The sequence below is a fragment of the Arachis ipaensis genome, chromosome B8 (genome assembly GCF_059453495.1).
Source record: "Arachis ipaensis isolate K30076 ecotype BB chromosome B8, ASM5945349v1, whole genome shotgun sequence".
Lineage (NCBI taxonomy): Eukaryota > Viridiplantae > Streptophyta > Magnoliopsida > Fabales > Fabaceae > Arachis > Arachis ipaensis.
Window position 1 is genome coordinate 131,642,688 of NC_142443.1, and position 71,791 is coordinate 131,714,478.

At 39.2% G+C, this 71,791-nt stretch overlaps 4 protein-coding genes and 2 pseudogenes across 13 annotated transcripts; 5 read left to right on the forward strand and 1 right to left on the reverse strand.

Annotated features, from left to right (window-relative positions):
- Nucleotides 1-8,029: 8,029 nt before the first annotated feature.
- LOC148549875 (uncharacterized) lies at nt 8,030-8,935 on the reverse strand. The gene is made up of 2 exons (XM_088495826.1): nt 8,805-8,935; nt 8,030-8,723 (listed from the first exon to the last, which is right to left on the reverse strand). The coding sequence occupies exons 1-2, from the start codon at nt 8,933-8,935 to the stop codon at nt 8,030-8,032; spliced, it is 825 nt and encodes a 274-aa protein (XP_088351952.1).
- A 2,450-nt stretch (nt 8,936-11,385) lies between these two features.
- LOC107612481 (cellulose synthase A catalytic subunit 3 [UDP-forming]) lies at nt 11,386-20,275 on the forward strand. 7 transcript variants are annotated; one of them, XM_088497641.1, is made up of 17 exons: nt 11,386-11,737; nt 11,831-11,916; nt 12,204-12,250; nt 12,660-12,868; nt 13,076-13,271; nt 14,128-14,348; nt 14,435-14,552; nt 14,648-14,825; nt 15,005-15,271; nt 15,384-15,729; nt 15,852-15,989; nt 16,448-16,573; nt 16,668-16,880; nt 17,001-17,265; nt 17,722-17,924; nt 18,616-18,966; nt 19,468-20,275. In XM_088497641.1, exons 4-17 carry the CDS (start codon nt 12,845-12,847, stop codon nt 20,050-20,052), a joined length of 3,231 nt encoding a protein of 1,076 aa, XP_088353767.1. In that variant the 5' UTR covers nt 11,386-11,737; nt 11,831-11,916; nt 12,204-12,250; nt 12,660-12,844; the 3' UTR covers nt 20,053-20,275. The 7 variants fall into 7 exon arrangements, with proteins under 7 accessions (XP_088353767.1, XP_088353763.1, XP_088353765.1 ...); XM_088497637.1 differs by having other exon boundaries at nt 11,400-11,737; nt 11,831-11,912; XM_088497642.1 differs by having other exon boundaries at nt 11,568-11,731.
- A 9,222-nt stretch (nt 20,276-29,497) lies between these two features.
- On the forward strand, nt 29,498-32,159 carry SAG101 (senescence-associated gene 101). Of its 4 annotated transcripts, none has more exons than XM_016314174.3 (4): nt 29,498-29,745; nt 29,837-30,173; nt 30,484-31,023; nt 31,133-32,159. In XM_016314174.3, the coding sequence occupies exons 1-4, from the start codon at nt 29,729-29,731 to the stop codon at nt 32,000-32,002; spliced, it is 1,764 nt and encodes a 587-aa protein (XP_016169660.1). In that variant the 5' UTR covers nt 29,498-29,728; the 3' UTR covers nt 32,003-32,159. The 4 variants fall into 4 exon arrangements, with proteins under 4 accessions (XP_016169660.1, XP_088352649.1, XP_016169658.1 ...); XM_088496523.1 differs by having other exon boundaries at nt 29,509-29,745; nt 31,136-32,159; XM_016314172.3 differs by having other exon boundaries at nt 29,532-29,745; nt 30,478-31,023.
- Nucleotides 32,160-42,154: 9,995 nt separating this feature from the next.
- Nucleotides 42,155-46,099, forward strand: LOC107611525 (phosphoribosylamine--glycine ligase, chloroplastic-like; annotated as a pseudogene).
- Nucleotides 46,100-47,065: 966 nt separating this feature from the next.
- On the forward strand, nt 47,066-48,526 carry LOC148549876 (uncharacterized; annotated as a pseudogene).
- A 5,361-nt stretch (nt 48,527-53,887) lies between these two features.
- Nucleotides 53,888-55,141, forward strand: LOC107611524 (uncharacterized). Its single transcript, XM_016313438.1, has one exon. The coding sequence runs from the start codon at nt 53,888-53,890 to the stop codon at nt 55,139-55,141; it is 1,254 nt and encodes a 417-aa protein (XP_016168924.1).
- Nucleotides 55,142-71,791: the final 16,650 nt, after the last annotated feature.

Consider the following 71,791-nt stretch of genomic DNA (forward strand, 5'->3'; position numbering starts at 1 on the left):
GTCGCTTCGTTCTTCGCGCCGAGCATTAAATACTCATAATGGGTTGGAAAACCCCGCGCGTGAAGACCATTGTGCCCCTGGTCCTTTCGCGCTTTGTGTAGCGGTTTTTAAACAGTTTGCCTTTTCTTTCCCTTCCTATTCTTGCTCCTCCTACTTCCATTTTCTTCTCTCCCTAATATCCAAAGCACCGTTTCTGCATCTTCGCGCGTTCCTTTTCCTTTCAAGTCTTCCGCAACCAATCCGGGTAACCACTATTCTCCTCTCTTTCTGCTTCGAGGCTGTCTTGTCTTTGCTGTTGGTTTTTCTACTTGTGCTTGTTACTTGTTTTGCTGCATGTTTGATTTGCATCGATAGATAAATTTTTAGTGCCAAGTAGGTGCGTTAGGGGGGGTTACCATTCCAGGGTAGGCGTTTAGGTAGCTTGTTATGATAGATAACTTCTAGCCATGCTTGGTCTTAACTGTTGAATAGGACGAACATAGTTTCTGGGCTTTATCTGGACTCCCAACCTCATAAACTAACGGAGTGGTACCCCCACTGTAGGTATGCCTCGCATCGTTTCTCGGACTTCTCCTTCCACCGCGAATTACGACCCTTACGCCTGGGTGACTTCCGATGTGAAAGACTCGCCAAATCAAATGGACGAGGGGGAGTTGACGGCAAGGTTCTGAGAACCGGACCGGTCAATAAACCGGTAGAGGTACTGGTTCAACGGTTTAATGGTTAACCGTGGTTAAACCGTGGTTGAACCGGTTTAATTAAATATTAAAATAAATATATTAAATTTTTTAACTTAGTGATCACTATCTCATTATTCCATCTTCAAAATAAAAAATTCCTAAATAATTTTACTCAGCAACAACTCAATAACAAATAAATTAATTCAGAATCAGCACAAATACCAGAAGTCAGAACAATAGTACTCCAAAAATCAGAACAATAACACAAAAATAACTCACAACATTATATGTAATCAACAATAATAGTCCAAAAGTTAGAACAAATACCAACAATCCAGCTCTCTTCACAACAACAATGAACAAGCATATAACCCAGAAAAAAACGATTCGCGATAAACATATCCAGAAAAACAGCAATCAACTCCCAGAAATCAAACTGAAGAAGCACTGGAGGAGCTTACCGTTGACGACGTCGAAGAAGCAAGCAACGAAAAATAGAAAGGCAACGATGGACAGAGAAACCCTAATCCCAAATCAATTTGGTCACTCAACAATGATCGAGGCGATCGTTCACCGCCGTTTATTGGATTTTTTTCCGCGACTGAGCGCCATCAATTCGAACCTTTCGTCTCGCCTGTAACCTAGTTTAGTTCGATCAATACCCTTTCTTCTTCACTGTCCAGTCGCCATCTCCAGTCCGCCACACTCCCAGAAGGCCAACACCGTCCCGTTCTGCAGAAGCCACCAGCGTCCAGTTCTTCTCTAGACTCCGCCGTCCTTTCTGTTCCGTCGTGATCGTCTCCCTCATCTCCGACGGTGCATGCGCTTCCTCTCCCAGAGATTGAAGCTGCGAGTTCCTCTATCCCCCACTACGTGAGCTCTATCGTCGTCTTCTGCCTCTCGCCGCCTTCTCCTTCAGCGCGACTTTGGTGTGTGTTAGCAAGGTTTTGGCTTTAGGGTTGGATTTTGGTGAGAGAGAGAGAAGGGAAAGAGGGTGGGGGGTGTCTGTCTCTGCCCGTTTGGGCTTTCTTTTCAGTTTTCCCAATTATTATTAATCAAAACGGTGCAGTTTTGATTAGAAATAGCTAACCGGCACTCCAAAAAACCGGACTGGTTCACCCGGTTCACCGGTTAACCACTGGTTTGACCGGTTTTTTGACCGGTTTTTTGCAGATCGGTTTTTGGCATCAACCGGACCGGTAAGAGGGCCGGTTTCCGGTTAACCCGGTCGAACCGGCCGGTCCGGTCCGGTTCTCAGAACACTGGTTGATGGAGTTCTGACAAGCCGAGTATCTGTGTGGAGGGACAGATGAGGAGGCCAATTATGACGTCTTCGTTCCTGCCCCCAACGAACGGCTGTATGAAATTAATTTTCATTCCCCCCGGGTTGCCGACTGGATTTGGTTTTACAAGGCCATGTTCACCCAGGTGGGCGTTCGCATCCCATTTTCTGACTTTCAGATGGCGCTTCTCAGCCGGATATCCGTGTCGCCGTTGCAGCTGCATCCGAACAGTTGGACTTCTATCCGCTGTTTCAAGATGGTGTGCGAATATCTCGAGCTGCCGGTGTCCGTGGACGTCTTTCTCTTTTTCTTCAACCTTACTAACCCTTCCAAGGAGGGGAAAGCGAGGAAAGGATTCTTGTCTTTCCGATCCGCCCAGGGTTGAAGGATATTTGGGTTGTTCGAGAACTCTTACCATGGGTTCAAGGATAAATATTTCAAGGTCCGTCCCGCCAAAGGTCGCCATCCATTCTGGTTGTTGTTGGAGGGGGAGCGCCTCATCCTGATGTATTGGAGTTTTGGGGCGGGGTCTAATACCTTCATAAAGGTGACTTATAAAGGAATGTCTGCTGTAAATAAGAGAATTGCCGACGTGTTGTGGGCAGTTTTTGGAAAGAACCATGTGAACCCCCACCTCCTCATGGGCGAACGGGAGGTCGCCAGGAGTTATATTTGTGAGCTGCTTTGTCTTGTGTTTTTTGCATTGTTATTCGTTTTATTTGGTTTTATCGGCTTCACGACTAACACGTTTGTTTTTCCGTTGCAGTGGAGATGTCGGCTTCTGTGACAGGGCTCGAGGGTCTGTATAAGACCTTCTTGGAGGATAGCGATGAGGAGAAGGCCGACGAGAAGGTTGTCGGGAAGCCGGAGGACCTTTCTTCGGAGAAGAAAGATCAGTCGGTGCCTTCACCTCGTGACGCCAAAATGTCTGACAAGAATCCTATCGACGCGCATACTTCCCCTATTCCTGAGGAGACGGCCGGCATTGGACATTCCTCCTCCCGACAAGAGAGTCCCGACTTAAAGCTCGTCCTACTCCCAAAAGGCAGAGGGCATCCTCTAGCCCTGAGGGGACTCTTACTGTGATGGAGAGGAACTTCGATGCTGGGGCTTTCATCGACTCCCAACTGATCCCCGGCACGGAGGATCACTTCCTTGGTACCGAGCTGACGAGCCAGGCGAGGTGGATGTATTGCACGCTGCTTCGTGGGGCTGTAATAGCTCGGAAGGCCGAGTTCGAGTTGTCGGGGATGCAGTCACTACGAAGAAAACTTGAGTCTGCTGCCACGGCCAACAACGAATTCAAAGTTCAAGTTGAATTGCTTCAAGGGCAGCTGTCCGAAGCGGGGGAGAAACTCAAGATTGCCGAGGAGAAGGCCATGTCTGTCGAGGAAAAAATGAGAGCCTTCGATGAGACTGTGTCCCGTTTAGCCGAGCAGGAGATGACTCTGGAGAGCCAGCTGAACGCCGCGCAAGGTCGGGTGGTGGCCTTGGAGAAAGAGCGTGATGAGGCCGTCTCGCTGGCTAAAGCTGCTCAGGCCGAGGTTGAAGAGCTCAAGAAGAAACACAAGGCAACTAAAGAGCAGGGGAAGAACGCGATCTTCATGACTGAGGAGGCCCTTAAGGCTCAGGTGAAGATCGTGGCTCCCGATTTCGACACATCAGCCATTGGAGTATTCAAGACGATCAAGGATGGCAAGATCGTTGAGATGTCGAGGAAATGAGCTCTTGTGCCTTTATGTTTTTATATGGATTTGCGGTTATATTGTTATACCTTTAAAATACGTTTGATCAGCTTATCGTTGCCGTCGTCTTTGCCCGTGGTGGTATTTTTACTTCGTCGCGTTACTGTTTTGTTGGTGTGAGCTTAGTGCTCGTTCATTTACCGTTGTGTTGGTAGCGGGGCCAGGTCGTGGCCTTTTGTTATCGTTGTAGCCGTTCGTAGTGGCTGTGGTTTAGGTGGCCCCCAAGGTGATCAGTCCCGGGGTGCCGTATTGTGGTTCTGTTTAATGCGTTGAGGAACTCGTCGTCGTGCGATGTGTAAGTAGGAAAAAGGATAAATAGAAATAAAATTAGAAGAAATGGTAAGTAAATATTAATCGGCAATTAAGCAAGTCTGTTACCATTGACAGATACAAAGGGAAATGATTAAGCTCGCTAGATCGACTGGTCGGCATACTTGATATAAGAGTAGAACCTTCTCAGGTTGCCGCATTCCAAGTTCTTGTGACCTCCCTTCCATCGAGCTTCTCCAATTTGTAGGCGCCGTTGCCAATCACTTCTTTGATCCTGTACATGCCTTCCCAGTTTGCCGCCAGTTTACCTTCTCCCTGGGTCGGTGGGCTGATGTCATTGTGTCGCAAGACGAGGTCGTTCTACCCAAATTCCCTTTAGAGCACCTTGGTGTTGTAGCGCAGGGCTATTCTTTGCTTTAGTGCTACCTCTGACAGGTGGGCCTTCTCCATGGTCTCATCCACTAGGTCCTTCTCTACTGCTTCCTCAACCCCCTTGAGAAGTACCTGTGGGCTCGGTTTGCCGATCTCAATGGGCATCATGGCGTCTACCCCATATGTCAGGCGAAAAAGGGTTTCTCCCGTTGCTGACTGCTCGGTTGTTCGGTAGGACCAGAGGACCGAGGCGAGCTCGTCAGCCCATGCTCCTTTCTTGCTGTCTAGTCGCTTCTTGAGGCCAAGTAAGATGACCTTGTTTGCGGACTCGACTTGTCCGTTTTTCTGGGGGTGTTCTACCGAGGAGAATCTCTGTTTGATGCCCAAGCCTGCGAGGAACTCTACAAACTTCTTGTCGGTGAATTGCGTTCCGTTGTCTGAGATGACGAACTCCGGGATGCCGAAACGAGTTATCACCTGCCTCCACATGAACTTTTTGCAATTGGACGAGGAGATGGTGGCCAGCGGCTCGGCCTCTATCCATTTGGTGTAATAGTCAACGGCGACTACGAGGTATTTGACTTGCCCTGGGCCGACTGGGAAGGGTCCCAGGAGGTCGACTCTCTACTGTACGAAAGGTTGGGAGGACGTCATCAGGCTCAGTTCGTTGGCCGGTGCTCTGTGGAAGTTGGCGTTCTCTTGGCACTTGACGCATTTTTTTACGAACGCCTTGGAGTCTTCCATCATTGACGGCCAGTAATATCCGGCTCGGATGAGCTTCCTTGCTAGGGCTTTGCCCCCGATGTGGTGACCGCAGCACCCTTCGTGGACTTCTCGGAGCACGTAGTCCGTCTGATCGGGATGTAGGTATTTCAGCAGAGGTTGGCTAAGTCCCTTTTTGAGTAGTTGGCCCTGTATGACTGTGTATTTGGCAGCCTCCCTTCTTAACGTTTTAGCTTCCTTCTCGTCTCCGGGGAGGTCGCCGTTTTCCAAGAAATTGGTGATGGGGTCCATCCAGGAGGGGCTTATCTTAGTCAGGTGGAGGGCAACCACTGGTTCTCTCGTGATGCCTTGAATGAGGGAGCGGTTGCCGGTTCCCGGTTTCGTGCTCGCTAGCTTGGATAGGAGGTCTGCCCGTGTGTTCCTTTCTCTTGGGACGTGTTGGACCGTGACCTCCTCAAACTGTTTGTTCAGTTCTTTAACCCTCTCTAAGTACTTCTGTAGTAACGAGTCTCTAGCTTGGTAGCTTCCATTCACTTGCGACGTGACGATCTGTGAGTCACTGCATACCTCTAGCCTCGTAGCCCCGACTTCTCGGGCTAATATCAGGCCGCCTAGGAGGGCTTCATATTCCGCTTGGTTGTTCGACACTGGAAATTCAAACTTGACCGACTGTTCGTAAATGACCCCAGTTGGGCTTTCCAAGATGACCCCGGCGCCCCGGACGTCTGGTTGGAGGCTCCGTCTACATGGAGCTTCCATCGTGTGCCCGTGTCCTCGGTCGGATCTCCCGTTACTTCCACCAGGAAGTCTGCCATTGCTTGTGCCTTGATTGCATGTCGAGGCTCGTACCTTAGGTCATACTGGGATAGCTCGATGGCCCAAGTCATCATTCTTCCCGCTAGATCGGGTTTTTGGAGCACTTGACGAATTTCCTGGTCTGTTCTTACGACCACCTGGTGACCTTGAAAGTACTGCCGTAGCCTGCGGGAAGAGGTTAGGAGTGCTAGTGCTAGTTTCTCCAACTTGTTGTACCTAAGTTCTGCTCCTTGTAGCGCCTTGCTCACAAAGTAAATTGGTTGTTGGGCTTTCGCTTCTTCCCGCACCAGCACCGTTGCAAGTGCTCCTTCTATTATGGCCAGATACAGGTAGAGTGGTTCTCCGGCTCTGGGCTTGCCGAGGATTGGGGGTGCTGCTAAGATTTCTTTGAAGTGGTTGAACGCTTCCTCGCACGCAGGGGTCCATTCAAACGCTATTCCCTTCTTCATCAGGTTGAAAAAGGGCAGGGCTTTTGCTGCCGATGCACCGAGGAACCGGGACAACGCAGTGAGCCTTCCCGCCAGTCACTGAACATCTTTGATGCAGCCCGGGCTCTTCATCTGGAATATCGCTTGGCATTTTTCCGGGTTGGCCTCCACCCCCTTTGGGTTATCATGAATCCCAGGAACTTTCCGGCCTCCATGGCAAAGGCGCACTTAAGCGGGTTGAGCCTCATGCCGTGTTGTCGGAGGGACGCGAACACATTCTCCAGGTCACTTATGAGATCACTAGGTTGGGTGGTCTTTGCAAGGATATCGTCCACATAGACTTCTACCGTCTTGCCAATGAGATCGCTGAATATTTTGTTCATCAGCCTCTGGTACGTGGCCCCCACATTTTTCAGGCCAAAGGGCATAACCTTGTAGCAATAGGTTCCTCCTAGCGTTATGAACGCCGTCTTTTCCTCGTCTGGCCGGTGCATTGGTATCTGGTTGTAGCCAGAGTAAGCATCCATGAAGCTCAGATACTGGTATCCCGCGGCCGCATCGACGAGTGCATCAATGTTGGGGAGGGGGTAGCAGTCCTTGGGGCATGCTTTGTTGAGATCGGAGTAGTCCACGCACATCCTCCATCTCCCATTGTGCTTTTTTACCAGGACCACATTTGAGAGCCAGGTCGAATAGTCCAGTTTCCAGATAAACCCTGCTTCGAGGAGGCTGGCCGTTTGTCTGGCCACCTCCTCTGCCCTTTTCTGAGACATCTTTCTTCTCTTCTGAGCCACTGGTTTGGCTTCCGGCTTGATGGCTAGGTGGTGTGACATGAGTCGGGGGTCTATCTCCGGCATGTCGGCTGGCGTCCAGGCAAACAAATCGCCATTGGCTCTGATCATTTTCATCAAAGGCTCTTTTAACTCATGGGGGAGGTTTCTGTTCACGAATGTGAACTTTTCCTCCGTATTCCCGACCCTGAACTTTTCCAGGTCCCCTTCTGGTTCGGATCTGGGCTTGTCGTCAACTCTGGCATCCAGGTCGGCGAGAAATACCCCCGAGGCCTCTTTAGATTTTTTCCTTAAAGAAAGGCTGGCAGTGTCGCAAGCGACTGCCGTTTCCAGATCTCCTTTTACGGACCCTACCGACCCATTCTCAGCTATGAACTTCATTACCAGCATCCTAGTGCTGATGACTGCCCCTAGGTCGTTGAGGATCTTCCTCCCCAGGATGATGTTGTAGGCGGTGGAGTCTCGTAGGATCACGAACTCGGCCATCACTGTTCTTCTCTTTTGACCTTGTCCCACGGAGGTCGGCAAGGAGATTATCCCGTCTGGCTTGATGAAGTGGTCACCGAGCCCTACGACGCCGTGCTGGTGAGTCTGTAGGTCGGCGTCTCTTAGACCTAAAGCGTCGAACACATTGCGGAACATGAAGTTCGAGTCTGCCTCCGTGTCTACAAGGATCCGGTTGACGATAACGGTTCCTACTATGGCCGTTATGACCATGGGAGGACTTTCCCCGACCTCGTCAAACCATTTGTCCTCCGGGCCGAATGAGATGGATGGGAGTTTCTTGGTGCTTCGCGCAGGGGATGAGGAAACCGTGAGGACCTTGGCGTCCTTCTTATGTGCCGATTTCGACCTGGGCGCCGCGTTTCTTGCGGTTACCACGTTTACTATGGTGAGGCCGTGGTCGTTCTCTTCCGGCTCCTAACGTCGCTTTTTTGCCCGTGTTCCATCCTCGCTCTCGTGATCGCGGTTCCGCCTCCTCGGCTCCCTAATGAGGTGGGAGAACTCGGCTAGCTTTCCATCTCTAATTGCCTGCTCCAGCGCGTCCTTCAAGTCAAAACAGTCCTGAGTCTTGTGCCCATAGCCCTTGTGGTAGTCACAGTAGAGGCTCCGGTTCCCCCCTGTTCGCTCCTTCAGTGGTCGGGGTTTCGACAAGATCCCCTTCTCGGCTATCTGTTGATAAACTTCCATGATTGGTGCGGTGAGGGGAGTGTAATTAGTGAACTTCCCGACCCGAGGGAAAGGCCTGGGATTCTTACTCGGGCCGTCGTCTCTAGCGTGTTCATTCTGCCTTTCTCCGCTTCCGTGGTGCCGGTTTTGACTGTAGGAGGGTTGCCGTTTATTGGCAGCCACGACCTGGCTGACTTCTTCGTCATTGATGTATTCTCTGGCTACGCATTGGATCTCATGCATTGTCCATACCGGCTTCGTCGTGAGGTGCTTTCTGAAGTCCTCGTTTAGGAGACCGTTCGTCAGGCATAGGCTGGCAACTGAATCAGTCAGTCCATCGATCTCCAGGCATTCGTCGTTGAAATGATCTAGATATTTTCTTGTCGGTTCTCCGGACCTCTGCGTTACTCCAAGCAGGTTGATTGGGTGCTTTGCCTTGGCTATCCTGGTCGTGAATTGGGCTAAGAAGGCGTGGCTTATATCCAAGAACTTGGCCACCTAGCCCTGCGGGAGGCTATTAAACCACCGTATCGCAGGTCCCGCGAGGGTGACCGGGAAAGCGCGGCACCTTACCTCGTCCCCTACTCCCTCCAGGTTCATCCTGGCCTCGAAGGCCGTGAAGTGCTCCTGTGGGTCTTGGGTTCCGTCGTACCTCATGTCCGTTGGCTTGTCAAAGTGCTTTGGCAGCCGGACTTCGAGGATGGAACGATGAAATGGGATCGCACCTACTATGACTGGTCCGCATGTTCGCCGCGTTCTCCCTTCGCCATCTTCCCGTCGACCATCTTCCTGGTCGCGATCTGCGGCGGCGTGATCTGTGGTGCGCCGCCTCCTGTGCCTGACATATATGAGTGGGTCGTAGTGCCTCCTTGTGCGTCCTTCCTCCCTAGGGCTCTCAGATTCGGACCTTGGGCTACCCGTGCATCGGGAGCGGCTTCTTGGGGAGAACGGGAGTCGCCTGATTCAGGCATTCGCTGGCGATGTTCCCGATCTGCCAATCGACGCTCTAGGTCCTGCATTCTGTGACGCAGTTCCTGCATTATCCTGGCGCTGTTGTCGCCGGTTCCCCCGAAGGGGCGTCTTTCTAGGGATCGTGTGGTTCGTCATGGGGGGGGGGATCTTGTGCGCTCCTCCGAGGATGCCACGATGGGTTCCGCTCTTTGCCCGGCTTCTCGCCCTGCTCCTCTAGGGCCTTGTACTACTTCCATTCAGGCGGTCCCCACAGACGGCGCCAATGTTCGGTAGGTCGGGTACCGGACGGTTCGGGTTGGTATCCTGATTGATGGAGGGGATCTCTCCTGATCCTGAGTTGCCGGGTTGGGGTAGACTACGTCCCGAGCACTTCGTGTGAGAAAGGGGGGTGTCACCTGCAAAGACACTCCGACGCTCAAGTCAGTCAAGTGTGCAGGCGAATAAGGGTTGATTGGTATGTGACGTACCTTGGGGGAAGGGCAGGTTCTTCCCCATATATACCGTGTCAGAGGTGGGCCCTGCAGGGACAGGCCCACCTTCTTCGAGGCTTCCCTTGCACAGCTGTAGCGAAGCTGTCAGAGACACGTGTCAGGGACGCGTGTCCGGGTCGGCATCTGAGCGTCTCACATCCGACCGTTCGGGTCGGGTGGTGCCCGGGTCGAGCCGGCCCTGAAATGGTTTAGGTCAGGCCGTAACACCTCTAATGTTGTATTTTTTTCTTCTTCTTGTTTTTCTTACTTCTTTCTTTCTTTTAGTTAAATGAATGTACGTTCATCCTCTTCCAAGTAATTTTATAGCATTATGTGTTTCTTCTTCTTCTTTGTTTGATTTTTTTGTTTTTATTCTTGTTAAGAGAGTAAAATAAGAAGAAACATGAGAAGGTAAAAGAAAAAGAAAAAGATGAATAAGAAAAAGAAGAAGAAGAAGATGGTGATGATGATGAAAAAAAAAGAAGAAGCAGCAGAATATGAGGAGAAGGAAGATGAATAGTTTTGAATTATACATAACTTATCAAAATAAAAATACACCAAAATATCTTCGTTTTACACCCAAATATTTTCGTTTTATACCCAAATTTGCTGCAAATACAAAAATGAGTTATGCTACGTGTACCCTAAAATCAGCCACCAAAGTCAGCTATCAGTATAAAATACATACTGGAATACAAATATACATTGAAAATAAATTAAAGGACATATGTATTTATACACAAATACATTGGTGGCTGATTTTAGTGTACAAATAGCATTTTTGTACAGAAAAAAGTTTCCTCTAATGCTGCATTTTTTTTGTTCTTCTTCTTTTCCTTATTTCTTTCTTTCTTTTAGTTAAATGAATGTAAGTTCATGATATTTCAAGTAAATTTGTAGCATTATGTGTTTCTTCTTCTTTGTTTGTTTTTTTTTATTTTTGTTAAGAGAGTAAAACAAGAAGAAACTTGAGAAGGTAAAACAAAAAGGAAAAGATGAATACGAAAAAAAGAAGAAAAAGATGGTGACGATGATGGAAAAAAAAGCAGCAGCAGAAGATGAGGAGGAGAAAGAGGAAGAGTCTTGAATTATACAGAACTTATCAGAATAAAAATACACCCAAATATCTTCGTTTTACACCCAAATATCTTCGTGTTATACCCAAATTTGCTGCAAATACAGTAAAATGTTTCCTCTAATGCTGCATTTTTGTCTTCTGAATTGAACCACATCTCAGCCACTTGATTGAATTATTAATTATATTCAACAATGAGATAACTGATGATAGAGGAGAAAGAGAAAAAGAAAGGAAGAAAAGAAAATCCAATGAAAAAAGAAGGAGGAAGAGGAGAAGGAGAAAGAGGTGATGTTGATGACGACGATAACGAAAAAAAAATAATGAAGAATTAAACATTAAAAATAATTTTAAAAAAATTTTAAAAACATTTGAGATAAAAAATACTTTATTGAATATATAAAGAGGACATTGGTGTATTTAATTTTTCTTTAAGCTTTAGGGAAAACAAATAAATTTTGTGTTATTTATTTATTTATTTATGTAAAAACTAAAAAGTCCAAAATAAATGTAATTTTTGGTTTTATTAAATTGTACTCTGTATCACGTCACATTGGATACAGTCAGGTAACGTTAACATTGTCCCAAGCATCGTCACTCACTTGGTCAATCCACACTTCCAAAAATTCCCAACAACGAGACAACCCCTTTAATACAAAATAAAAAAAATTGTTCCTTTTGTCATAAACTCAGATAAATAATTATTTATAAATTATTAAATTCCATAAAATCTCACTGGTACTAGTAGCAATAATTTATTCCACTCGGTTTTAAGGATAACATTTTGTTTAATGCTTAGATCTTTTGTTCTTACGGAATCATTGTTGGAGGATAAATGTTTGAGTATTTGATACACAAAGCTAAGAACCCTTGTGAATTGTGATTATCTTTTCTTCAGCCATAACAAGTGTGTCTCTTTCTATGGCGCGTGAAAAGGTGTCGGTAGGTTTTGTACTAATTGCATTGTCGCTTTCGTTTGCTTTAAGTCTTAAGCGTTTTTAATTCATTATTATCATTATTGTTATTCATTCACAGCTATAACACAATTTGGCACACTGAAAAGCGTTGCTTCAAGCTTTTGTGGCTATGAAGAGAGATAAATAGATAGAGATACACTGTGAGTAAGGGAGTTCTTCATTGCTTCTCTCTCTTCTTCTTTTTTTTTTCTTTGAAAAGTGTTTTTGTTCCTCATTTGTTTGTGTGTTTCTGTTCAGTTCTGATTCTGACATTTGTGTTTTTCATTTTTCTCGCTGTTGATGGTTCCTGATTTTGTGCCGTTCTCTTTCTCTTTCCTCCTTTGTGAACTGTTGAGTGGGGTTTTTGTTGTTTTGGGGTTTATTTGGGTTAATTGTACAAGAAATTCGTCTAGGTTTTGTTCAAATTCTGAGTGATCTACCCCTGTTTTCAGTGGAAACTCGTGGAAGAAGAAGAGGTGCTTTTATTTGATTTTTTATGGTAAGTTTTCTCATAACGGATTTTGCAATTTCAGTGTGAGAAAGGTGAGAAATGTGTAATTGTTTTCTGTTCCTAAATCCTAAGTTTCTAACAAAAACCAAGGTTGAGATTTCTGTTAACTGTTGATCATTTGATCATTCTTGTTTATCAAGGGAAAAAGAAAAACCATTATTTATTTATTAATTTTTTGTTTGTGCGGAAAGTTCTTTGATATCTCATTCATACACAGGGAAGATTCCACTTTTTAAAGAGAGGGGAAAAAACGTAGAAAGAAGAAGAAAAAACGAAACACAGAATTTAAGAGCCAAAAGTTTCTTTTTCTCACTTTATAAACTGTTGAAAGTATTTTATATGAATACTTTTTTGGAGCTAGCTTTTTTCTATTCTAATAGCTTAAATGTTTCTACAGAAAAAAAAGGAGCATATTCTGCTGTAGGAGTGGATCAAAAGAGAGGAATATTTACAATTGATCTTCTAAGCTATCAGTAGAAAGTTCAGAAAATCTATTAAGTAATGTGTGTGTACCTTAAGCTTGAACAAAGCATTTGATCCCTTATTGACATCATCTTGGAAGAGCTTTCGTGAAGAGTTCCTATGGAGTCAGAAGGAGAAGCAGGGGTGGGTAATTGTTACCTCAGACATCTTATATTTTTTCCCACTTATTTTGGTGCAACTATTAGTTATTGAATGATATTTTATTACATGTTATTATGAGTCCAACTATTTTAACACTTTAAGTTGTTTTCTTGCAGTGCAATTATTGGTGATCGAATGATATTTGATTAAATAACATTTTAATTATGTCTGGTTTTTGGTATTACTCAGGCAAAGCCAATTACAGCTTTGGGTGCGCAAGTGTGCCAAATTTGTGGTGATAATGTTGGGAAGACTGTGGATGGCGAATCATTTGTCGCATGCGGTGTTTGTGCGTTCCCTGTGTGCAGGCCTTGTTACGAGTATGAAAGGAAGGATGGGAACCAGTGCTGCCCCCAGTGCAAAACTCGCTACAAGAGGCACAAAGGTGAAAAATGAAATCTCCATTGTGCTACCTATTGTATGTGTTAATTCTCACCATTCTTCATTCATATGTCGCAACTGTGCAAAAGATTTTTAGCATAGCAAGCTGCTTAAATCTTCAACAAATTAAACAAATGGGTGGCATTGCACTCATGTTAAAGTCAGGTCTAGCCTTACATTCAGTGTACAGCACATTATCTTTTATTATTTTATTTATAAAAATGTCTTCCCCAAATACTGATGGCTTGCGTAGCCATGCTATGCTCCCTTCGATGTCAACGTTCCTAACAAATTTCTTTCTTTATTATGATAATAATGTCCTACCTTGTAGCAAAAGAAACTTTTATACTTAAAAAGATATGCAGTATGCTTGGAAGCAATTTGAATAGTAGACCACTTTCAAGTGAACCAGATGCAATAATATATCTTTTCTGCTATTGGATAGGGTTTATCCATGTCCTGCATAGACTAGCTCTAGACTAAACAAAATCTGCTAACTGGATGGAAGTTTCTAGAATATTTCATTTATACCATGAAGGTTTGAACTATAATGGGGATTTCCTTGGCCCTTGAGTAATAGTGGCTGTTTTTCCCTTACCTATTTGACATGCATCTGTGTTTTGTTTTATGTGAAAGGGTTCAGCAGGGTTTTGAATTAACTGGATTTGTAGTGATTAACTTATTCTGCTTGTTGCTTCCGTGTAGTGCAACTGTAATCTGCATTAAAGTATCACAAAACAGCTGCATTGAATTTTGTTTCTTGCTCCAGTGCCTCCAAAGTGCAAAATCCTTTCATTTTCATTAGTACCTCTACTTTTGACTCTAATTGGTAATCTTACCTCTTATTTAATTGATTACAGGAAGCCCTGCCATTCTTGGAGACAGGGAAGAGGATGTTGGTGCTGATGATGTTTCTAGTGACTTCAATTATGATTCAGAAAATCAAAACCAAAAGACAAAGATTTCAGAGCGCATGTTGAGCTGGCACATGACATATGGCCGGGGAGCAGAGGCTGGTGCTCCAAATTATGATAAGGAAGTTTCTCACAACCACATTCCCTTGCTGACCAGCGGACAAGAGGTGTTTATCTTGCTACATTTCTTTTGTTTCCATCTCTACCCATTCCACACTGAAAACAAATTATCCACTTACTCGTTCAATTTCAGGTCTCTGGTGAGTTATCCGCAGCTTCACCTGAGAGGCTCTCGATGGCATCTCCTGGAGTTGGTGGTGGGAAGCGTACTATCCATCATACTCCATATTCATCAGATGTTAATCAATCTCGTATATCTCTTTCCCTTTCTGATAAACTGTAATTGTTATTGTTCATTATCTTGCTGTCTTATAGTGATTTGTGGTGCATGGATATTATTTTGCAGCAAATATTAGGGGTGGGGATCCAGGGTTGGGCAATGTAGCTTGGAAAGAAAGAGTTGATGGCTGGAAGATGAAGCAAGAAAAGAATGTTGTTCCAATGAGCACAGGCCAAGCTGCTTCTGAAAGAGGAGCCGGAGATATTGATGCTAGTACTGATGTGCTTGTTGATGATTCCTTGTTGTAAGTGTTTCATTTATAATTTTTTGAGGGCCAAATGGTAGTTCACTCTAAGAATTTCATATTTTAATATGCAGTATGACAATTAACATAAGGATGGTTTGGTAATCAACTGATATGTAATTATCTGTGCCATTCAATCTTGTCTATTGTATGTGAGATAAATTTTCTTTGTTATGAAGGAATGATGAAGCTCGGCAACCACTTTCAAGGAAGGTTTCGATTCCGTCGTCTAGGATTAATCCATATCGTATGGTCATCATTCTTCGGTTGGTCATCCTCTGCATGTTCTTGCACTACCGTATAACAAACCCAGTGCCCAATGCATTTGCATTGTGGTTAATATCAGTTATATGTGAGATTTGGTTTGCTATATCATGGATATTGGATCAATTCCCTAAGTGGCTTCCTGTAAACCGTGAAACATATCTTGATAGGCTTGCGCTAAGGTAGGTCCTTCCTAGACTTAAGCGTAATGTATTTATCGTACAAATACATTGCGTTTAGTGTTTATTTTTTCAATTTGAGATTCTTCTAACCAAGAATCCATGTGAGTTGCAGATATGACAGAGAAGGAGAACCGTCTCAGCTAGCAGCTGTTGACATTTTTGTCAGTACTGTCGACCCCTTAAAGGAGCCTCCACTGGTTACTGCCAATACTATATTGTCAATTCTTGCAGTTGACTACCCAGTGGATAAGGTCTCATGCTATCTGTCTGATGATGGTGCTGCTATGTTGACATTTGAAGCACTTGCCGAGACATCAGAATTTGCAAGGAAATGGGTTCCTTTCTGCAAGAAGTATAACATTGAACCCCGTGCACCTGAGTGGTACTTTGCACAGAAGATTGACTACTTGAAAGATAAGGTTCAGCCATCATTTGTCAAGGATCGCAGAGCAATGAAGGTTAGTGTGTGCCTCGTATAATTGACTTATTCGCTGTCTTGGTTTGTATGTGATCTACTTGCATGAGAGTTGCGTTGTGGAAGAGCATCTTTTAATTTTACTTTCCTGTTCTGTTTCCACAGAGAGAATACGAAGAATTTAAAGTTCGCATCAATGGACTTGTTTCAAAGGCACAGAAAGTTCCCGAAGAAGGATGGGTGATGCAAGATGGCACGCCATGGCCTGGAAATAACACAAGAGACCATCCTGGAATGATCCAGGTAGTTTTCATATTTATTTATTGGCCAGTTGAGTTTTTGTTATGAAGATGACTTTCTTCAAAACTAATGCTTTTTTTTTTATTAGTTTTGGAGTTATTTTGGGGTTATTGTCTATGCCAATGGAATAGATGATGAAGTTATGAGCATGCAATTGTTCTAAATATTGTACATGTGACTTGTATATGACTATCTGTATTTCTAACTTACTATAGTGTATTACTTGTGAGTAGAGATGGATTCAAGTGCAAGGTATTGAGGGCATGTGCCCAACTACGATTTGGGGATTTATTTAGTAGTACATGAATTCATGCATATTTTGCCCCATTATCTTGTTATGTTTTCCTGCACTAAAATGGAAATCATGTAATATGTATATGTATTATATTTGCCCGTATTACCAAAACCTTTTGGGTCCATGTGAGCAAGATGTTCACCAAAATTGAATTCTGTATCTGCAGGTTTTCTTGGGTCAAAGCGGAGGACTCGACTCTGAAGGTAATGAACTTCCAAGATTAGTCTATGTTTCTCGTGAAAAGCGTCCAGGGTTTCAACATCACAAAAAGGCCGGTGCAATGAATGCCTTGGTGAGTGGTTTACAACAGAAAATTGGGAAGTTACATTATCTACTCCCATGTTCTTTTCTAATCTCACTGGTAGTAATTATTATTGCCTGTGCAGGTTCGGGTTTCTGCTGTCCTAACTAATGGACCTTTCTTAATGAATCTCGATTGTGATCACTACATAAACAACAGCAAGGCCTTGAGGGAAGCTATGTGCTTTATGATGGATCCCAATCTGGGGAAATATGTTTGCTATGTACAGTTTCCACAGAGGTTTGATGGTATTGATAGGAATGATCGATATGCCAATCGTAACACTGTTTTCTTCGATGTAGGTGTCTTCTTCATACTGTTTGATTTTCTAATAATGCTATTACTTCTTGTCTTGTGTCATCCTTGTGCTTTACATATATATGAGTATATGATTGACTAACTTAAAAGTTCTAAATAGATAAACTTGAGAGGTTTGGATGGAATCCAAGGTCCTGTATATGTGGGTACGGGATGTGTCTTTAACCGGACAGCTTTATATGGTTATGAACCGCCTCTTAAACCGAAGCATAAAAAGCCTGGGTTGCTATCTTCTCTCTGTGGTGGAAGGCGAAAGAAGAGTTCTAAATCTAGTAAGAATGGATCAGACAAGAAAAAATCTAGCAAGCATGCTGATCCAACTGTGCCCATCTTCAGTCTAGAGGATATTGAAGAAGGAGTAGAAGGTAGGCCTGTTGTGCTTTTGTTCTGCCTACATTAACATTGATGGGTATACCACATAGCTGTACGGAGATTGTAATGTCCAGAGGTTCTATTGGTTTCTGATATCTTTTTTAGTGTTTTCTGTTTTCAGAATCTTACAAAGAAAAAAGTGAAAATAGAATTTTAGAATTTATTATTTTCGTTGTTTACACTTTTTCTTCATAAAATCATGAAACTGAAAAACTCTAAACTTGAAAGCAGGAACCAAATAGGTCCTTCGTTTTCATTACATCGTTATCAGTGTTAGAGATCTGCTACCTATGATATCTTAAATTGATTAGCCCATCTGGAAACTGTGCTACACTCCACATAATCTAAAGAGATGTTGTAGGGCATGATTTCACCCAGCTTTCAACTAATTAGACCTATTGTTTGTCCTATCATTTGTTATTTATTTCTTTATTTCTTTTCTATTTCAGGAACTGGATTTGATGATGAGAAAACTCTACTTATGTCACAAGTGAGCCTTGAGAAAAGGTTTGGTCAATCTGCTGTTTTTGTTGCCTCCACTCTTATGGAGAATGGTGGCGTGCCTCAGTCAGCTACTCCAGAAACTCTTCTTAAGGAGGCAATTCATGTTATCAGCTGCGGTTATGAGGACAAAACTGAATGGGGAGCTGAGGTATGATGTTATCATATGTTCTAATGCTATTTGATGTACATTCGGGGACTACATTTAACTTTAAAGTAGGTTAAGAGTTTACAAAAAGACTTCCAAATGGATCAATTTCTGTTTGAGCCGGTTGTTGAATGAGTTGGTCTTTGTTGAATTGAACTATGGAGTGGGGTGTCTGTTCCTTAATTTCTCCTTGTCATTCTTTGGAGTTTTAGGGTGGAGCTTTAGAACCTTTGCTCTTATTAATTTATCCAATGAAAGATATGAAGTATTTTTAGCATATCTAAGTGGTTACATTAGGTACCTACTAGACCACTCATTGGGCAAGACCCTCCATTGGGAAGCCCTTTCCCAAAAATCCCCTAGGCTGAGTCACTCTTCACTATTGTAAGAGTGGCGTTTCATAAGAAATTGAAGAATGAATTACAGTGTAAGAGACATTTCATGTTATCTTTTGAGCTTGGAATCTCGTGTGAATATTGGATCCATTGCCAAAAGCTGACTTATTAACTGGATAGCTGATTTAAGAAGCATATGACAGGCTTAATATATGTCTCAACCTTTTTTAATTTATAGGCATTTTCTTTGTTGAATATGTACACACCGAAAAGAAAAAGAAGAGAAAAAGAGGGGGGGGGGGGGGTTGAGGCACAGAGAGAGCATCAATTATACTCACTATCTTCTTTCTGTTCCACAGATAGGATGGATATATGGTTCTGTCACAGAAGATATTCTTACTGGATTTAAGATGCATGCTCGTGGTTGGCGGTCTGTGTACTGCATGCCTAAGCGCCCGGCATTTAAAGGTTCTGCTCCAATCAATCTTTCGGATCGTCTGAACCAAGTGCTTCGATGGGCTTTAGGTTCTGTGGAAATTCTTCTAAGTCGGCACTGCCCCATCTGGTATGGTTATGGTGGAAGGCTCAAGTGGCTCGAGAGGTTTGCGTATGTGAACACAACAATCTATCCAATCACAGCCATTCCCCTTCTCATGTATTGTACCTTACCTGCCGTCTGTTTGTTGACCAACAAGTTCATTATTCCCCAGGTGTGTTATTTCTTCTTAAACATAATATTGTTATAGTAGGGTGAACACCAATTTGACCTCCCAAAAGATCAAAATGTTGATAAATAAGTCCTTAAAAGATGTTTTATTAGTCAATGCTACCCCAATGATGAATTCTGTTGTTTTTTTAAGTTATATCTAAAGAATGCATTTTTGAGCATTGTCAATCAGATATGTCAGAGACTGATTTGTTAGCACCTTTTTCTTTTGAAAAGAACAAACGCCATTAAAGATTTTATCAGTACTGATAAGTTTTTAGAAACAGTACTTATTTCTGTTACAGTACTAACCAAACAATCACTTGACTTGTTTCTCCTAGAAATCACATTGTTTGGTTTGTAACTGGTGTCTAAAGCCTTTCTGAATTGACCTTCCTATGCAAAACACTACTATATTCTGAATGCTGTTTTATTATTGTATCACAGAGTATCATGTGGTCTTGTGCAACATAATGGTCTAATTTATTCTATCTTGTTTTTGCAGATCAGTAACATTGCAAGTTTATGGTTTATTTCTCTCTTCCTTTCCATCTTTGCAACCGGAATTCTCGAGATGAGGTGGAGTGGAGTAGGAATCGACGAGTGGTGGAGGAACGAACAATTTTGGGTCATCGGTGGTGTTTCATCTCATCTTTTTGCTGTGCTCCAAGGCTTACTCAAAGTGCTGGCTGGTATTGACCCCAACTTCACCGTTACCTCCAAGGCATCAGACGACGACGGGGACTTCGCTGAACTCTACATGTTCAAATGGACAACACTTCTCATTCCGCCGACAACGCTTCTCATAGTGAACTTGGTTGGCGTCGTAGCTGGCATCTCCTACGCCATCAACAGTGGTTACCAATCATGGGGTCCCCTCTTTGGTAAACTCTTCTTTGCATTCTGGGTGATCATCCATTTGTACCCTTTCCTCAAAGGTCTCATGGGTCGCCAGAATCGAACGCCGACCATTGTGGTGGTTTGGTCCATTCTTCTTGCATCCATTTTTTCTCTTTTATGGGTGAGAGTTGATCCATTCACCACAAGAGTCACTGGTCCTGATGCTGAGATATGTGGCATAAACTGCTAGACCAAAAAACATAGCCTGCTTGATGGGAATGTGTAGGAATGTAATTATTACTCTGTAGATTTTATATGTTTATGTATGTTTGTGCAGTTTATATCTATATGTAAGAAATCCGAGTTAGTACTAAGCTGGGGAAGGTTGTTATTTTGCTTGTAATAGTAACCTACTCACCTCTTTTCTGGAGAAGCATATATATAAAGGTATTCAGATATGATGGTTTTTAAAATTTTTTCCGCTCAATCTCATATACAGTGAATTCAAGAGGGAGCGGGGTTTGTTTTAAGGGTAAGAATGGGTGCACGCAGTTCAAAAATGGCCAATGAGTTGAGAGAACTAGAGATAAAATTACTTATCGTATTGTTTCATTCAAAGATTTTCCAAAATGCACATCAGAAATTAGCCATTTATTAGTTATTTGTATAGATACACAGAAGGATATCCTATTCATATTTAAGTTTAATATAACCATTCAATAATAAATGGATTATAATTTATTAGTGGCTGACAAAATGAGTCAAGTCTGTTGGATTGGTTCATTTATATGTTTACTGGTTTCAATCTTGTGGATTAAACAGGCTGATCTACTATACAGACAGATTAGCCGTTTAACTCTCTTAAATTTTTTCTCATTTTATTTTCATTTGTGGATTAAATAGGCACTCTAACAGGAAAGTTCATGGAGGTGGTGGATACCATGACAAGGAGGAAGATTAACATTATGTGCTTACAAGAAACGAAATGGGTTGGTGCAAAGGCTAGGGAGTTGGATACTTCTGGTTTCAAACTTTGGTATACATGAAAGGTGAAGAATAGGAATGGGGTTGGAATAATTGTGGATAAGCAGTGGAAGAAGGACGTAGTGGATGTCAAGAGGGTGGGAGATCGGATCATCTCTATCAAACTTGTGATAGAGGGAGGTGCTTTCCATGTGATTAGCGCCTATGCACCGCAAGTGGGTTCGGACGAACAACACAAGATAAGGTTTTGGGAGGATATAGAGAGTTTGGTTCAAGACATACCTTTGGGAGATAAGATTTTCTTAGGAGGAGATTTAAATGACCATGTTGGGAGAGAAGTGACTGGATATGGGAGTATTCACGGAGGCCATGGTTTCGGGGTGATCAATGCCGATGGTAAAACTATTTTGGACTTTTCCTCAACTTTTGATCTTCTCATCGCAAATACATGTTTTAAAAAGAGAGACGAACATCTTATAACCTATAAGAGTGGCATGACAAGCTCTCAAATCGACTTCTTCTTGTTGAGGAGAGTCGACCGAAAATTTTGCATTAACTGTAAAATTATCCCGAGAGAGAGTTTGACAACACAACATAGGGTGCTCGTCATGGATTTTCGCGTTGAGAAAAAGTTGAGGAAAAGACATCATACGAAGAACCCAAGGACGAGGTGGTGGCGGATGAAAGGTGAGGAACAAAGAAGCTTCCTAAGACGGGTAGGAGAAGAGGCAAAGTGGGATGGGAATGGAAGCGCGGAAGAGATGTGGAGGGAGATGGCAGAAGTTATTAGAAGAACAGCAAAAGAAAGTTTTGGTGAATCTAAAGGAATAGGGCCAAGAGACAAGGAGTCCTGGTGGTGGAATGCGAGTATACAAGAAAAGATAAAGATAAAAAGGGAATGCTTTAAAGAGTGGTCTTTATGCCACAATATAGATAACTGGGAAAAGTATAAGGCGGCTAAGAAATAAACAAAAGTGGCTGTAAGTGAAGCAAGAACAAGAGCATATGAGGGTCTCTACCAGTCTTTGGGCACGAAAGAAGGAGAAAAAGGTATATATAGATGTTAGGATTTGGTTGAATTAGTCCCACATTGCTTAGGATAGCAAATGGAGTGGGTGGCCTAGGCTATAAATATGAGGCTAAGTTCTCCATTTGTTTTTGCACCAGTCAGAAACACTTTAAGCTTATATCTGATTTTTCTTTTCCTCTGTACTCTTTGATTAGAGAGTGTTGTGAAGTGTAGTTAGATATTTGCTTTGAGAGAGTGTGGGTGTACTGGGGTGCCGGTGTTAGAGAGAAAGAAGTCTATGTGTTGTAACAATTTTCACATAGTGATATTCTCTGGTTGTCATTTGACAACGGCCGTGGTTTTTTCTCCGGTAATTGGAGTTTCCACGTTAAATTCTTGTGTTGTGATTGTATCTATTTTATTTCTCTGTCAAAGGTGTTTTCTCAAGGGGAATGGTGTCTTATTCCCAACAAGTGGTATCAGAGCTTCGGTTTGGTGGGATTTATTCTTAGTATGCTCTGTGGCTGCAGCTTAGTCTGACCTTCCACATCAGAAAAGAATTTTGTCCTGTGGCTTGAGGTTGATCTTTGGTTGCTGTTGTTGTTGCTGGAAGGCAGTGTGACACTGTGAGAGTGCAGTTTGGAAAGGTTCTGGCTAAGGAAAGACTTGGTATTTAAGTGTGTCCATTGTGACCCACATCTCTTTCCTGGGAACTCTTCCTAGTACACGGTCTACAGTTGAGTTATACTATTCCAGTATACGGTTGCAACAATGTCAGGATATTCAAGTGCTGTGAAGTTTGAAATAGAGAAATTTGATGGAAGAATCAATTTTGGCTTGTGGCAAATACAAGTCAAGGATGTGTTGATACAATCAGGTTTGCACAAGCCGTTGAAGGAGAAGATCTCTGGTTGCTCTCTCTATGAGAGAAGATGATGTTCTCTAGAAGACAAGAAGTATCCTCATGGTATTACCGCACTGCCATGGATAAGGATGAGTTGTGGCAATCGGGTCCACAATTGCACACGGGCATTGGTTGGCGTTGAGATGCAAGGTGTGTGGCGGAGTTAGGTCGATGGCTGAAGAACTTCCAGGAAAAGCCAATTTGGAAGTTGCACCATGAATTTTCAGCAAGGTTTCGATCTGTACCAAGGCGAAATGCTTGGAGTGGTCTAATTCCAAGTGAGTATACTTTCATGGTGGAGTATGATAGTTCTCTGAACTATGATTGTCGGTATAGACAATGGCAGCAAAGAATTGTCGGTGTTGATAATGGAAGCTGAAGATGTGTGACTATTTCAATCAAGGTGGAGATTGTTAGGATTTGGTTGAATTAGTCTCACATTGCTTAGGATAGCAAATGGAGTGGGTGGCCTAGGCTATAAATATGAGGCTAAGTTCTCCATTTGTTTTTGCACCAGTCAGAAACACTTTAAGCTTATATCTGATTTTTCTTTTCCTCTATACTCTTTGATTAGAGAGTGTTGTGAAGTGTAGTTAGATATTTGCTTTGAGAGAGTGTGGGTGTACTGGGGTGCCGGTGTTAGAGAGAAAGAAGTCTATGTGTTATAACAATTTTCACATAGTGATATTCTCTGGTTGTCATTTGATAACGGCCGTGATTTTTTCTCCGGTAATTGGAGTTTTCACGTTAAATTCTTGTGTTGTGATTGTATCTATTTTATTTCTCTGTCAAAGGTGTTTTCTCAAGGGGGAATGGTGTCTTATTCCCAACAATAGAATCGCAAAGAGCCGAGAAAGAGAACGAGAGATTTGGATCAGGTTAAGTGCATAAAGGATAAGGATGGAGAGATGTTGGTTCAAGAGGAGAAGATTAATGAAAGGTGGAAGAACTACTTCTACGAGTTATTTAATGAGGGACAGAAGACTCTTCCGAGTCTTGGTCGATTATGCAAAAGGGAAGAAGACCAAAACTTTGACTACTATCGAAGGATTCGAGACTTCGAGGTAAAAGAGGCTCTAAAGCAGATGAAAAATGGTAGGGCAGTAGGACCTAATAATATCCCGATTGAGGTTTGGAAAGGTCTTGGAGAAAAAGGCATCAACTGGTTAACCAAGCTTTTTAATCAGATTTTAAGGTCAAAGAAGATGCATGATGAGTGGAGAAAGAGCACATTGGTATCTATCTACAAGAATAAGAGGGATATACAAAGTTGCGAAAACTATAAAAGGATTAAGCTTATAAGTCATACTATGAAGTTATGGGAAAGGGTGATAGAACGGAGGTTGAGAAAAGAGACACAAGTAACAGAGAACCAATTTGGATTTATGCCAGGCAGATCTACCACTGAAGCGATATACCTATTAAGAAGGATGATGGAGAGGTATCGTAGTAATAAAAGGGATCTACATATGGTGTTTATTGATTTGGAAAAAGCGTATGATAGGGTACCAAGGGAGGTCTTAGGGAAGGTTTTAGAAGAGAGGAGAGTAAGGATCGCATATATTCGGGCAATTAAAGACATTTATGATGGGGCCACAACTAGTGTGAAGACTCAAGGTGGTGTGACAGAGGAATTTCCTATTGGTATAGGATTACACCAGGGATCATCCTTAAGTCCATACCTTTTCACATTAGTCTTGGAAGTACTCACAGAACACATTCAAGAGCCTGTGCCATGGTGCATGCTTTTTGCCGATGATATCGTCCTTATGGGAGAGTCAAGGGAAGACCTAAATAAGAAGTTGGAGTTATGGAGAGAAGCTCTAGAAGTGTATGATCTGCGCATAAGCCGTAGCAAGACGGAATATATGGAATGTAAATTCAGTCTGAGAAGGGAAAACCCCAATATAGAGGTGAAGATTGGAAAAAACATCCTACGAAAAGTTAAAAGTTTTAAGTATCTTGGGTGCATCATACAGGATAATGGAGAGATTGAACATGATGTAAATCATAGGATCCAAGCAGGTTGGTCAAAATGGCGGAGTGCATCTGGTTTTATATGCGACAAAAAAGTGCCTTTAAAACTTAAAGGTAAATTCTATCGCACCGCTATAAGACCGGCTATGCTGTATGGTACAGAGTGTTGGGCGGCTAAAGGGGACCACGAACATAAGCTGAGTGTGGCAGAGATGAAGATGTTGAGATGGATGAGTGGTCATACGCGATTGGATAAAATAAGGAATGAAGATATAAGGGAGAGAGTTGGAGTAGCACCCATTGTGGAAAAGATGGTTGAATCGCGTCTCAGGTGGTTTGGACATGTGAGAAGAAGACCGATAAAACATCCAGTCAGGAGGGTGGATGAGATGGAAGATGGACAAATGGCGAAAGGCAGAGGAAGACCTAAGAAGACCATTCATGAGGTGGTCAAACGAGATCTACATGTAAACGGTCTCTCTGTAGACATGATACATGACAGAGCACAATGACGTTGTTTGATTCATGTAGCCGACCCCACTTAGTGGGACAAAGCTTTGTTGTTGTTGTTGTTGAAAGTTTTTTACAATCTAATCCAAAGCTAATATTTTAATTCAAAAATTGATTAATTTTAATTAAAATTGTTTATTTAGATTGAAAAATAAAAACAAATAGACTAGTCCGTTTAGTCTGTCCGACATATCTTAAATGTGTTCAATTTCATTTTAAAGGTCCATATATATTTTGATATAAAGACCTAAATGGACGAGTCTAAATCAACATAATCAATCCGTTTAATTGTCATTTTAGGCAATTATTTTATATTTTTTAAAGTTCATTTGTTTTAAGCATTTTTATTTATATATATTTTTAATATATAGTTTTTATTAAAAGAAATGTTAACAATTAACACTTTTTATTGATATTAACTAATATTTTTAATCAATATCTTATATTTACTGTTAAAAATTAGAATTTAATATTTAAACTTTAGAATTTAAAATTTAATATTTAAAATATAAAAAAATATAGAATATAAATTAATTATTAATTAAAATAATAAATTTTATTGGTGAAATACTATTGTTGTTTCGTTAATAACGATGAATACGTATGGTCAAGTCAAGTTGTCGTTTTGAGACGTACACCGTGTGGGGTATGTACTGTGTAGGAAAGTAAGAAATAAACAATGCATTCTTCCCTCGAAGAAACCAAGCAATTAACACTTTTACACTCTTTTCGGTCTTCCCGTTCCCTTGGTGTACCTTTGGCACATTTGTGTATAAAAAAGAGTAATTTTGCTAATTTTCGTTCTGTTATTTATCAATTGGAATTGTGATTCTTAATAATTAATTTTGTCAGTTATTTTTGTTAATATTTTTGTTTAGAGTTAACGTATTTTATTTATGTATCATATTAGTTGATGATATATCAAAAAAGTATTTCAAAAGATAAAACGTTTTTGTCATGTTAATAATATGCTGCAGTAAAATAAAATAATTAAATCTTTAAAAATTTTTTAAGAGACATTTAAACTTCAAACTAATTTAAATATAAACCTATAATAAACCATAAAATAGAATCAGTATCCTTAAATTTTAATAAGTTATTGTACTTGTTATTGCACTAATTATTGGTTTTAGTTGATAGAAGCCTTAGTTTCTTACTTTTTTATGTTGCAGAAATTTTATTTGATGACATGTGTAAGAAATAGTTGGTCTCGAATAATGTTACTTTCACTACTTTAATTGATAGACCATATAAATATGAAGAAGAATTAATGATCAATTAAGACATTAAGCCGAATTTGATCACATACAATGCGCTAATCAATGACATTTGCAAGATCTACGATTTAAAAGAAGCTAAAAAATTTGTGAATGAGATGAATGAAAAATGTTTAAAATCTAATAAGATCACGTTTACAACGCTAATAGATAAATATTGTAAAGATAGAGATATAAAATTTGTATTGGAAATAAAAAAGAAAATAATTGAAAGAGATAAACTTGATGAGAGACTTTTACTGTACTCATAGGAAAAAGAAAGAGAAAAAGGAGCAAGGAATTGAGATTACCGCCAACCAAAACCAGCAACCAGTATAGCAAATACAATGAGTTGTTAAAATTTAGGAATATTTATCCTATTTCATAGTTCATTATGAATTTATGTGTCTACGTTTAAATTGGTTAGGAGTTTAAGTGACTCTTAAATTTTTTTTAATTATCCTATTTTACTGCAGTATTTTGCTGATACGACAAGAGTCGTTTTGTCATTTGAAATGGTTTCTTGACACATTATCAGTTAACGTGACACGTAGATAAAATTCGTTAGTTCTAGACGGAGACATTATCAGAGAATGTCTAGCAAAATTAATCATTAGGGTAGCGTTTGTTTTCGGGGCAGGACACGGAGACATGGACAACACTTGTTTAAAAAATGTTTGGAAGCAGAGACATGGACAGTGGACATATTGTCTCCGAGACAGTTTTTTATACTTTTGTGTCCACTCTTTCACGAAGGACAGTGATGGACACGGGATTTAGAAGAGTGGACACGGACAATTTTATAAATTTTGTTTTCCTTTTTTTCCACTATTACCCCCTTCTTATTTTTCCCATTGCGTTGTTCAGAGATACTTTTTTCTTCCTGTTCTTCCTCTATCTCTTTTTTTCCAAGTACTATCTCCTTTCTGTAGAATTTTTTATTGGGAGTAGTAATTCTTTTCTTTTTATCGTTTTACTTCAATACCATTTTAACCTTATATTATGTTATTTGATTTGTAATAAAAATAATAACAAAAATAATTAATTTTAAAACTTTTGAAAGATAAATATTAGCAAAAGTAAAATTGATCTTTTAAAATGCTAAAAAATAATTTATAAAAATTGCAATTGATTTTATATAATTTAAATAAAAATCAGTTTTTGATAAAGAAAAATCAGTTTTTAAATTAAAAAAAAAGTTTTTTTAAATAGAAATAGATTTTTATATGTAAAAACTAATTGTTTTTTCATGTAAAAATGAATTTTTTTTTTAAAATTAATTTTTTATTTAAAATTAATTTGACTTATTAACTTAAACAAAATTTTTTATTAACCATACTCAAATTTATTTTTTTTTGTTAATCTTAACCATATGTATTCCTACATATTAATAATAAATTTTAAAATAAAATAATTATATTTATAAATTTTATTTTAATATAAATACTAATATATTTTTTTATTAAAATTTTTTGCCTCTTCAAATATTTTTTTCAAGTTTCGTCTGTACTCCTACGTACTCTCATTTTTTATTAAATTAATTTGTATTGATGTAAAAAATTTGGAATTACAGGGCTATTTTAGTCATTTCATATAATATTTTAGTCTTGTCCATGTGTATCCAAACATAATACTAGACATTACATTAGTGTCTTGTCCATCGTATCCAAACACAATACACAAAAGATAATTTTTAGTGTCTCCGTCTTATTGTCTCCGTTTCAGTGTCATGTTCTATCCTGTCTCTAAAAACAAACACAGCCTAGGAGTCGCAATATCATTTTTCAATCGATAAGAAGTGGAAAGAGAGTTAACGAAATAATTAAGGGGTGGGATGGGATTTTAATGTTATTATTTTAAAAAGTAAATATTTAATTTGTTTAACAATAATATACTTAATTAATTTTGTCTGATATTATTTTTAGGGAAGATTAAACAAAAGTATTATTATTCTTAAGTAAAGTTATATGATTAAAATCATAATTTAAGCCTAAAAAAAATAAAATTGTAACATAGTTATGGTCTTTATTTATACAAAATAAAAAATATTTAATTCCATAAAATGAAATACACATGAGTGAAAAATTTGCAGAAAAATAAAAAATATCACTACTATTAAGTATATATGAATAAACTTATAAACATGACAAGGAAAAAGAATAAACTTTTAATGGATTGTTACACAATTCAGGAATCTTATGAATACTACTTAAAGTCGTAAACAGTAAACTCTGTATTATTAAACTATTTGTACATTATTATAAAAAGAAGAAACTAATGTCTTTTCAAACATAATTAGATATATTCTCTCGAATAATATACTCTTTATGTTCTTAATCCAAAACTAAACTCTAATGAATTTCTAATTTTTCTATTAACTGTTATGGGGGAGGATGTGGGGCAAGCATTCTTATTACAATTTTAAAATTTTTTGAGTAATATATGATAATAATATGTATTTATTTTTATTAAATTATTAAATTTGATTCTGTACTAATTTTTATTCAATTTTTAGTATTTAATAGTCAATTTACAAATTTTATATTAGATGTCTATTAGAATGATTATTTTTCAATTTAAATAAAATTTATATATTTTTTTTAAAATTAACTGAAAAAAATATTATTTATCTTTTTTGATATTAGCATCAAATTTTTTCATAGCAACTATATTATTTGAAAGAATTTTTTTAACTATAAATATCAATAAAAATTGACTTCTAATTTTATGAGAAGTAAATTTTTAAATAATTATTTACTAATATATATAAAGAGATATATTTCGATTTTTATTTATTATTAAAAAATTACTCAATTTTTTTAAAATATAAAATATAAATAATAAAATTTTAAATTATATGTTATTATTTAAATTACTATTTTAATATTTTAATTTGTAAATTCGATATTTTAATTTAAAAACTAATCATATTTTATAATAATAAAATATAATTATAACAATAATTATATTATATATAAAATATATATTAAAATATAAAATAAATATTAAAATATATTTATTCATAAACATATAATAATTAATAAATAATGTTATTATATTATATATATTTAACAACTGATCTTTGTCTCAGGCCTCTCTCTCTCTCTCTCTCTCTCTGTTGACTTAAAAATTCCTTTCTTAACATTAACAATAATGGCATCATCTACCATGTCTTCTTCCTCTTTCCTTCTAAGAAATTCCCATGGCAGAAACCCTTTGCCCTATATAATTATAATCTACCACCAACACCAACCTCATACCACGTTTTCATTACATAATCTTCATCATGACCCAATTCAATGAGTACTCCTCTTCCCCTTTTTTAATTTATTTTTTTTTTAAAAAATATTTTTGGTTCTCAATAACAATTAACATGATCACTTTGTTATTACAGATTCAGCAGTGGAATTGAGCTTGCATCTTATGTCACAAGCTCTGGTCTTCTCTGCAGATCATGGAACACCATATCATCTTCAAGCATAGCTTCAAACGAGGGACAGAGGCTTTCTTGGAAAGTTCACAAAGAAGAAGATGCTGATTTGAAAATCATAGTGTTTGAGACAACATCACAAGTTAAACTTGATTTGGTTTCGTCTTTAAAGCTCAAGAACCAAAATTTCCTTCATTTTGAATTTCTATGTACCAGAAAGAATCCAGAGTTCCAGCTTAACAAGGATGCATACCACCTGTTCTACGAAAATCTTCAGAGTCTTGATGAGTTGAAATCTCATGTAAGCCTTTTTCCTTTCACTGTTTCTGTTTTTGAAAGAAGGAGCTCAACACCAAAAAGTGGAACTTATTACAAATTAGGAAAAGAAACAAACCAACAAACTAAAGTTTCCTGAAGTTTGATGTGTGGACAAGTCAAGGTTGTTAATTAGTGTAAATTTGAAGTTAGTATATTTTTAGGAGTATGATGTTCTTCATTTTGTTTTTCAATTACTCTTACAGCAATTAGTGAGATGAATTCTGTGTCAAAGATAATACATTGTCTTGTATGTTGTTTTTCCTATGTAAACATTTGTAGCAATTTAGTTGCAGATTACAAGCTCCACTCGATTGATTGTTACTGGACAAGGTCTTGGTGGATCAGTTGCCATTCTCTTTACCCTGTCACTGTTAGACATATTTACTACAGGAAAGAACCGCCCGCTATGCATCACTTTCGGTTCGCCTCTTATTGGCGACATGAACTTGCAAAAGGCCATGTCGCGTAGCACTACCTGGAATTCTTGTTTTCTACAAGTTGTGTCTCACAAAGACCCTCTTCTGAGGATGTTTGTCGGTCCTCATGCTACTCAATACATGCCTTTCGGAACATTTCTCTTTTGTTCGGATGAAAGTTCTACTTGTTTTGAAAACCCTGAGTCCATTTCGGTAGTTCTCAAGGCAATGGCCTCAATTCAGGGTGAAAATCAAGGATTTCAGTCTTCTGATTATGGAAATATAGTGGAGAAGCTATATCAAAAATCAATTTACAAGGACCTATTGGCACGTGGTGTAGACATGACCGGTTGTAGTACGCTACAAGCGAGTATCATTTTGCAGTTATCTGCACTAGGACTCACTCCACAGATGCAGGTAGAATTTGTTATGAGAGTTCCAAGTTAACCTTACTAGATTTTTTTATGTGTAATTAGACTTGTATTTTTTTGAAACTTAGTTTGAACTGATATATTTAATTTGGCAGCAGCAGAAACAATATAACATTGATATCAATAACTTGGTGAGAACTATAGAGATATTGGAAAAGAAATACAATCATCAGAAGAGGACAATATTTGACCCTACCAAGAAATTGAATGTAATGAAGGTAGACATGGTCCAACTTGAATGGTACAAGAAGGATTCTAGAAACCAAAACATAGGGTACTACGACCGCTACAAGAACATGCTCTCAACGAATAAGTTCTCAACAAGTGACCAAGATGTGGTTAATTTCCACAAAAACCTCACAAATTACTGGGAAAAGATGGTTGAAACTGCAGAGCTGAAGCCCCAGAAAGAAGGTGCAGCATTTCGCACGCGTTGGCTCTTCGCCGGGACTAATTATAGGAGAATGGTCGAGCCCCTTGAGATTGCCAACTACTATTATTCAAATGAGGGCTACAAAAAATCTCGGAAAAGCTATTTTGAAACTAGGTCTAAACATTATAAGCAGCTAGAAGAGTGGCTAAAAGAAGGAACAGCAGCAGCAAGCAATTCCAACAGCACAGGAACAAGGAATGTGGAATCCATTTTAACCTTTGATTCTTGCTTTTGGGCCCATGTGGAAGAGGCATTCATTTCATGCAAGGTGGTCAAAGATGTAAAAGTTGATGTCCAACTGAAGGAAAAGGCAAAGAAGAAGTTGCTTGAGTTTGAGGACTATGTTTATGGTTTGCTCAAGAATTATGAAGTGTCATCAGATATTTTCTTGAGGGACAGTAGTTACATGACTTGGTGGAATGAGTATGAGAAAATTGATGGAGCAGTTTCTTATTCAAAACTAGGAAGATTCATGAGCAATGCTAATAATTATAATGTGAAGTATGTCAAGGGAACTTATAATTTCAACTGAAGTACGCCTCTCTAATTAATGCTTTTGGTTAATTAGTCATTAGTGTGATTGAAAGAAAGTGAGAATTGGGTGTTCCAATAAATGTATTGTAAAAAACTCAAAATGTTTAGTTTATTATTGCAAAATTTCTATTTGAGAACCTTAGCCATGTTAGTTCTAGTTCTTGTTTTTATAATTACTTCAGAAACTATTTTTAACAATGAATAGCAGATCTTGACATTTATGATTATTACATAATAAAAATATGAGTTAGAATATACTCGAATCCATATCAATAAGATGATGTCTTTACTTTTATTCTTTCTTGGGTTGTCTTTTGATGTTTCTTGGTTAACTTTTTACCAATTTCGCTATGTTTACATCGTTTATATTAAATATCGTTGTGACATCGGTATTTTCTTAACAACTAAATATATATTTTTTTATGTTGTTAATTAAAAAATAATTTAAGTACATAATTAATTAGTAACAATCATTTTTTTATACAACTGTCAAGAATACTTGGCATGTAAATAGCATTTTTTTTTCTTTTTTTATCTCCTCATAAGTTTCTGTTTTTAGGTGATTTTCTCCTCTTTTTCGTTTCAGTAATAAGTAATAACACAGAAAAATTATTTTGTTGAGCAGAAGTCTTTCGTTTTATTACATTATAGAGCAAACATATCGATACTATTTAATAAGTTAGGTGTTAATGTAGGATAAAATATTCATTTTAATTTTTAATAAAAATTTTGAGTATTTACTTACAACATCATAATTGAAAAAATTTAAAATATTTTTACAATTGTAAGGACTATTGTGATAAGAATGAGAAATGAGTTGGATGCCCATTAATTCTTAGGCGGCTCAGTTTCTCAACGAAAGAATCTTTGATTTTCAATTAATGGAGTGTGGAAAATCAATATTTTGTATGTGTATAAATAGAGGTTTAAGCCTCGGATGATAATACATCAATAACAATAATCTCCTCTCTTTCTATATTGTCTTCTTCTCTTTTCATACGTTGCTAATATATAATAATAGTGAATATATAAATTACTTCTATTATTATAGTGAGATAATTATATTAGTGAATATCAAAACTAGAGTCTTCTATTTACATTTTATTTTATATTATATCTTCTTTATTTATTTATTCTACAACACGTTATCAGCACGAGACTCTGATCAAATTTTAGGAAGACTCCAGGTAACAAATTTTCATTATGTCGAAACTCTCTCATCTTGAATTCAATGCGATTGATATATTTGGAAACAATTGTTTATCATTGATACTAGATGCTAAAATCCATCTTGATTCAATGGATCTTGGAGATACCATTAAGGCTGAAAATAATACATCCTAGAAGGATAAAGCCAAAGCCATGATTTTTCTTCGTCGTCATCTTGACGTATGATTGAAAAATGAATATCTCACATTAAAAGATCCTACAGATCTGTGGAAAGACCTTGAAGAAAGGTACAATCATGTGATACTTCCTCAAGCCTGATATGTTAGAGAAAACTTTTTTAACCTTCCATACCTCAAATGTGCTCCTGCAGTAGCAATATCGAGAAAAATGGTTTAAAAAATATTCTGAGTTAATTTCTTGCTTTCTTGTTGCTAAATGCAACAATGAATTACTTTAAGGAATCATGAAGTGCGCCCAACTGGCGCCGCCCCATTTCTTGAAGTAAATGCGGCAAATTATTACCCCATAAGAGATAAATGGCAAGATTTTGGTAACAAGAAAAATGGAAGGAAGAAGAATTATATTCACAAGAAAGTATCTCACCAGAAGTGGGATAAAAAAAGAAACAATGGGCAAAGTAAATCAATTGAGGATAAATGCTTCCGTTGTGGTGGAAAGGGCCATTGGTCACGTACATGTCGTACCCCGAGGCACCTAGTTGATTTTTATCAAGCATCCTTGAAAAAAGGATGACAAAGAAAAGGAAACAATTTTTGTTTCAAAATATGAAAATTTCACCACTCATTATGATGTATCTAATTTCTTTGAGGATCTTGAAGGAAATATTGGCTATTTGATCAATGATGTGATAGTTTAATATGTGTGTTTGTTAAGTATTCATATGAATAATTTTACTGTGCATGTATTTTTACTCATTTTATTATTATTATTATTATTATTATTATTATTATTATTATTATTTGTCTTCGAATAAAATGGCAAGAAAATTTAATGAAGATATTTGCCTTGCGGATAATGCGAATTCGCACACCATCCTCAAAAGTAATATATATTTTACCCATCTTGTGCCAAAAGAAGAATATGTTAATACTATTATTGGCTCAAGCAATGTGATTGAAGGCTCCGGAAGAGCTATAATTTTGTTTCCTGGAGGAACAAAATTGATAATAAATAATACACTATTATCTACCAAGTCTTTGAGGAACTTGTTGAGTTTCAAAGATATTCGCCGAAATGGATATCATATTGAAACAATGAATGAGGAAATCATGAGTATTTATGTATCACAACTCATGATTTAAATAAAAAAGGTTATATTAGAAAAGTTACCCTCACTTTCATCTGGGTTATATTATATCAAGATTAGTGCAATTGAATCACATGCCATTGTAAACTAGAAGTTTACTAGCCCAAATGAATTCATAACTTGGCACGACCGATTGGGTCATCTGGGAACAACCATGATGTGGAGAATTATTGAAAACTTCCATGGACATTCACTAAAGAACAAGAAGATTCTTAAATCTAGTGAATTTTGTTATGCTGCATGTTCTCAAGGAAAGTTAATTTTAACATCATCACCAGTAAAGATTGGATTTGAATCCCCAGAATTCCTAGAGAGGATTCAATATGATATATGTGAACCTATTCATCCACCATGTGGATCTTTTAGATATTTTATGGTCCTAATAGACGCATCTTCGAGATGGTCTCATGTGTGCTTATTGTCTTCTCGCAACCTGGCATTTGCGAGATTACTGGCTCAAATTATTCGATTAAAAGCACAATTTCCAGAAAATCCAATCAAAGCAATTCGTCTTGATAATGCTGGTGAATTTACTTCTCAAGCTTTTGATGCTTATTGTATGGCTAATGGAATAAGTGTTGAACATCCAGTAGCTTATGTTCACACACAAAATGGGTTAGCAGAATCACTTATTAAGCGCCTCCAATAATTGCTAAACCCTTACTTATGAGAACAAATCTCCCAACCTCAGTTTGGAGGCATGCTATTTTACATGCCGCGGCACTTATTCGTTTGAGGCAAACAAGTTACCATTAGTTCTCTCCTATGCAATTAGCTTTTGGCCAGCAGCCAAATGTTTCCCATTTAAGAATATTTGGGTGTGCGATATATGTTTTCATTGTACCACCTTCTCGCATCAAAATGGGACCCCAAAGAAAATTGGGGATATATGTTGGATATGATTCTCCCTCTATAGTGAGATATCTTGAGATACAAACTGAAGAGGTATTTAAAGCTCGGTTTGCGGATTATCATTTTGATGAATCAAAATTTCCAATATTAGGGGGAGAGAATAAGCTTCCTGAAAAGGAACTTAATTGAAAAGCATCATCTTTGATGCATTTAGATCCTCGATTAAGGCAATGTGAACTAGAAGTTCAAAATGATTATACATTTGCAAAGAATAGCAAATGAATTGCCTGATGCATTTTCCGATACAAAGAGGATAACCAAATCTTATATACCAGCGGAAAATGCCCCAATTCGAATTGATGTCCCAGTAGGACAAGTAGCCACTGAAGAAAATTCACGCCAGAAGCGTGGCAGGCCTGTCGGTTCCAAAGACAAAAATCCTCGAAAGAGAAAAGAGGTAAATACTATTCCTGTTGAAAAAGACATAGTAAAGACACTTGCAGTTGTCCAAAATTCTGATATAGTTTTAACGCCAGAAGACGTTCAGGTACCTGAAAATTGTGAAAATGACGAAATCTTGATAAATTATGTCTTTACAGGAGAGAAATGGGACCGAAATAAGACAATTGTCAATGAAATATTTGCATATAGTGTGGCATTAAATATCATACATGAAAATAAGGATCTTGAACTAAGATCAATTGAAGAATGTCGATAAAGAAATGATTGGGCAAAATAGAAAGAAGCCATGAAGGCTGAGTTAGACTCACTTGCAAAACGTGAAGTCTTCGGACCTGTAGTCCGTACATCAGAAGATGTAAAACCTGTTGAATGCCGATGGGTATTTGTGAGAAAATGAAATGAGAAAAATGAAGTTGTACGCTACAAAGCTCGACTTGTAGCACAAGGTTTCTCACAGAGACCCGGTATAGATTATGAAGAAACGTATTCTCCTGTAGTGGATGCGATAACATTGCGTTATTTGGTCAGTTTATCTGCTATCATAAACTGCATATGCATTTAATGGATGTGGTAACAGCCTATTTATACGGCTCATTAGATCGGGATATCTATATGAAAGTCCTTGAAGGACTAAAGATATCTAAACCATCCAATGAATATTTGCAAGAGTTATACTCAGTCAAATTGTAAAGATCTTTATATGGTTTGAAGCAATCTGGACGAATGTGGTATAATCGTCTTACTGAGTATCTGACCAAAAATGGATTTAAGAATGATGATATATGTCCATGTGTTTTCATAAAGAAATCTGCATCTGGATTCATTATAATTGCTGTGTACGTTGATGATTTAAATATCATTGGGACTCCTGAAGAGATTCCAACAATTATAAAAACTCTAAAAGAAGAGTTTGAGATGAAAGATATTGGAAGGACTAAATTTTGTCTCGGCCTGTAGATCGAGTATATAAAAAATAGATCTTTATTCATCAAACAACATATACAGAGAAGATCTTGAAAAGATTTTATATGGATAAGTCACATCCCTTGAGTACCCCAATGATCATAAGATCTTTGGATGTTGAAAAGGATCAATTCCGTCCTAAAGAAGAAAATGAAGATATCATTGGTCCTGAAGTACCATATCTTAGTGCCATTGGAGTGTGCTAATGTATCTTGCTAATAATAGACAACCCGATATATCATTCGCTGTAAATTTATTAGCAAGGTATAGTTCCTCTCCAACCAGAAGACATTGGAGTGGAATCAAACAAATCTTTCGATATCTTCATGGAACGGTTGATATGGGATTGTTTTATCCCTATGGATCAAAGTCACAACTAGTTGGCTATGCAGATGTAGGGTACTTGTCTGATCCACATAAAGGGAGATCTCAAACAGGATATCTGTTCACATATGTTAGTACAGCTATATCATGGAAGTCCACGAAGCTGACGATAGCAGCAACCTCATCTAATCATGCTGAAATACTAGCAATACATGAAGCAAGTCGCGAGTATTTTTGGCTCAGGAGTTTGATCCAATATATCCTGTCATCATGTGGACTGATTGATCATAAGATAGCTCCAACTGTCCTGTTTGAAGATAATACAGCATGCATTGCTCAACTTAAAGGCGGATACATCAAAGGTGATAGAACAAAGCATATTTCTCCCAAATTCTTCTCCACTCATGATCTTCAAAATCAAGGGACAATTGATGTCCAACAGATCCGCTCATGTGACAATCTGACAGATTTATTTACAAAGTCACTCCCAAAATCCTCCTTTGAAAGATTGGTACATGAAATTGGGATGCGCCGATTTCAAGACATTAAATGATGTCGACAAGAGGAGGAGACTGTACTCTTTTTTTCTTGGTCAATTTTTTTCCCAATGGATTTTTCTTGACAAGGTTTTTAACAAGGCAGTCCCATCACAAAGGATTTTGTACTCTTTTTCCTTCATTAAAATTTTTTCCATTGTGTTTTTCTTTAAGGTTTTAACGAGGCATAATCCTAAATGGTCATCCAAGGGGAGTATTGTGATAAGAATGAGAAATGAGTTGGATGCCCATTAATTCTTTGGCGGCTCAATTTCTCAATGAAATAATTTTTAATTTTCAATTAATAGAGTGTGAAAAATCAAGGTTTTGTATGTGTATAAATAGAGGCTTAAGCTTCGGATGATAACACATCAATAACAACAATCTCCTCTCTTTCTATATTGTCTTCTTCTCTTTTTTCATACGTTGCTAATATATAATAGTAGTGAATATATAAATTACTTCTATTATTATAGTGAGATAATTATATTAGTAAACATCAAAATTAGAGTCTTCTATTTACATTTTATTTTATATTATATCTTCCTTATTTATTTATTCTACAACAAGGACATTATATAATATATATTTTTTGGTAAGACAATATATAATGCATAATTAAGCATTAAATGCAAATCAAAGTTTAAGATTGTTTTAGAAAAAAATTCTTTTAAATTTAAAGATATTTAATTGTATTAGAAATTAAATTTTAATTTAATTTTACAAAGACTAAAATATATATAAAAAATTATTTTAAGAGACCAAAATATTCTTTTAGAACTAATTTAAAAAAAAGTGATACCCTTATCAAATTAATTAAAATCATTTAGTTTAATCAGTCATGCTATATGACCAATAAATATTATCATCTTTTGCTTCTTCTCCTCATCTTCTACTTTTTCTTTTCATCATCACCATTTTCTGCTTCTTTCTTCTTTTATTCATCTTTTTTTTTGTTTTACCTTCTCAAATTTTTTTTACTCTCTTAACAAGAATAAAAATAAAAAAATCAAACAAAGAAGAAGAAGAAGACATAATGCTGTAAAATTACTTGAAAGAGAATGAACTTACATTCATTTAACTAAAAAAAAAGAAAGAAATAAGAAAAAAAGAAGAAGAAATTAGAGAAAACATTTTTCTGTATTTGCAGCAAATTTAGGTGTAACACGAAGATATTTGAGTATATTTTTAAGAATTTTGGGTGTATTTTTATTCTGATAATTTTTGCATAATTCAAAACTCTTCATCTTCTTCCTCCTCATCTTCTACTGCTTCTTCTTTCTCATCTTCTTTTTGTTTTTTTTTTATAATTCTTCTTGGGAGAAAAAATCAAACAAAAAAGAAAAACAAATACATAATGTTGTAAAATTAATAGAAAGAAGAGGAGGAAAAAAAATACAGCAAAAAAATGACGATAAAGATGAAACACGTGAAGTAAAAGAAGGAGAAACACAAAGAAGAAGGAGAAGAAGAAGGAAGAAGAGGAATGCGAAGCGCGCTATGAAAACGGTTGAGTAACGCGTGTTAACACGCTTTTATAGGTGGGCGTGTTTTTTGTTGGATTTTTCCCAACTTGTATCACTTGTATGTTTAGCATAATTGTTTATTAATAGACCAAAATATCATTTTAGTATTAATTGTTTAAAAGACAAAAATATCATGACTAGTCGTTTTTTAAACCAGGGCCAGAACTACGTCGTTTTAAAAGACCAATAATCTCCCACAGCCACCGTCCTCCTCTTCTCTCGGCCAGCCACCGTTCTCACTTCTCCCCCTCCGCCACTCTTTTCTTCCTCTCCCAGAAGCCACGAGTTCCCTTCTCCCTCTCCCAGAATCCGCGAAGTTCTCCCGCCGCCGTCGCCTTCCCATCGTCGTCTTCCTCCGTCTCGTCGCCGTCGGTGCCTCAGTTCCGGTACGCATAATTCTCTAGTCCTCTTTGATCCTTGCTGCTGTTGGGTTTATTCTTCTTGCTGTTTGATGTGTTGTTCACAGTTCACTACTTCACTTTTTGCTGTTGTTAATTTGATAAATTGCTATATGAGTTAATTGTTTTTTGTTTGGTTTGTTAAATTTTTTTGCTATGTAGTAGTTTATTGAATTTCTTGCCACTAAGTTAATTTTTTTTCTGGATTTTGTTTAAATAAATATTTTAAATATTTTATTTACTAAAATATAGAGGTAATTTATAATTTTAGGTAACATTATTTATTTAATGTAAATGAATTAATAATACATGTATCTCGTAGTAAGACAAGACACATTTTTTAAACAAATAAAACGGGTGTACATGCGACGAAGGATCCCAATGTAACTGTAAACGAGATACATGTCTTATTAATTTATTTATACTATAAATGAGATACGGACATAATAATTTCGTTTACATTGTAAATGAGAGATATAGTACGGCAAATTTCGCTCAATTATAAAATGATTTGTAAGTATTCGCCTTGAGCATAAATATATCACTTCTTACCCATTGTTCTTCTTTGTTCTTTCAATAGGTTTAATAAAAATGTCTAGTGGTGAATACTTTTTTGTGAGTGTATATCTGAATGGTCACATAAGAAACAGTGACGATGAGGTTGTTTTTGAATGTGATAATCCTATTCTATTACGCGCTCGGCGATTAAGTTCTTTGTCTGAGTTGAAAAGCCTAATATTGACGAGTTTGGGTGCTAATAAGACAAAGGAGGTTGGAAGAGTTGGGTATAGATGGTTAGCACCGACGGGAAATAGAGTATTTCGGTTTCGTCTGTTTTGGTTAGATGACGATGAGCATGTGCGCTGGATGTTTGATGTCCACCAAATCATGACCGAACAAGTGATGGAGCTTTTTGCGGAGTTTCGTGACGTAAGTGGTGAATTTTTTTTGTGAGTGTATATCCTAATTGTCAAATGAGAAACAGTGATGATGGAGTTATTTTTGAGTGTGATAGTCCTATCCTATTGCGCACTCGTCGATTAGGTTCGTTGTCTGAGTTGAAGAACCTAATATTGGCGAGTTTGAGTGCTAATGAGACAAAAGAGGTTGGAAGAGTTGGGTATAGATTGTTAGCACCAATGGAAAATAAAGTATGTCGATTTCATCTTTTTCGGTTACATGGCGATCAGCAGATGCGCCTGATGTTTGATATCCACCGAAAAATCATAACCCAACAAGTGATGGAGCTTTCTGCGGAAGTTAGTGATGTAAGATGGTGATCCTGGGCACTCAAATTTTGTCCAAGATGACCCACCTTTTGCACCACCACCTTTGCAGCGTGTTAGTCCAGTGGAACACATGGAAGTGGATAGCGAGGAGTTGGATGAAGAATACATCGCCGACAGCAACGAAAGTAGTTCTTCTGGGGATGAGGAAGAGTTTGTACCAGAGAACCCGGTAGGTGGAACAGTTCAGTATCTTTTGCCTGCCCCAAAACCAGTTTCGAAGTTGTCAGCTGTAGCTAGTCACTATCACACACTGAATCTTGACGCAATGCATGAGGATACTCCGGTTTTCAATACGAGGGGGGGGGGGATTACAACACAAACAGTAGTGTGGAGTTTCACATTGGACATAGATTCAAGAGTAGGGAGGCTGTCATGCTAGGTGTGAAGAATTATAGCATTCGGAGGAGTGCTGAGTACAGGATTGTCGAGTCTGATCGAATGAAGTACAATGTGTGTATTGTACTCCGATAAAATCTTGGATATTGGTAAGCCACTTTATGATGTCTAAAGTAAGCATATTTTTGTTTATCATATTTATTTTGGGACCAACATAATGACATATAATAATTCCATTTTAATTTAATTGAACAGGGAGGTACGTAAATTTGGAGGACCGTATATCTGTCTAGCTCCCACCATGTCTCAGGACCATCGACAGTTAGACAGCAACCTCATTTGTAATGTCATCATGCCCCTCATACAATCCAACCCAGCCGTATCTATCCCTGTCCTACAAAATGCAGTCAGACAGAGTTATTACTATAAACCCTCATATAGGAAGGTTTGGATGGCAAAGCAAAAAACAATAGCCCAGATCTATAGTGATTGGGAAGAGTCGTACAACAAAATTTCGATATTGTTGTAAACATTGCAGAGTTGTTGTCCCGGCACAATAAGTGATTTCAGTGCGGTACCATACTATGATAACCACTTGTTGGACCGCAATTACAGCCAATTTGATGAGGTATTTTGGGTTTTTCCTCCTTGTATTGAGGCTTTCAAGCCTTGCAAGCCCTTTGTTTCTGTGGATAGCACACATTTGTATGGCAAGTATGGCTGTGTGTTATTAATTGCCGTGACACAAGATGGTAACAATAATATTCTCCCTATTACTTTTGCTATCGTAGAGTCTGAGACGACTAAGTCACGGTCGTTTTTCCTAAACAATCTAAGGATGCATGTGACACCACAAGAAGGGCTGTTGCTTATATCTGATAGATCCCAAGCAATCGAAACCACATTGAGAGCCAATGATAGTGGTTAAAGACCTCCTAATGCTTTTCATGCGTACTGTGTCAAACACATGGCAGCAAACTTCATGACCCATTTCAAATCATCAGAGGGTAAGCGATACTTGATGAATGCTGCATATAGTCCAAGCAGGGCTGGATACGAGTGGTATATGAATGCATTGAGAGGGTTATCCCGTAAGATGTCAGATTGGACCAACAAATTCAACAAGGAGATATGGTTACAACATTGTGATAGTGGTCGTAGGTTTGGGAACATGACTACAAATCTCACAGAGTGCATAAATGCAGTGTTAATGGGTGCGCAGTATTTACCGGTAGAAGCTATTGTTAGATGCACTTACGAGCGATTGCAACAATTGTTCGTCATAAAGGGCAGGGAGGCACAGTCACAACTGGCGGCTGGACAAGAGTTTTCACAGTGGCTGTACGTGCTATTGAGAAGAATAGGGAAGGATTGTCGAAGATGCGCGTAACACATTGTGATAGGAGGACCTTAGTGTTTGTGGTAGAGGAGTTAGAGCCTCTTGAGAGTTGGAGTCTAGGCTCATTTCGTGTCTGGTTGAGTGCGCGCACATGTGACTGTGGTATTTTTAGTCTCTTCATTTTCCGTGTTGTCATGCACTTGCAGCTTGTGCCGCTGCAAGTATTGATGGGGGAGATATGTTCATCCGGTTTACAGGCAAAAAAACGTCTTCAAGGTGTATGGGGTAGAGTTTCCACCAATACCAGATAAAAAGCTATGGCCGGAGTGGTATGGGACACGTCTGCATCCTAATCCCGCCATACGACAGAAAGCAACAAAAAGATCAGTTTTTATGAAATTCCAGAATGAGATGGACGAGGTTGTGCGTGCAGAGAAAAGATGTGGGTTATGCAGGCAACTAGGCCACACTCGGAGAGGGTGCCCGAACCAGCCAGTAGAGGATGACTAGTTGTGTGTCATTTTGTATTTATTTCGTAGTTGTGTTTTGAAATCTTTTAATTGTCGTGTTAGCTATCAATCGTATGTTGTGTTTATTTATTTTGCTATTTTTTTTGTGTTTTATAATTTAATGTACTTCATGGGTCTCAAAAAATATGCACAAATACCATATAAAGCAATATTATACAAACCACTAAAAAATGTTTATCATACAAGAAAATTAACAATAAATTACATTTTACAAGGAATTCAAAGTAATCAAAATGATACAGTACAAAATAAGTAACTAAAATAAATCGGCAATGCTGGTCAGGTGGGTAGTGAAGGCAATCCCCCGTGCCACACAATGGGGGCTGTGTCTTACGTGACGATCTCGTCGGCCGGGCGGTGGAGGAGGTGGGAAATGCGTAGGATGACGATACTGTGGCCACGGATATAGCTCTGTCTGATAGTGAGGAGCGTTAAGAGGATACTATGGTGGAGGAGGCAGAGGTTGTGATGCAGTCATCAACTGCCCATAGTCGACTGATGTTGGTGTGGCATATTGAGCATTAGGGTTTACTAAATAACCGATTCAAATGTCATAAATCTATGGTCTTGCATTTATTTTCTAAATCTATGGTATATTATTATATTTTTTTTGTAATGTCAAGTGTGCAACTTTTTCACCTGTTTGGTAGTGCACAACCTGTTTGATGAAATGCCTGAACGAATTTTGTGCCCAACATTATAATACTAATTTGAGTAATTTCTAAGCTCCATTTCTCGTTGATGATGCTAATTTCGTTCAAACCATAACAGGTTCTTGAATTTTTGTTTGCAGGGGATCAGTGAGTTATAACAATGTCATGTGTCATCTTCAACGTTGGAGCTTCTTTCAACCTTCATGGATGCTCTCATGTTGGAGATTCTAACCCATTTCACCTTAGAGTCCAACACTCTGTGTTGCAGAAGTCGTCTTCTACTTCTCTTTTCCTTTAGAACTTGAATTTTAGGAGCTCCAATGTTAGTCTTAGCGCCTCAAGCCCAAGCCATAGTGTTTTCAAATGCCCTGCTCAAAACTCAGTTATCAGGTTCTGTTGGGTTTGAGACAAACAATAGTTCTCGTAAGCACTGTACTTACTCTTTATCTTTTTATTTATAAATTCCCCTGTTTTTGTATTATGTAGAATCAGTTTTCTACATAATTTAATATATGTAGTTTTTTGGTAAAATAAAGTAAGACAAATACACTAATAATTTCATCTATAAGACCAAATATTTTTATGCCCTTTTCTTTTTTTGGAGAATCCATATTCTAAAACCAACACAATTGCATTGCATGGAGATGGAGTAAAATCTTAGCTAGAATGTCCTCAAAATCTTTTCTCTTTATTCAAATGAACTTTTGCAGATATGTACATGAATAGAAATGAGAGCTTTCAAGTAATTGATTGGCTACTGATAAATATAGGAGCCTTTGTTTCTGCTAAATGGATTGATGAGTTCAAACTTTTCAATTCTGTGACATTGTCTTTATTTTCACATGTTTGCTCACTAACTCACTTTCATTTCTGTGCAAAAGAAGAAAAGGTGATTGTTCTTGTTATTGGTGGTGAAGGACGTGAACATGCACTTTGCTATGCTTTGCAACGATCACCATCCTGTGATGCTGTATTTTGTGCCCCCGGCAATGCAGGAATTTCCAGCTCTGGAAACACCACTTGTATTACAGACCTCAATGTCCATGATGCAGCAGCAGTAATCTCATTTTGTCGTAAAACACGGGGTGGGACTAGTTGTTGTGGGACCTGAGGCTCCACTTGTTGCAGGTCTTGTAAATGAATTAGTTAAGGCAGGAATCCCAACTTTTGGCCCGTCTGCGGAGGCTGCAGCTTTGGAAGGTTCTAAGAATTTCATGAAGCATTTGTATGACAAGTATGATATTCCAACTGCTAAGGTCTGTTTCTCATTGATCAAATTAGTAATTTATCCTTATTTTATTGGACCTGCTTCTTTGTGCATTATTCTTTCATGCATTGTTTCTAATTTGTCTCGTTGAATCTCGTATCATTCTTATTTTAAGAGGATTAGTTAAACCTGTATTCTGTTGGGTTTTGGATGTGTAATGTCTTATTAATCCTGGATTAATTAATGCATTACAAAATATTTACAGACCCATCTGTTGCAAAACAATATATTCAAGAACAGCGAGCTCCGATTGTTGTCAAAGTAGATGGACTGGCTGCTGGAAAAGGAGTTACCCTTGCCAGGACACTGGAAGAAGCATATGAAGCTGTAGATTCAATGCTGGTAAAGGGTGATTTTGGTTCTGCAGGTTGTAGGGTAATTGTTGAGGAATATATAGAGGGAGAAGAAGTATCATTTTTTGCATTGGTTGATGGAGAAAGTACAATTCCACTTGAATCTGCTCAGGACCAAAACGAATTGGTGATGGCGATACAGGGCCAAATACTGGCGGCATGGGCGCATACTCTCTAGCTCCTGTATTAACCAAGGAGCTTCAGTCAATAGTAATGGATCATATTATCACCCCAACAGTGAAAGGAATGTCAGCAGAAGGTTGCAAGTTTGTTGGCCTTTTGTATGCTGGTCTTATGATTGAGAAGAAATCTGGCATGCCGAAGTTAATCGAGTATAATGTGAGATTCGGTGATCCAGAGTGCCAGGTCAGTTAAAGTCCTGAGATGGTTGCTTGCATCAAAACAATTATCGGTTTATATACAAAATTCTGTGTTTATGTTACTAATGTTGAGGCTACGTTGTTAACCGATGTATTTCATTTTCCCTTTGGGAATTTTAAACAGGTTCTCATGGTTCGGTTGGAGTCTGATTTGGCACAAGTCCTGCTTGCGGCTTGCAGAGGAGAGCTGAGCGGGGAATCTCTGAACTGGTTGCCCGGGTCGGCCATGGTAGTGGTAATGGCGAGTAAGGGATATCCTGGAAAACATGAGAAGGTAACATTGATTAAAAACCTTGAAGGAGCTGAGCATGCTGCCCCCTGGTAGGTTTCTATCGCCAGGATATTGGTTGGACAGCCCTTTCTCAAAAACAATATGCGACTAGAGGATAAACTATTAGAAGAGTGATATTTACTTATTTAGGCACTGATCAATAACTGTCAATCCTCATTTGATGAATCTTGTAATTTGTTTTTGTGTAACAAGATTAGGTAATGTGGTTACAACATAAACCATTTGGAGGAGAATGTGGAACCTCATAAGAAATTATTGGAAGAGTCACATTTAGGCACTGATCAATAACTAACTGTGGTTACAAGCATGAGAATGGCGAGTTTTTGTATAAAACACGTATAGTATAATTGATCTAGTACTAAGTTCGGGTCTTTCTAATTAATTCTTTTCGGTTTCTCTTTTTGTAAAATTGGTTAAAGTAAACTATGATGCTAGTCAGAGTTCTCTTAATTGGTTAGCAGGTTTTGATCGTCTCATTCGTAGTTTTGATGGGTGTCAGAGAAAATATTTGTCGGAGAAGTTAGAAAATGCTAGTGCTCTCTAGGCTAAGCTCTATACTATTTGGAGGGATTTAATTTTTGCTTGTGAATATGATTTTTGGGATCATTTTTGTGAGACAGATTATTTGGATGTTTTTTTTGTGGTTGTTACGGATTCGGTCCACGGATTCTACACCCGGGATAGTCCTCGAACCCGGCTACCCGAGTCTGACCCACCAAGACCTTCTAGAAAGTCCGAACCGGCCCACTAGAGCTCCTAACCAACTTTCGAATTCAAACGTCTCCCTTATCTTAGCCAAACAAGATAAGATAAGACAGCTACCATCACCTATAAATAGAGGACCCAGGTCCCTCCAGGTATTCATTCATCCCTCATACCTTACACCTCTCAGATCCATTCTGACTTGAGCATCGGAGTGTCTTTGCAGGTACCTCCCCCCATTACTCCAGTCAAGTGATCAGGCATCTGCCTCAACCCGCAAGTTCTCGATCCATCTCTCAACCCGTACCAGAGACATCTTGTACATTGGCGCCATCTGTGGGACTGGCACCGGTTGAGTCGGAATGGCGGACGAACTTGAAGAGCATTCCATTAGCCACCAAGATGACTCCAGAACAAGAAACCCTACTCCAGAACACCAAGAAGCCGTACTCCACGAAAGGATAGCAAGCACCATCCATAACAAAGAGAATGGCCCCGTCATCACAAAAACACGACATCCTAAAAATTCGGAAGATAAGTCAGCCCAGATAATCCAAGAACTCTGCCACCGAGTACAGGAACTCGAAGGTCGGGTTGCCACTAAGGAAAAAGGAAGTCACGCGACCTCCAGATCAAGATCTCGCCGCGGTAGATCGCCAGAACGGCGACACGCCAAGAGACACGATAGAAGCACCTCGTGCGACCTAAGACACGACAGATCACCAGAACGGCGACACAGCAAAAGGTATGACCGCAGCGCCTCCCACGATCCTGTTCACACGGACGACGACCAACGATACCGAGAGACCAAACGCATGAGAAACGACCACGTGATAATGGGAGCCACCCCCTTCACGGAGAGAATTTTGAAAGCGAAACACCCCAAAGGCTTTGATAAACCCACGGACATGAAATACGACGGAACCAAAGACCCCCACGAGCACTTAACGGCCTTCGAGGCTAGAATGAACCTAGAAGGCGCCACCGACGCTGTTCGATGCAGAGCCTTCCTAGTAACCCTAGCCGGGCCAGTAATCAAATGGTTCAATGCCCTCCCCAACGGGTCCATAGCCGGTTTTTGTGACATATCACGGAGGTTCATGGCCCAATTCACCACCAGAATCACCAAGGCCAAACACCCCATCAGCCTATTGAGAGTCACACAGAAACATGACGAGTCCACAAGAAAATACCTCGACCGATTCAACGACGAGTGCATAACAGTCGACGGGCTCACAGACTCGGTCGCAAGCCTCTGCCTTACAAATAGACTCATGAACAAAAACTTCCGAAAATACCTCACTACCAAACCAGTATGGACGATGCACGAAATACAAGGCGTCGCAAAGGAGTACATAAATGACGAAGAAGTAAGCCAGGTCGTAGCCGCCAACAAACGGCAACACGGCAGCACACAACACGGCTTGCCGGCAAACCGACATAACCCGACCCCCAAAGAGAATCAGAGAGAACACCACAAGCCGATAAACGCAAATCGACCCCCCAGAGTCGGAAAATTCTCCAATTACACACCACTAACTGCGCTGATCACTGAAATATACCACCAAATAGCAGATCGAGGCATCCTCCCGAAGGCCCGACAGCTAAAGGAAAGAACAGGCGGCAACAAAACCCTATATTGAGATTATCACCGAGGATACGAACATAGGATGCAAGACTGCTTTGACTTTAAGGATGCCCTCGAGCAAGCTATACGAGACGGCAAACTCCTCGAGTTCGCCAGATTCATCAGGAAACCAAGACGCGTGGAAAAGGAAAGATCACTCGAAAGAGAAGGACGTAACCCGAGAACACAAAAATAGGGCCCCAGAGAAAGCCCGGAAGCCGACCCAACCATTATCGTAAACATCATCACAGGTAAAGACGTCCCGGGAAAATCGAAGTCGGCACTAAAAAAGGACCTCAAAATACTGGCAGTTAGACAACAAGACTCAAACGCTACCAATAGAGCAATAACATTCTCCCCCGAAGACTGCCAGCACGGCACCTCGGCGGATGATGCCCCCTTCGTTATCTCGACAAAAATCGAAACCGGGCTGGTAAGAAGAATACTAGTCGACACAGGAGCAGACTCCAACATCCTTTTCAGAGGGGCTTTCGACAAACTCGGACTCCATGATAAGAACCTCCAAACACATCGCAACAGAGTAACCTTGCTAGGGGACAACTTCCTCAAATCAGATGGCTCCATTATCCTCCCCTTTACCATAGAAAAAAGAGACCAGAAAAAGACAATACTATCCGAATTTGTAATCCTTAAAGACTCTACCGCCTATAACGTCATCCTCGGAAGAAAAACTATAAACGACCTCTCAGCAGTCATCTTCACCAAATACCTCCTGATGAAGTTCACAGCGGAAGATGGCTCGATCGGGACTATCCACGGAGACCGGAAAATCGCGGCAGAATGCGACAACACCAGTCTAGCCCTACGGAAGAGATCCCGAGACGCGGCCGGCATATTCTTAGCAGACCTAGACGCCCGACAAGATGGGCAACCTAGACCAGAACCTGAGGGAGACATGGAGAAGCTACAAATAGACAAAACCAGAGAAGAACACCCCTTCATCAACTGGAACCTTCCCTACGACCTCAAAGAGGACCTCTCCCGCCTCTTGAAACAAAACAGAGACCTGTTCGCATTCATACCCGCGGATATGCCAGGCATAGATCCCGACTTAATGTCCCACCGACTGGCCGTTGACCCTATGGCCAAAGCCGTCGCACAAAGGAGACGGAAAATGTCCCCCGACCGAGCCGCCGAAGTTAAAAAACAAGTCAAAGCCCTCCTCGAAGCAGGCTTTATTCAGGAGTTACCCTACGCGACCTGGCTGGCTAACATCGTACTAGTCAAAAAAGCAAACGGTAAATGGCGAATGTGCGTCGACTACACGGACTTAAACAAAGCCTGTCCGAAAGACGCTTTCCCCCTACCAAACATAGACGGATTAGTAGACGCCGCGTCCGGCCACCAATACCTTAGCTTCATGGACGCATATTTAGGGTATAACCAGATACTTATGCACCGACCCAACAACAACAACAAAGCCTTGTCCCACTAAGTGGGGTCGGCTACATGAATCAAACGACGTCATTGTGCTCTGTCATGTATCATGTCTACAGAGAGACCATTTACATGTAGATCTCGTTTGACCACCTCATGGATGGTCTTCTTAGGTCTTCCTCTATCTTTCGCCCTTTGTCCATCTTCCATCTCATCCACCCTCCTGACTGGATGTTCTATCGGTCTTCTTCTCACATGTCCAAACCACCTGAGATGCGATTCAACCATCTTTTTCACAATGGGTGCTACTCCAACTCTCTCCCTTATATCTTCATTCCTTATTTTATCCAATCGCGTATGACCACTCATCCATCTCAACATCTTCATCTCTGCCACACTCAGCTTATGTTCGTGCTCCCCTTTAGCCGCCCAACACTCCGTACCATACAGCATAGCCGGTCTTATAGCGGTGCGATAGAATTTACCTTTAAGTTTTAAAGGCACTTTTTTGTCGCATATAAAACCAGATGCACTCTGCCATTTTGACCAACCTGCTTGGATCCTATGATTTACATCCTGTTTAATCTCTCCATTATTCTGTATGATGCACCCAAGATACTTAAAACTTTTAACTTTTCGTAAGATGTTTTCTCCAATCTTCACCTCTATATTGGGGTTTTCCCTTCTCAGACTGAACTTACATTCCATATATTCCGTCTTGCTACGGCTTATGCGCAGACCATACACTTTTAGAGCTTCTCTCCATAACTCCAACTTCTTATTTAGGTCTTCCCTTGACTCTCCCATAAGGACGATATCATCGGCAAAAAGCATGCACCATGGCACAGGCTCTTGGATGTGCTCTGTGAGTACTTCCAAGACTAATGTGAAAAGGTATGGACTTAAGGATGATCTCTGGTATAATCCTATACCAATAGGGAATTCCTCTATCACACCACCTTGAGTCTTCACACTAGTTGTGGCCCCATCATACATGTCTTTAATTGCCCGAATATATGTGATCCTTACTCTCCTCTTTTCTAAAACCTTCCATAAGACCTCCCTTGGTACCCTATCATACGCTTTTTCCAGATCAATAAACACCATATGTAGATCCCTTTTATTACTACGATACATCTCCATCATCATTCTTAATAGGTATATCGCTTCAGTGGTAGATCTGCCTGGCATAAATCCAAATTGGTTCTCTGTTACTTGTGTCTCTTTTCTCAACCTCCGTTCTATCACCCTTTCCCATAACTTCATAGTATGACTCATAAGCTTAATCCCTCTATAGTTTCCGTAACTTTGTATATCCCCCTTATTCTTGTAGATAGGTACCAAGGTGCTCTTTCTCCACTCATCAGGCATCTTCTTTGACCTTAAAATCTCATTAAAAAGCATAGTTAACCAATTGATGCCTTTTTCTCCAAGACCCTTTCAAACCTCAATCGGGATATTATCAGGTCCTACTGCCCTGCCATTTTTCATCTGCTTTAGAGCCTCTTTTACCTCGAAGTCTCGAATCCTTCGATAGTAGTCAAAGTTTTGATCTTCTTCCCTTGTGCATAATTGACCAAGGCTCGGAAGAGTCTTCTGTCCCTCATTAAATAACTCGTAGAAGTAGCTCTTCCACCTTTCATTAATCTTCTCCTCTTGAACCAATACCTCTCCATCCTTATCCTTTATGCACTTAACCTGATCCAAATCTCTCGTTCTTCTTTTTCGGCTCTTTGCGATTCTATATATAGCTTTTTCTCCTTCTTTCGTGCCCAAAGATTGGTAGAGACCCTCATATGCTCTTGTTCTTGCTTCACTTACAGCCACTTTTATTTCTTTCTTAGCCGCCTTATATTTTTCCCAATTATCTGCATTGCGGCATAAAGACCACTCTTTAAAGCATTCCTTTTTTATCTTTATCTTTTCTTGTATACTCGCATTCCACCACCAGGACTCCTTGTCTCTTGGTCCTATTCCTTTAGATTCACCAAAACTTTCTTTTGCTGTTCTTCTAATAACTTCTGCCATCTCCCTCCATATCTCTTCCGCGCTTCCATTCCCATCCCACTTTGCCTCTTCTCCTACCCGTCTTAGGAAGCTTCTTTGTTCCTCACCTTTCATCCGCCACCACCTCGTCCTTGGGTTCTTCGTATGATGTCTTTTCCTCAACTTTTGCTCAATGCGAAAATCCATGACGAGCACCCTATGTTGTGTTGTCAAACTCTCTCCCGGGATAATTTTACAGTTAATGCAAAATTTTCGGTCGACTCTCCTCAACAAGAAGAAGTCGATTTGAGAGCTTGTCATGCCACTCTTATAGGTTATAAGATGTTCATCTCTCTCTTTAAACCATGTATTTGCGATGAGAAGATCAAAGGTTGAGGAAAAGTCCAAAATAGTTTTACCCTCGACATTGATCACCCCGAAACCATGGCCTCCGTGAATACTCCCATATCCAGTCACTTCTTTCCCAACATGGCCATTTAAATCTCCTCCTAAGAAAATCTTATCTCCCAAAGGTATGCCTTGAACCAAACTCTCTAGATCCTCCCAAAACCTTATCTTGTGTTGTTCGTCCGAACCCACTTGCGGTGCATAGGCGCTAATCACATGGAAAGCACCTCCCTCCACCACAAGTTTGATAGAGATGATCCGATCTCCCACCCTCTTGACATCCACTACGTCCTTCTTCCACTGCTTATCCACAATTATTCCAACCCCATTCCTATTCTTCACCTTTCCTGTATACCAAAGTTTGAAACCAGAAGTATCCAACTCCCTAGCCTTTGCACCAACCCATTTCGTTTCTTGTAGGCACATAATGTTAATCTTCCTCCTTGTCATGGTGTCCACCACCTCCATGGACTTTCCTGTTAGAGTGCCTATGTTCCATGTCCCAAATCTCAACCTTCTGTCGCTTCGACCTTTACCTTTTACTTTGTGAACTAGCTTGTTTACCCTCGTCCGTTCACAAAAATGCGAGAACCCTTGCTCATTTAACACTACATCCGGGCACCGATGCAGCGGCTCTTGCTTTGACACCGTACTCGAGCCATACGGTGCGTTGCTTCCGAGCAACGACCTAGCTTTAGCGCAATAATGTCTTTGATTCATGTCATGGGGGTTCGGCTATATTTTTATGTTGGTTGCCGAAGACCTAACACAACCCTCCTCCTTTATCCGGGCTTGGGACCGGCTATGTACCGTAAGTGTAACATAGGCGGAGTTACCTATGCACCGACCCGACGAGGAAATAACGGCCTTCATCACTCCCGACGGCACTTACTGTTACAAGGTCATGCCCTTCGGCCTGAAAAATGCCGGAGCCACCTACCAAAGACTCGTTAACAAAATATTCCAAGACCTGTCCCGGACCAAGCTAGAAGTCTATATAGACGACATGCTCGCAAAAACTGAATCTAGCGAACAGCTCATCACTGACCTTGAGCTCATAATAAACACCTTAAGGAAACATCGAATGCGCCTCAACCCAACCAAATGCGCATTCGGAATGGAAGCAGGAAAGTTCCTCGGCTTCATGATCACACAACGCGGGGTAGAGGCAAACCCCAAAAAATGCAGAGCCGTCCTCGAAATGGCAAGCCCTAAAAACCTCAAAGACATCCAAAAACTCACCGGCCGGTTAACCGCATTATCCCGCTTTCTCGGGGCATCAACTCAAAAAGCGCTCCGTTTTTTCAAGCTCATGAAAAAAGGAATCCCCTTCAAATGGGAAGCGGAATGCGAAAAGGCATTCCAACACTTTAAGAAAGTCCTAGCGGAACCCCCGGTCCTCGCTAAACCTCAAACAGGAGAGATCCTTTACCTATACCTATCTATAACTGAAGAAGCCCTCGCTGCAGCACTTGTCCAAGAAGACGAAAATAAAGCCCAACGACCCATCTACTTCATAAGCAAAGTCCTACAAGACACGGAATCACGCTACTCACGCCTCGAGAAACTGGCCTTCGCACTCCTCATGGCATCCCACCGCCTTCGACAATATTTCCAAGCCCACCCTATTACGGTCCGAACTGACCAAGCAGTCCGACAGGTCCTACAAAAACCCGACCTAGCGGGGAGAATGCTGGCATGGTCTGTCGAACTGTCCTAATTCCAAATAAAGTTTGAACCCCGAAACGCAATCAAAGCGCAAGCCATGGTCGACTTCATCGCCGAAATGACGCCAGGAAACCCCACCCCCGAAACTTGGAAACTACACGTAGACGGTTCATCCAACACCACCTCCAGCGGAGCCGGAGTCATACTCGAAAGCCAAAACGGGATCATAATCGAACAATCCGTTCGATATGAGTTCCCAGTTTCCAACAACCAAGCAGAATACGAGACTCTTTTGGCCGGTTTAATTCTAGCAAAAGAAGTCGGGGCAAAAATTTTAGAGGTATGCAGCGACTCACAGGTAGTCAGTTCCCAAGTCAACGGGGACTACCAAACACGAGACCCCTTACTCCAACAATACCTCACCAAGGTAAACAAACTGAAGGAAGATTTTGATCAGGTAACCATTCAACATGTCTCCCGAGAACGAAATGCAAGGACATACCTGCTCTCAAAATTGGCTAGCACCAAACCAGGACACGGTAACCGATTGTTAATTCAAGAGATCGTCAGAACACCATCTCTATCAAACACCACCGACAACAGCCTACCGATCTCCGACCGAGAGTCATGGACCACTCCCATCCTACAATACCTCCTCAACGGAGTACTACCCAAAGACCCTAAAGAGGCAAACCGGGTAAAAAGGGAAGTCGTCAACTACACCATCATAACAGGACAACTATACAAACGGGGATTCTCGCAGCCCCTACTCAAATGCATCGAAACCGGAGACACGGAATACATACTTCACGAAATCCATGAGGGTTGCTGCAGCCATCACATCGGAGGCAGAACTTTGGCCCAGAAGATCATCCGAGCCGGTTACTTCTGGCCCTCAATCATCAGGGACTCCATACAAACAGTCAGGAACTGTGACAAATGCCAAAAGCACTCCAACTATCATAAAGCCACCCCACACCAGCTCAACATAATCACAGCAGATCGGCCGTTCGGAACTTGGGCCATTGATCTTGTCGGCCCCTTCCCGACAGCCCCCGGGCAGCTCCGATACATCATTGTTGCAATTAATTACTACACCAAGTGGATCGAAGTCGAACCCCTGGCCTCCATCACGGCTATCCAGTGCCGTAAATTCCTCTGGAAACACATCATCACCCGATTCGGCATCCCGGAAGTAGTAATCTCGGACAACGGAACACAATTCACCGACAAGAAGTTCAGGAAATTCTTGGAAGGACTACACATATCCCAACGCTTCAGCTCGGTAGAACACCCCCCAGACGAACGGGCAAGTCGAATCGGCAAACAAAACAATAGTCAAAGGACTTAAAAAAATGGCTCGACAAAGCCAAGGGACGTTGGGCAGACAAACTCGGATCGATCCTCTGGTCATATCGGACCACCCCCCAAAGTTCCACCAGGGAGACCCCCTTCCGCATGACATACGGAATAGAAGCCATTATCCCAGTCGAAATTGGGGACCCCAGCCCGAGAAGAACCATCGGGGTAACGAAGAAAATGCCGAACGAGACCTCAATGACAAGGTCACGTCGGTAGCCCACATGAGAGAGTTAGCCCTAAAACAAAAAATAAAAATAAGGTACAATCACGGGGTAATACGGAGAGACTTTTACCCGATGACCTGGTCCTACGACGAAACAATATCGGAACTCCAACGCCAGGGGAAGGAAAACTCACCCCCAACTGAAAAGGACCATACCGAGTCAAAGGAATAGTCGGGAAAGGAGCCTACAAACTCGAAAAGCTCGACGGAACCGAGCTCCCGAGAACCTGGAACGCCGCTGATGAACAGATTTTTGACGGTTTAGAATTTCACAAATAAAATCTCGTTGAAGTATAGTCTCTAAACCAACAATAATCCTTTCATGCAAAAATTTGTTTGTCACAAGTACAAACCCCTAAAATCTATAAACCGAAGTATTTAAACCTCGGGTCATCTCTCAAAGGACTTGCAGGGTAGTGTTCTTGTTATTGGTTATGGACTTGTTTATTTTGGGGTTTTGGATGAGGAATGTGAATAGTAAATGGTAGGAAAACTTTATTCACAAAATGGTCTTGGCAAGGTTTGGTTGTCAAGGGTCTTCATCATTATCACTAGCCACAAGTATGGTAGTTGCAAGGATTAATCCCACTTAGTCATCCTTAAATCGATTAACAAAGGAAAGTCAAGTGAGTTATATCAATCCTAGTCCATAAGTCCTAGCTTTCCACTAATTGGATTAATGAAGGCTAGAGTTAATGGCTATCAACTATCAATCAATTGGACACTAGTGACTCAAGAAATCCTAAGTTACCTTCTCAAGCCAAGAACATAAAATTCTAGTCTAACATTCTTCCAAGCATTTAATCAAACACTTGGAAGGCACAAAAGAAAAGTATAGTCAATCACAACAAGAATGAATTCTAACTACAATTGAATGTAAAGAATTAACAACAACAATCAAGGAAATCACAATTATCATGAATGACCTCAAATTGCATTATTGAAAGAAAATAAAGAGAACAAGAGTATCTCAATTACAAAACCTAGAAACAAAATAAGAGAAATTACAACAAGAGAATAGGGATAGAGAGAAGAACCAAAGTGTAGCAATCATCAATTGAAGGTAGAAGTGGAAGGAGACTTGAATTAAACCTAGAACTATGAGATCCTAATCTAACCCTAATTCCTAATCCTAATTCTAGAGAGAAGAGAGAGCTTCTCTCTCTAACTCTAACTATTTCTAAAACTAAACTATGACTCATGATTAAAGTATATCCATTCCTCTTCAATCCTTGGCTTAAATAGCATCATAAATGAGTTGGATTGGGCCCACAAGGCTTCTCAAATCGCTGGCCACGTGTTGCATTAAGTGAATCATGTGCCACCAACGGCGCGCCCGCGTACCGTGCGCGTGCGCGCCCCTATGCACGATGCAACTATGGCAAATCTTATATCGTTTCGAAGCCGCGGATGTTAGCTTTCCAACCCAACTGGAACCGCATCATTTGGACCTCTGTAGCTCAAGTTATGGTCAATTAAGTGCGAAGAGGTCAGGCTTGACAGCTTTTTGGTTCCATCATTTCTTCATGAGTTCTCAAACTTTACATGCTTTTTCTTCATTCCCTTAATCCAATCTTTGCCTCCTAAATCTGAAATCACTTAACAAACATATCAAGGCATCTAATAGAATCAAGGTGAATTAAATTTAGCTATTTTAAGTCCTAAAAAGCATGTTTTCACTCTTAAGCACAATTAAGGGAGAAGTTATAAAACCATGCTATTTCATTGAATAAATGTGGGTAAAAGTTGATAAAATCCCCAAAAATCAATACAAGATAAACCCTACAAATGGGGTTTGTCAACCTCCCCACACTTAATCCAAGCATGTCCTCATGCTTAAGCCAAGAGAGAAACAAAGGGTATCAACATTTATTCAATGTAAATAAACTATATGCAACCTAAACTATATGCAATTATCTAAATGGATGCAACTAAATGCAAAATGGTTTTACCTACTTGGTTAAAAATAAATCAATCCTCCAAGTCATACGTGCACAAGTAGGGCCAAGATCATATAACGATTCATGAATCCTACCAATTCGAATATCAAAATGAAGTTCAAGTAGACTTGCGAGAAGAACGCTCATGAAAGCCGGGAATCAAGGAATTGAGCATCGAACCCTCACCGGAAGTGTTTGCACTCTAGTCGCTCGGTGTTTGGGGTTGATTCTCTCAATTCTCCCCTAATCATGCTTTCCAAGATTTGTTTTTCTTCTAACAATCAACAATTATTCAATGCATGCATACATGTATCATGAGGTCTTTTCTTTAGGTTGTAATGGGGCTAGGGTCAAGGTAGGATCATATATGGCTAGTGGACTTAAGGATTTGAATCTTTGATTAACTTAAACTTTCCCACCTAACCTATATAATGACCTATACAATTAAGTACTAATCTAACTACCCATTCCTCACTTTTTCACATACTCATGCATTTTCTTTTCATTTCACAACACTTATGCATTGATTCTTATTGAGCTTCATTTTGGGGCATTTTGTCCCCTTTATTGCTCTTCTTTTTTTTTTTCTTTCTTTTTCTATATACATTTTTTTCTTTTCTTTTCTTTTTTTCTTTTTCACTTTTATTTCTTTTTCTTTTCATTTTTTCTTTTTTCTTTCAAACTATACACAAGAACATCAATGCATAAGGTCTATACATTTAATCAATACATGAGTATGTACCAATTCCTCAATATAAAAATACAAAACACAAACATCCTTTTATCCCAACCAATGTCCCAAAGTTTTCCCACTCTTGGATGACACTCACACTCACTAGCCTAAGCCAATCAAAGATCCAAATAAAGGACATTCATTGTTTTCCGCTTTAAGGCTTGTAATGTGCTAAAATAAGAACAAGTGGGTTAAGCGTAGGCTCAAAATCGGCTAACAAAGGAGAGTAAAAGGTAAGGCTATTTGGATAAGTGAGCTAATGAAATGATGGCCTCAATCATATAAATGCATGAATACAAGGAATAATGGGACATATAGATTCAAACAAATCAAAGATTACAATCATAGAAAGAGAACAATTACACGCAAGAAGGAAAATAAGTGGTTATAAGATGTAACCACACTATTAGGCTCAAATCTCACAAGCTTGTGTTCTTAGCTCAAAACCATGTTCCAAAATAAATTCTTTCAAGCAAGTTCAACAAAAATTTTCAAATTGGTAGGGTGCCCTAAAAACATAGTTTTTTTTTTTTTTTTTTTTTTGGAAAAGAAATCATCACCATAACCAAGTAGTCCTAATATGAAAGAAGTGGTAAGAATATGTACAAATTCTAACTAACATGCAACCTATCATGCAATGCAATAGCTACTCTAACAAAGAAAAATAAAAAAAATTTGGTGTTGAAAAGGAAATTGTTACCCATGGAGATCGGTCGAATGACCTCCCCACACTTGAAGATTGCACCGCCCTCGGTGCATGCAAAGGAGAGCAAGGTGGATGGGTTGCTACAATTGATGAGCTTCTTCGAAAGGTTGTACAGATGACTTGTTCGTTGCCCCATTTAAAAGCTTTTTCGTTTTTCCTTTCTTGGTGGCCAGCCTAAAAGGAGAGAAAAAGAAAGAAAATTAAGCCTACAACAAAGATATCAAAGTAAATAGAACATAGGCGGGGGCTAATGCCAGATAAGAGTATGATTCTCTACTACATGGTAGCTACAACATGTGAGTGAGAAATCAATATAAGCAAAAAGCATATCAACTGATACTTGATGCAAGAGTAAAGTTAAGGCATGGAGAGTATATTGAGCATCAAGATCAAATAAGAATTGACACAAACAAGATTAGTGATACGCATGAAAGCATTTGATTCTATCCTAACTCAATGATGAAGCGGTACAAGAAAAAAACAAAGGGTAATGAATTAGGAAGGACTAAAGCACTAATCTTGTGTGTTGACAAATATTACAATTAATGTAACAAGTCATGAAGCACCAAAACAAATGCAAGAAATTCTCAACAATTTAGTGAGAGAATTCAACACCATTATTAAAATGAGAAATTTAGAAAATAAAATGAGAACAAATAGAATTAAAATGCAAAGAATAAAAGTATGCAAATGTAATAGACAAAAGGAAATGGAAGAAGAGAAAAAAAAATTTTTTTTTTATATTTTTAATTTTTTAGTATTTTATGTATTTATTTATTTATTTATTATTATTATTTTTTTTTTATTAAAAAAAATTTTCTTTTTTTTTTATTTATATTAAAAGAGAAAAGAAAAAAAAATCTTTCAAGAGAGGAAAAAGGAAAAAAAATAAGAAAGAAAGAAGAAGAGAAGAGGAAAGAAGGAGAAAGGAGGAAGGAGAAAAGCAGGGTGCAAATCCGCGCGCGCGCGCACAGCGCGCTCACGCGTGGGTGCAGCAGGGACGATCCGCGCGCGCGCGCACAGCGCGCTTACGCGTGGATGAGCTTGTGCTCCCAGCACAATGCTGGCACAACGCGCGCACAACTCTCTGGTTTTTGTACCAGAAGTTGCGGAAGTGCAATGTGCGCGCTTGCGCACAGCGTGCTAGCGCGCCGATGGCCTTTTTTTTTTTTTTTTTTTGCCCAAAAAGCAGAAAAAATGCCCAAGAGCTCCCTATAATGTCCAAAACTCTTCTTTATTCAATCAAATATCAAACAATTCACAAAATTACAATTTGATTTTAGGATTTATTCATCTACTACTAATGAATACAACATACTAACAACCAATCTTTACAAACAAATCAATAATGGCAACTCAAATCACTTATTATACAAAACCAAAAGAGAATGGAAAGAGGTTACCATGGTGGGGTGTCTCCCACCTAGCACTTTTAGTTTAAGTCCTTAAGTTGGACATTTTGAGGGGCTCATTGTCATGGTGGCTTATGTTTGTACTCATCCTTGAATCTCCAAGGATCCTTGCTTCTCAATTGGTTGACAGAATTTCCAACCATTTTCGTCAAGCTTGGGCAAAGTTCTACCCAAGATATGAGTCCCCATAGTTGGTCTTCACCTAGCGAGCCGGGGTCCCATATCTTATCTTCGCTCTCGTCTTCAATTTGATCTTCATACTTTTTCCTTCCGGGTGGTAGACATATAGAATTCTCTTTAACATACCAAACCCTCCGTTGAGACCCATGCAATGTGGCATTCTTCCAATCATCGTTCCTATGCCTTGAAACCTTGACCTTAATGAGCCTAATTCCTAACTTGCAACCACTACACAATTCTCTTTTTCCTTTAAGTCCACAGAGAGCTCTAAGTTGTCTATTATTCTCAATCAAACCATATTCAAGTGGGAAATTAAAGCCTAGAGATAGAGATTTTACCCACTTAAATGTTGTATTGGATGGTAAGTTGGGAAGGGATACCTCCCCACACTTAGACAATGCAGGGTCTACTTCCTTGTACTCTTCTTTGTGTATTTCCACCTCTTGACAAATTTCTTTAATTTCAACCATTTCCCTTTTACTTGGCTTGGTGTTGTCTTCAAGAACCTCGGTTTCTTGCCCAATGGGAGGTGATTCAATTTTGGATAGAAATTCATTGATGACTAAATCCATCTCTTGATCAACCTCTTCATAGTCTTCAATCTCAATATACATCGTGCCAACGTTTTCCTCTTGGTAGCTCTCTTTCTCATTGCTCACCAAGGGTATGGGAGGTTGTGCACACTCTTCTATAATTTCAACTCCATGTCCAATGGGAGAGGATTCCATTGTAGAGAGAAATTCATCCATGATTGAATCCATCTCTTGATAAGCCTCTTCCAAGTCTCCAACGATGATATGCCTTGGGGGTTGCGCACCTTCTTCAACTTCAATATCAAGCTCCTTGGAAGAGTGCTCCATGAGACTACATTCCCTTGGACTTTCAACATCTCCTAAATCTTCAACCACTTCTTCCTTTTCTTCAATGATTATAGGTTCCTCTAGTTGCTCCAATACAAAATTTGACTCCTCTTTCTCCACCGAATTTTCCAATTTCTCCTTCATACTTTGCTATTCTTTTGACTTTTCACATGTGGTCACGGAAGTACCTTGAGTATTCAAGCATTGGTGGGCTAAAGTGTGCACCACCTTGGTCAAATTGGTCACAAACTCAAGTGTATCCCGCTTCATGGCTTCTTGTCCTTGGAGTAACAAAGTGAGAGGATCGTCTATTGGGGCTTGGGGTGAATAGGAAGGTTCATTATTTTGGAGAGAGGGTTCATAGTAGGAAGGTGGTTCTTCTTGGTAAAGGTATGGAGATGATGAGTATTGAGGTGGTTCTTGGGAGTAATCTTGATATGGTTGTGGTGATTCTAGAGGTTCTTGCTCATAATGGCCATAAAAATATGGTATGGATGATTGGTTATATGATGGATATGGATCATAGGGTGGTGCTTGGTGATGAAAGGCTTGTGAGAATGGTTGAGGTTCATGTTGAGGATGAGATTCATAGGCATATGATGGTGGTTGTTGAGTGTCACAAAAAGAATCATCATAGCCGCTAAGTTGGCATGCATTAGGATGGAAATTATACCTATAAGTATCCGGAGGTTGTTGCCAATAGGAGTGATCAATTCCTTGAGGCTCTTCCCATCTTTGTTGGTTCCATCCATGGTACATGTTGCCGTTAAAGTCCACATTTCCTACAACACACTTAGAACCAAACTCAAAGCCAAAGTGGTGACAATTCATAATGAGAGAACAAAATAAAACTAACAAAAATTAAGAAACAACAAAAGATAAACCTATTCACAATATTCACATATGTACAATAACCAATAACACAACACCATTGCAAATCCCCGGCAACGGCGCCATTTTGATGAACAGATTTTTGACGGTTTAGAATTTCACAAATAAAATCTCGTTGAAGTATAGTCTCTAAACCAACAATAATCCTTTCATGCAAAAATTTGTTTGTCACAAGTACAAACCCCTAAAATCTATAAACCGAAGTATTTAAACCTCGGGTCGTCTCTCAAAGGACTTGCAGGGTAGTGTTCTTGTTATTGGTTATGGACTTGTTTATTTTGGGGTTTTGGATGAGGAATGTGAATAGTAAATGGTAGGAAAACTTTATTCACAAAATGGTCTTGGCAAGGTTTGGTTGTCAAGGGTCTTCATCATTATCACTAGCCACAAGTATGGTAGTTGCAAGGATTAATCCCACTTAGTCATCCTTAAATCGATTAACAAAGGAAAGTCAAGTGAGTTATATCAATCCTAGTCCATAAGTCCTAGCTTTCCACTAATTGGATTAATGAAGGCTAGAGTTAATGGCTATCAACTATCAATCAATTGGACACTAGTGACTCAAGAAATCCTAAGTTACCTTCTCAAGCCAAGAACATAAAATTCTAGTCTAACATTCTTCCAAGCATTTAATCAAACACTTGGAAGGCACAAAAGAAAAGTATAGTCAATCACAACAAGAATGAATTCTAACTACAATTGAATGTAAAGAATTAACAACAACAATCAAGGAAATCACAATTATCATGAATGACCTCAAATTGCATTATTGAAAGAAAATAAAGAGAACAAGAGTATCTCAATTACAAAACCTAGAAACAAAATAAGAGAAATTACAACAAGAGAATAGGGATAGAGAGAAGAACCAAAGTGTAGCAATCATCAATTGAAGGTAGAAGTGGAAGGAGACTTGAATTAAACCTAGAACTATGAGATCCTAATCTAACCCTAATTCCTAATCCTAATTCTAGAGAGAAGAGAGAGCTTCTCTCTCTAACTCTAACTATTTCTAAAACTAAACTATGACTCATGATTAAAGTATATCCATTCCTCTTCAATCCTTGGCTTAAATAGCATCAGAAATGAGTTGGATTGGGCCCACAAGGCTTCTCAAATCGCTGGCCACGTGTTGCATTAAGTGAATCATGTGCCACCAACGGCGTGCCCGCGTACCGTGCGCGTGCGCGCCCCTATGCACGATGCAACTATGACAAATCTTATATCGTTTCGAAGCCGCAGATGTTAGCTTTCCAACCCAACTGGAACTGCATCATTTGGACCTCTGTAGCTCAAGTTACGGTCAATTAAGTGCGAAGAGGTCAGGCTTGACAGCTTTTTGGTTCCATCATTTCTTCATGAGTTCTCAAACTTTACATGCTTTTTCTTCATTCCCTTAATCCAATCTTTGCCTCCTAAATCTGCAATCACTTAACAAACATATCAAGGCATCTAATAGAATCAAGGTGAATTAAATTTAGCTATTTTAAGTCCTAAAAAGCATGTTTTCACTCTTAAGCACAATTAAGGGAGAAGTTATAAAACCATGCTATTTCATTGAATAAATGTGGGTAAAAGTTGATAAAATCCCCAAAAATCAATACAAGATAAACCCTACAAATGGGGTTTGTCAGCCGCCAATTTACGACGATACTACACATAAAGACGCTCCTCCCCTAAAAAACTATGCCCTTTTACTTATCTGAACTTTATTTTTCTTTTCTCTAGTATAGTTTTCTTTCATTATCTTCGGGTACTCTTTCCCTCCCAAAACAAAAAATGGAGGGTTTTAACGAGGCCCAAACTTAATAAAATTTTATTTTTACAAAAATACATTTGCCAATACCACTATAACGGCAAAACAAACAAAGCGGCCAACACCGAGGACCGATCACCCTCGGGGCCTAACAAACGGATATCCTCAAACACTACCGAACAGCCTACCGAAGGTCCTAAGTCACGACGGCTTCAAAATATAAACGGCTCGAAAAACGAAAAAGCCCGAACGGCCACAATCATACAAGAGTCATTAAGAAAAGCAAGTTATAAATGGCCACAATGGCATAAAAAGTTCAGCAAAAAGTATCAAAATACACGGCCTCAAGGCCAACAAACATCCAAAAAACTAACAAGTCCCATAAACCAATACAACAAGTTATAATAAAAAGCTACTCAAGGTCAACGATCTGGCCATCATGGACAGTCTTGAAAGCCCCCATCACAAACACGTCCACACCCGGAGCCAGCACCAAAGCCTGAGCTCTCATCGTCTCCTCGGTAGCCGCAATCGCACCCTTTGCATCAGCCAGCAACTCCACCTTCTCCCTCTTCAAAGCAGCAACTTCAGCCTTCAGAACCTCCATCTCGCCAAGAAGCACGGCAGCCTGAGACTCAGCATCGGAAGCCCGCTTCTGCTCCACACCCAGCTGAGATAGAAGTGAAGTCTCAACCTCGGAAAGACGGAGGACCTTAGCCCCAGCCTCCTTGGAAGACTTCACCGCCTTCTCTCTCGCTACCTCGACAGCCTCAAGCTGCTCTCTCAACTTGGCCGCATCAGCTTGGGAATGACGGAGCTTCTTATACAGCAAACCGACCTGAACCATCACCAGCTCAGCCTTCCGGACAATAACAGCAGATCGGAGGAGGGCGCGATATACCAACTTGGCTTGAAAAGACACATCACAGTCATCAAAAAATGGCTCGGTGCCAGGCATCAGGTACTGATCTATAAACCCTAAAGCATCGAAACGCCGATCCATCACGGTAGGAACAGCACCCTCCTCCCCCAAGTTCTCACTACTAGGTTCCTCAAGCTTCTTTCTCTTCCGAGAAGCCTCGGCAGCTGAGACCACAACGACTTCCTCCTCAGGCGAATTCACGGGACCAGGGGAAACCTGAGCACCAACCCTAACCCCAGCCGAAATCACCTCCTGAGATACAGCTCGGGAATCCACAGCAGGATTCGAGACAGGGGTAGAAGGAGATGCCGACGACCCCTCCTCCCGATCCATTGCTGCCTTCAACCTCGCCAGAGAAGTCAAACCACCAGCCATCTCAACTGAAAAAACCAAAGAAATACACAAAGTCAAAAAATCGGTAAAACAAACATAAAAACAAAGAAAATGATAGCCACACACCAATATACATTCGGCAGGCCACAGGATCCCCCATGACGTCCCGAGGATTTAACGGACGTTCCCCGAACAAATGCCAAAGGACACTAGCGATGTCCTTATCCTCCGGAGACAAACCATCATATGAAACTTTGGTCAAAATCAACGGTCCAGCACCGAAATTCCAATAAGTCGGGAATCGACGCTCGCCCTCTAACGTCAACCAAAAAGGATGATGCCCCTGAACAGGGCACACTTTAAAATATTCTCTCTTAAAACCATGGAAAGAATCTTCAAATAAACCAAATATACGACGATGAGGCTGAGCCCTGAACGCCATATATCCTTTCTTATGCTTCTCTTCCTTAGTCGGAAGAGTACACAAGAAAAGAAAAAGAAAAATAGGAACAGAGACCGGAAGATCGAGATATTGACACACAAGCTCAAAGGAACGAACAGCCACCCAACTATTTGGATGAAGCTGAGATGGCGCCACGGAACACCGACTCAGCAACTCCTGAACAAACGGCGAAAAGGGGAGCCGCACACCGAGTCGAGTAAACATTGATTCATAGACCCACATCCAGTCCGGCACGGTCGGTGAATTGAGGTTCAAATAACAAACCCGCTCATCAGCGTCAGGGAGGGCAAGCTCATATTGCCGCTCCATATCACCGCCACCGCAAACCGCCCCCTGATCGCGGAGCCTTTGGAGATCAGCCTCTGTCATCCGCGACGGAACACCCCACACATCGCTAGTCACCCAAGTATAGCGGGAGGGGACCCCCTGGAAGGGGCTATCGGAGTACCCACACCCTCACTTCTCCGCCGATGCATACCTAAAACAGGAAGGAGCACCACCATCAGCCACTAACCCTACGCAGAAGCAGAGAAGACAACCAAAAACCTACCACCTACCACCAGTCCAACACAGTGGTGCTCAGCCCCTCCAAAACATAATACCACCACTACCCAAAACGCAAAACACGGTACAAGAAAGCAGATGGCAAAATAATGCATGGCAAATACGGAACAACAAAATACCACATAATGATGAAAGCAAAAGGAAACTAACCTGGCAATACAGAAAGCAAGCCTGAAAAATGTTGAAGCAGGAAAGCAGAAACTCAACCATAAAGAAACACCAGAACGCAAGGAAGAGAAAGAGATTTCTTCAGAGAAGAGAGTAAAAGAGAAATGAAACAAACAAGGGAAGTAAGAAGGAAAGACAAAACGGTTTTAAAAAAGACAAAAAGATGCAAATAGCCCCGGAAAGTAAAAATGGGCGTAGGGGCAATAAAGGAAAGCTACCCAAAAACATCCCCTCACAATAAATGCTCCCTTGGAAAATGAAACCAATAAAGCATGCCTCGAAAAACGCAACAGGCGCAAGGACGCAGAAGAGTCGCATCAACCTAAAAGGCCAGACGAAACCTCGGCTTAGCCACAAAAACCAGGGCCAGCGCACCGACCTCCCCTCAAAGGCATCAAACGACGACCCAATAAAATAAAAGAAGGCCACAAACGGTCAAAACCATACCTCCCAGCGACAGACCGACCTCGCTCGCTCTCCCACTGCGGGGGCAACTGTTACGGATCCGACCCACCAAGACCTTCTAGAAGGCCCGAACCAGCCCACTAGAGCTCCTAACCAATTTTCGAATTCAAACGTCTCCCTTATCTTAGCCAAACAAGATAAGATAAGACAGCTACCATCACCTATAAATAGAGGACCCAGGTCCCTCCAGGTATTCATTTATCCCTCACACCTTACACCTCTCAGATCCATTCTGACTTGAGCGTCGGAGTGTCTTTGCAGGTACCTCCCCCCATTGCTCCAGTCAAGTGATCCGACATCTGCCTCAACCCGCAAGTTCTCGATCTATCTCTCAACCCATACCAGAAACATCTTGTACAGTGGTGCATAGAAAGAATTTTGATGATATTATGCTGGATAGGAACCTAGTAAAAAAATTTAAGAGATTATGAATTAAAATTGAAAGACTGATATTATCTTGATTCAAAGAACAGCCACGATTGATCTTATGACTAAAAATGCTTCAAGTGCCTAGTATGTAAAATAACTTTTACCTTAGAATGAACTTCATCATTTTATATACTTAGATAAAAATTAAGTCAATTAATTGTTTTTTTTCTTTTCTTTTATATCTAGACTATAATAAAATGTTCGGGTCTTTATACATTTTCTTTCAAAAAAATAAAAAACTAATACTAAATTATCAATTCATCTATTTATCAATTTATACCATTCTATATTATCAATTTATACATTTCTATATTATCAATTCATCACATATTGACTAATTATGTTGAATGTTGATTAATAGTTGACCATTAATAATTTTATAAGGAGAAAAATATTAACACATTAAAATTGGGATAAAATTGAATGTTTTAAACGTTGAAAGAAAAATTAACTTTGATAAATATTAAGATATTTAATATATTATTTCTAATTTACCGAATAAATATTTGATGGCAAGGTGGAATTACTTCTAAGATTTTTTGAGTATATTTTATATTTATATTTGAAGTATGTAATAATTATATAATATAGTAAAATATTATTTTGGTCCCGAATATTTGGGTCGAATTTTAATTTGGTCCCTAATGTTTCAAACATCCTATTTCAATTCTCAAAACTTTCAAACATCCTATTTTAATTTCAAATAAGTTTTAAACAGGTTCAATGTTATTTCATCATTAAATTTGACACAAATAGTTTGCATATTGAAGAGCTAATAATTTTCTTTGATTTTGAAGCATTGATGATTGATTGTAGGATTTGTAGTTTTGTACAAAAAGAAAATTGAGGAGAAAAAGTGTTACAATAAAATTTTGGTTATGTTTTTCTAACACATAGAAGAAGATATGACTTAACTAGTAATATTATTAATGTCTACATCACTCATTCTGTTAACTATTAGTGTCAAATTCAATGATAGGACCACATTAAATCTATTTAAAAAATTTTGGGACAGAAATAAGACGTTTAAAACATTAGGGATCAAATTAAGATTTAGTTCAAATGTTGGAGATCAAAATAGTACTTTATCTGTATATAATATTAGTTTAATTACTCTGTTGGTCCTATAGTTTCATCAAATTTTCAATTAGGTCCTATACTATGTAATAATAGGAGAATCAAAGTTCACAATAGAGCTCCATCACGGTAAAAAATTTGTTGACATAGGACATGCATGGGCTAGAATATTTAGGTGGGGTAGTTGTGGAGGATTTGCATTATGAACTAGATGAATGGTCTTGCAAGAGATAGTGAATTTGTTGAAGGAATAGTGAATTTGTTGAAGGATTTAGACTACAAGAAATATACGAAACTATGGTGGAACGAACTTGAAGTGAATCTCTCACCGTAGTTGTTTTTCATTGTACACAGTCTTATTAAAGACTACAACATTATATTATATTGACAGTGGAAAATAAAAAACACACTTCATCCCATTCAATTTAAACAACATAAAATACACTTTTTATCATTGCAGTCAATTTAAAACCCACGGTGGCCACTTCATCCGTTAACCTTTCCACGAATTACTACTACTATTAGGATTCCAAAGAAAAGGAAAACCATCATTTACATCTTGCTCTGCTTCTTCATAATTTCTTTCAATCTTCGAAGTTGTTCTTGGACCGAATTGAACTCAACACAAACTCTTCCTACATAAGTATCTACTTCTCCAATCTTCACATTTAACCTCTCTATATGTCAATACTTAGTCTATCTATCCTTTTTTTTTTTACATTAGCATCCTTCATTTCACCCTCTACCCAACCAAAATGATGCTGTGAAGCCAACAAGCAAACATTGCCAACCTTCTTTTCTTCATCAATCCCCCACTCAAAAAATTTGCATCTCCTATTTGAGCAAGAAATGAATCTTCTATTTAGATTCTTAGGTGTACCAGAATTTTTGAGAATCAGAGTGTCTTCATAGAAATAACGGATCTCCTTTCCTTTTGCTTCAACCACTCACTTTTCATATCATTCTCATTATCAATCCACTCAAAGAAACTGCATTTTGTTACCCTTCCACAAGCTATATACCTTTTTTCATAGCTTGACACTTTCGAAGAAGATAGAATAACAACTGCCTCCCCACAAAAACACAAATATCTTCTCTTGTTGAGACTTTTTGAACTCGAAATTTTCGAAAAAAATTGGATAGAATCCATACAAGATGAGATAATTTTAGAAAGAAATAAGAAAAAAAGAAAGGGTGAAAGGTTAAAAGAATATTATAATGATTATGTAGAGTTATAGATATAGGTATTTTGGTTAATTAGACACATGTAAACGTTTTATTTAATGTCTGTTACGAATAGGGATAAAATAAAATAAAAAAATTTGATATAAAAACTCAATTAAAAAAAATATAAAAACTTAATTAAAAATTTAATAAAACTATAAAAGTTAACAGAGTAATTAAACTTATAATATTATAATATTATGTCTCACACATGTTGGCATATGTATGTCTTTTATATTTTTTAAAACGCGATAATATATGTTTATATATACAACCTTGTGCTAAACATTATTGCTCTTGATCTTGCAACATTATTCTTGTTATGTTGTGCGTTTAAGAAATTAAGATGGTTAATTATTTGTGTTCAAGATCACGGCGCTTTTTATTCAAAGGGATAGTCTTACAAGTGCCAAAAATTGTGGGACATTCAAATTCTCATAGAAATAGTAAATTCATTTGCGGATTTCTGCTAATTTTGTTTAGACATGAGCGTGAGATATGAAATCTTATATTAATAATAATATAGAATAATTTGAGTGACAAATGTAAGTGTAACATTATAGGCTAGTTATTTAGGAAGTTGGTTACAACAGTATTCAATTGTGATTAAATGAGTTGGTTATAACAACTACAAGAAAATTGTTGAGAATCATTAGATTTACTGTTATATTTAGCGTCAATTTTTATTGGCAGATTTAGTGTCGAATTTTTCAAAGGACAGGAGGAAAAATTCGTCACAAAAAAAGATTATTGTTGGAATAGCTTTTCTGTCGCTAAATCTGATGGTAATTAAAGGCTCGAAAATGTAATTCATCTGTGCCAATTTTATCTTCGGATTTTTCGTCGGTATATTCTGTTGGTATCACGGTTTAACGAAACGCGTCGTCGTGGTAATTTACCAGTAGATTGCGGATTAATCCGCCAGTAAATCCAACGGTAAACTTAGGGTAAAATTCAAACATGAAACCCTTCTCCCTCACTTCTGCGAACAAGGTCTCTCTCTCTCTCTCTCTCTCTCTCTCTCTCTCTCTCTCTCCTCTCTCCCTCTCCGTTGAAGCTGTCACTGTTGCGACCGTCGAGAGCATGTCGTCGTTGTCGATGCTGCTGTTGTCCCCACCACATCCTCTATCGCAGTTGCTATTTACGTCGACGTCACTGCCGCCTCTGTCACCACCACGTTAAAGAGACCCTGCAGTCACTATCATCAGATTTATTGTTAGTATGGTTATTTTATTTTTTCAGATTATTTTGTGAATTTAGCATTTTGTTAGAGTTTTTGTTAAATCAATGATTAAATTTGTTTGATGAAGTATGTGATTAGGAGTTGTGTTAATTTAATGTAACTAAAAATTAAATAATGTTAGGGTAGGTTAAGTACGATGAGATTAAAAGTGTTTGAACTATTGGAAGATTTGAGTTAAATTTAGTGAATGAGTTTCTTTCAATTGCATTAAACTTATGTCGCTTATTTTTGTGATGCCTGTTGTTAGTTTGGTGAAATTCTAATTAAGCTTTAATTAATTAGAATAATGAGTTTTACTTATTCTTTCAAATTAGTTTCAACTTGTGAATTTTAATAAGTTGTCCTTTTTATTAGGACGGTGTTATTTGCTTTGAGATCAGTTGGAGTTGGCTTTTTTTTTTTTGTAGCATGTGCAGTAATATTTCAGGTTAGTTTTCTATCTCTAAATATAATGAATTGTTTAAATTTTATGTTGGACTTACTTTTTCTAAGATAGAGTTTTAGGACGGAAGTGGGAGAAAGTCGCGTAGTGGCGCCTTCTTAAAACCCTTGTTTGCTGAAAAATTATGGCATTATGAGGGGTTGCGCACTAGAACGGTTAGGATTTGATATTTTATTGAATGCATGTATGTTATAATTTATGCCTGTAGTTGTTTTCTCTGTGAAAAATGTTATATTTATTTTATGGATGTCTCTAAATTAAGGAGAAGTTCTGCCGAAATATCGTTTAAATTATTTAAAACATGCTTGATTTGTTAGAAAATGATAATTGTATTTGGAGGAAGATTCTAATTATAGGGTACACTTTGCCGAACTTTCTAAAAAAGTTTAATAATGTGTTATTCGTTGAATTCTAGGGTGTGTGTTTCAATATAATGCCAAGCCATCGTCTATGAATGTATGATAGGGATGACGGTGAACGGGGGGTTTAAAACTAAATTCTTTGAGTAGGTTGACGCTTTTGTTACGCATGTCTTCAGCATGGAACCGTTTAGGTCTGAAGGGGTATCTAGGTGTTTGTGTCATAAGTGTCGACTGACTAAGTGGTTAGGA

Bases quoted from the DNA above. Each gene is read 5' to 3' on its own strand.
- LOC107611524 (XM_016313438.1), top strand. From the start codon at position 53,888: ATGGTCGACTTCATCGCCGAAATGACGCCAGGAAACCCCACCCCCGAA.
- LOC148549875 (XM_088495826.1), bottom strand. From the start codon at position 8,935: ATGAGGTACGACGGAACCCAAGACCCACAGGAGCACTTCACGGCCTTC. The intron at 8,724-8,804 runs GTGGTTTAATAG...ATTCACGACCAG, and splicing joins CTCGCGGGACCTGCGATACG to GATAGCCAAGGCAAAGCACC.
- LOC107612481 (XM_088497641.1), top strand. From the start codon at position 12,845: ATGGAGTCAGAAGGAGAAGCAGGG. The intron at 17,925-18,615 runs GTATGATGTTAT...TCTGTTCCACAG, and splicing joins AAACTGAATGGGGAGCTGAG to ATAGGATGGATATATGGTTC. The intron at 18,967-19,467 runs GTGTGTTATTTC...TTGTTTTTGCAG, and splicing joins ACAAGTTCATTATTCCCCAG to ATCAGTAACATTGCAAGTTT.
- SAG101 (XM_016314172.3), top strand. The intron at 30,174-30,477 runs GTAAGCCTTTTT...GTAGCAATTTAG, and splicing joins TTGATGAGTTGAAATCTCAT to TTGCAGATTACAAGCTCCAC. The intron at 31,024-31,132 runs GTAGAATTTGTT...TTAATTTGGCAG, and splicing joins GACTCACTCCACAGATGCAG to CAGCAGAAACAATATAACAT.